Source organism: Magnolia sinica, chromosome 9 (genome assembly GCF_029962835.1).
Source record: "Magnolia sinica isolate HGM2019 chromosome 9, MsV1, whole genome shotgun sequence".
Classification (NCBI taxonomy): domain Eukaryota; kingdom Viridiplantae; phylum Streptophyta; class Magnoliopsida; order Magnoliales; family Magnoliaceae; genus Magnolia; species Magnolia sinica.
The window spans coordinates 71,663,014-71,732,896 of NC_080581.1; the positions used below are offsets into that span (position 1 = coordinate 71,663,014).

The 69,883-nt window shown below is 38.7% G+C and overlaps 2 protein-coding genes across 3 annotated transcripts; both read left to right on the top strand.

Annotated features, from left to right (window-relative positions):
- The first annotated feature begins 10,435 nt into the window (after positions 1-10,435).
- On the top strand, positions 10,436-45,213 carry LOC131255646 (uncharacterized). The gene is made up of 7 exons (XM_058256418.1): positions 10,436-10,591; positions 11,099-11,161; positions 14,855-14,922; positions 23,204-23,268; positions 38,966-39,069; positions 43,656-43,710; positions 44,916-45,213. The coding sequence occupies exons 1-7, from the start codon at positions 10,576-10,578 to the stop codon at positions 45,043-45,045; spliced, it is 501 nt and encodes a 166-aa protein (XP_058112401.1). The 5' UTR covers positions 10,436-10,575; the 3' UTR covers positions 45,046-45,213.
- Positions 45,214-52,285: 7,072 nt separating this feature from the next.
- On the top strand, positions 52,286-66,770 carry LOC131255647 (delta-aminolevulinic acid dehydratase, chloroplastic). Of its 2 annotated transcripts, none has more exons than XM_058256419.1 (13): positions 52,286-52,437; positions 54,260-54,596; positions 55,290-55,401; positions 55,571-55,644; positions 56,398-56,466; positions 56,548-56,631; positions 56,725-56,794; positions 58,635-58,690; positions 58,780-58,901; positions 59,066-59,137; positions 59,232-59,313; positions 59,423-59,500; positions 66,488-66,770. In XM_058256419.1, exons 2-13 carry the CDS (start codon positions 54,294-54,296, stop codon positions 66,653-66,655), a joined length of 1,290 nt encoding a protein of 429 aa, XP_058112402.1. In that variant the 5' UTR covers positions 52,286-52,437; positions 54,260-54,293; the 3' UTR covers positions 66,656-66,770. The 2 variants fall into 2 exon arrangements, with proteins under 2 accessions (XP_058112402.1, XP_058112403.1); XM_058256420.1 differs by having other exon boundaries at positions 52,362-52,473.
- Positions 66,771-69,883: the final 3,113 nt, after the last annotated feature.

Genomic DNA, 69,883 nt, shown 5'->3' on the forward strand with positions numbered 1-69,883 from the left:
TGTGGACCTCACAAGTTTGGTCCTTACCCACGCGCAAAAAAGGTTCCGTACACATCACTTTATTGGCATTAAATACGACGTAACTTCTTATTCCGTAAAAAACCATACAACTACTAAAATAAGGACAAGGGCACTTTAGTCTGAGTAATTTTCAAAGGCGTGTTAGAAGGCCACCTACAGAATATTTGAAAGGTTAAATCTCTTTAGAAAATTTGACCATACATGAAGGTCAGTACAGTCAATTTCCCTTTTTCAAGCGATGTTACCCGGGTAACAGTTTAGTGGGTGTTACCCTTACCATTGAGCCCACTTTAATGATTTCCCTTATATCCAAGCCGTCCATCCGTTTTTCCAGCCCATTTTAGGAATTGTTACCAAATTTTAAGTGGATCAAAATCTCAAGTGGACCACGGCACACGAAACAGTATTGATTGAGTGCCTCACTATTAAAAAATCCAAAGGGCCCATGGAAAGGTTTTCGTAACATTTATTTGCCATCAAACCTGTCAATAATTCCTCGATGAAGGGAAAGTACAAAGATTAGATTGACCCAAAACTTTTGTGGCCCACAAAGAGTTTTTAATGATCGTCCATTTTTGTTTTTAGTGGTGTGTTTCACTTGAGATTTGGATTTCTTAATGTGTGGGATCTCCTCCTAAAATGAGATGTTAAAACAGATGGACAGCACTTAAAATTGAAAGGTTAATATCTTTCAATCTTGGAGATTTTTGGATCATGGTCCCATCAAGTATCGGTCTGTTTGGCATTTGGTCCCTCTAAAGCCCATATAAGATTTAGGGAGGACGTGGGATAGAAATGCATTTGGTCTTATGCAGAATTTTCAATGAATTTTGAAGTCCAAAATCCACTTACACGTGAGCCCTACTTTGATACATGTGTTTTATCCATGTTATCCATCCATATATGCCATTTATACTTGACATTCTAGTTATATAGGTGTATAAGTGCCTGGCATCTACTGTGAATTTGGTTCATTGATTACAATTACATGGTCCACTAAATGGGGTTTTGCCTAATGTTTTCCCAGTAGCAAGAATTTTATTCCAAGCACGAGAATTTGATGGCCAAAATACCATGGTATTTTCGAACATGCAATCATTGTGCACTAACAGTGTTAATCCCATCTAATGGGATTCATGCCATTTAATCCCATGGACCAAATAGGCCCTATGGATCCAAGGGACTAGTGTCTGGATCACTGCATAATGGCCTGCCTTGCTACCAACAAAAAAATTCAACTGACAATCTTAAGAATTGAATGTAGCACAGGCGATGATAATCCACAATGCTTATCTATATACTGTAAGACCATTTTAGAAAATGCACCCAAAAATGAGCCAGGCTCGACGATCACACCACAGAAAGCAGCAAGGACAATGATGCCTATCATTGAAATCTTCTCATGACCCACCATAATGTTTCTTTGCCATCCAACTTGTCGATAAGGTTACCCAGACCTATACGAAGTAAAGGCACAAATATTAGCTTGATCCAAGACTTAAAAGCCCCTAAAAGATTTTCAACGGTAAGCATTCAATCTCCATTGCTTTATGTGGTGTAGTCTACTTGAGCTTTGGATTATTTTTTCTTTCATGTAATTCTCATAAAATGGATGCATCGAATATAACACACAAGTCATGGTGGGGCCTACTGAACTTGTTGACATCAACACACACCAAGCAATCTGCTTCCATCCTCGAGCCTTGAGTCTAAATACAAGGAGCCCATGGTTGGATGATCAAGATCGTTGGCTGGTCGAACCATAACATACATGGGAGAAGCTTCGTAGCTCCAACAAGATGGAGATAAACTTCCCAACGTGTTTGGAGCAACAACAGAAACTTGGATGGAGTTGAGAATTTTCAACTGTCACATTTGGAATGGTGGATTGTAAGTTATTAAATTCCACATGTATTCCATGTGTACTTTCAATATTTTGTTTTAACTTAGATGGGTATAGTGGATCCCCTCTCTCTCTCGACCACGAATTGTGTCCTACCCCCACTCGTCTCTAGTTGGGAACGGGCAGGGACTCGGAGTGGCCACTGTGATGTAGGAAACAATGGAAGTGTTTTTCTCTTCTTCATTTTAGTCATACATCCATCCTTAGTTTTACTCATGATCAAGTAATTGACTATACAAAAAAAACGCAAGAAAACCATCGGCACATGACTGCCAACATGATCAGGGCCCAAATTGCACCTTAGCACAGGTATCTTGCATTGGTATGAACGGATGTTTGCAAGCAACTGGTGATTAGAACATACAAAGCAAATTGATTCCATTCAACACAAAAGGACATGAAGACAGGAGGTCATGTTCAAGTAAATCAGGGACCATGTTTATCAAACACTAGTAATATGCCAAAACAAACATTACCAGACACTGCATTGAAGCCCATTTTTTGGGCATTATTCGAGAATGAAGTTTGCAACATGTTATTGCGGTCTTAAGTGTAGGGTCTAGACAAATCAATTGTTGGGCATAAGATTCAAACATTTATTGAATTCGAGATGAAAGTTCTTGCCACGATAATATAGATATGAAATTGTTAACATGTAATACAACAGATGGAAAATAAAATAAAATGAAGGAGGAAGAAGAAGAAGAAGATTAAGAATGTATAGCTTCGAAAGGAGTTTTTGTGAAGCACACGCTACCATCTTCTATCACAAAATATCGGTACTATATTACGTCAAACCCCACAATCTACTACTTCAAGCAACCAAAGAACAATCATTCATTGATGAGAGTATAAATCTAGAAAATAAAGCTATTTTTTTCAAGAAGAGATAAATGAGATCTTAGGGTCAAGGAAACCTGAAGCTTAGAACCATACATGTAATTAGTACGAAGCTTCTAGATAAATATCACTTCCCTTTCCTACCTAGGTCACAACTACCTACAGGAATAAGGGATAAAAATGAGAAGTTTATTCATACATTGGAAAGTAATACATGTTGTGTTTTTATAATTAAAAAATAATAATAATAATAAATAAAAGTTATTTTCAGTACGTAAATAAATATATTAATTATTTAATTTTTTCATAAATTGTGTGTATAGTCAGTCAGTAAAAGAATGGGTTTTTGCTTCTACAGCCAGGGTTCAAATCTCCTCAAGGACGGTACGAAGCGCGCGTGCGGCGTGAGCTATAGGGCTGCTTGGGCACTTTATTATGCACACTTTGCATGTGCGCATCGTCGCATGGAGCCAAAAGAGCCTTAGTTTTTTTGGCACATAGTTCAAACTTTTTGAGCCATGGTGGAACTTGACTATCCTTAAGTATTATTAACCTTAGTGTTGATTGAGAGTGACTGTGACATGTGGCACCTATGCCACGTGTCGCTCATGTGGCAACAATTTAAAACTGTTGGATGACCTTTTTTCATTTAAAAGGGTACAGAAATAACGGCCATAGGACAAATGGTCATGTCATTTCATGAAAGGATGTCATTTCCTATGAATAGGTGTGGATGTCTTAAAGAGGCACATTGGTATTTCTACAGGAAGAACTCCATGACCATTCAATTGCTATAAATCCTAGATACTATAATCCAGAAAGAGTATTCTTTTCATTTTTCAGATAAATTATCCATTGTGCAGTACTCTCGAATCCGACCTTTTACTATGATTTTCAAAAACATTTTAAAGGTATAACGGTGTCAAAAATAGAGATTTGTTCAACACTTAAATGTGCAATTTTTTGTGTTGAAATTCAGATTGAGAGTTCATTGTATCTTGAAGATAATTTCTATATTTTTTTCGTTTGTACTTGCTAGAACTACAAAAAAAAATGGCAGCAAATTTATCTTGAGAAATTGACAATTTAAGTCGAGCCTTGAACCCGAAAGATCTAATTATCTCATTATCTTTTTCCTCTATCCTCTTTGCACAGTGGTTGTTATTATTCCAACATTCAAGATAGATTTTAACTTTAGTCACAATCGAGGCAATTCATTCCATTCAGGTTATGAACCAAGATTTTGTATGACTGGATCGTTTCGACGGTCAACTCTTCTGAAGATGACAGCAGAAAATGTTTTTCTTTCTAACAACTCTTAAGTTATCATAATCCTTGACGATGAATTGCCTTCTCTGTTTGAGCCAAAAGACGATGACTTAAAACAAGTGAAGGTGGAACGGAGGAAAAGGAATGAGGATAACTTTATGTGCAAAGGTCATATCCTAAACGCCCTTTCTAATTTCATTTATAACTCATATCGTAAAATATCATTTGTTAATGAACTCTGGACAAAATTAGATCAAAAATATAAAACTGAAGAGGTCAATACTTATAAATTTCTGATCGACAATTATGTCCACTTCAATTTTAAAAATGATCAGTCAATTCTCTCTCAAGTAACTGAACTACAAAACTTGGCCGATGAATTGAAGATTGGTGGTATAGATCTTTCTGGAGAATTCATAGTCGGTGTAGTAATAGCAAAAATACCCCATCATGATTTGATTATAAAAAAAAAAACTGAAACATGATGAAAAGAAGTATACTCTTAAATGTCTTTAACGACATCTTCATATAGAATAAGAGTCCAAAAACCTAAACAAGAGAGAAAATGCTTCGAAAAATCATTTTAAAGCACATATAGTAGAAGAGAACAATCCAAAATTTCAAAACTCTAAATCCATTCCCCCAAAAAAGGATACAAAGTTTAAGAAAAGGAGAAAGAAAATGGGCAAATGTCAGTTCCGCAATAAGCTAGGACAATATATAAATGAATGTCAACACAGGAATAAGCAATTGAAAGCTCAGACTAATACTGCAGAAGACTAACTTGTAGCAATGGTTATTAAAGCAGGTACAGTAATATCCAATGGTGGATAGATACTGGTGCAACCATTCACATATCGAAAGACCAAAATATCTTCGAGATATATGAATGTATTACAAATGGACAAGAAGTAAAAATGAGTAATAACATTCGTACGAATGTTGTTAGGAAATAAACAGGCAAAAGACTGACTCTAACAAATGTATTATATGTATCTGATATATTTAAAAATTTAGTGTCAGCGATCTTCTCAATAAGAGATTATTTAAAATAGTGTTTGAGCCTGATAATTGGTTATCATTAAGAATGGTATGTTTGTAGGCAGATGATATTCATGTAATTATATGATTAAATTGAATATCAATAATAATAATGATGTTTCCGTTTATATAGTGGATTATGTTTCTTTATGGCATGCTAGACCAGGTCATGTTAATTATCATTCAATGAAAAGAATGATGATCCTATGACTTATACCAAAACATGAAGTAGAACAATAAGGAAAATGTGACGTGTGTGCCCATTTTAAAATAACCAGAAAACCCTTTGCAAGTGGTATTAGAAAGTCACAACCCTTTGAGTTAATTCATTTTGATATTTGTGATTTAAATAATATCTTAATTCGTGGTGAAAAAATATATTTTATTACATTTATCGATGATTTCATTAAATTTTCCTATGTATACTTAATAAAATCTAAAGATAAGGGCTTTGAAATGTTAAAGCTTTATAAGACCGAAATAAAAAATCAGTTAAATATAAAGATTAAAGCCCTTAAAAGTGATAGAGGGAGTGAGTACTATTCTAATGAATTCAACAAATTCTGTGAATCAAATGGTATAATCCATGAATTTACTGGTCATTACACATATCAATAAAACGGCCTAACATAATGTAAAAATAAAATATTAGTTAAGATGATCGACTGTATGATATTAAATTCTGAATTACCACTGAATTTGTGGGGGAAGCATCGTTAACAGCAAACCGTATACTAAATACTATCCCACACAAAAAACTGGATGTCTTCTCATATGAATTTTGGAAAAGGAAGAAACACAATCTTCATTACTATAAAGTATGGGAAACGATAGCAGAAGTAAGGATACTTGATTCTAAAATAGTAAAATTATGTCATAGAGAAATCAGGTGTGACTTTGTGGGTTATGGGATTAATAGTCCCGTATATAGATTTTTTGTTTTAGAATAATCTACTTTTACTGATAAAAACATGATTATAGAGTTTAGTGATGCTATATTTTTTTGAAAATATGATATACAAAGACTATATGAATAATTATACAAAAAGGCAAGTTGATGAGAATATAATAAAACCAATGAATAAAAAACCTAGCAGGATTTATGATAAATTTAGTACTCATCCATAAGGAAATGAACTAAGAAAATCGAAAAAGGGCAAAAAAAAGAAATATATTTTGACACGTATTTTTATATATTCCTTATATAAGGAGATAAAAATGAAATAAAAAATGAAATCAGTATACCACTAAGTATTGAAGGTGATTCTTCAACGCTTAGTGAAGCTCTCTCATCTCCTAATGTACAATTTTGGAGGGAAGTAATATATGATAAAATAAATTAAATAGTCTCCAATAATATTTGGTATTTGGTCAATCTTCCGCCAAATTCAAAGCCTATATGATGTAAGTGAATTTTTAAAAGAAAGTTCAATTTTAATAGAACCATAAATAAGTTTAAAGCTCGGTTGATAGCCTAAGGCTTCAAACAAAAAGAATGTATCAATTTTTTCGAAACATATGCTCCTGTTGCTCGTATATCTACCATTAGGACTTAAATTACTCTTGCAACAATTCACCCCCTAGTAATTCATCAAATGGATATCAAAATGATATTCTTGAATGGTGATCTAGATGATGGAATAGTCTTAACACAATCTCATCATCTAGATAAAGTGTTAAAGAGGTTTAACCACTATGATGGTAAATCGATTTCAACCCCATTTTATCTAAGTATCAAATTAATTAAAAATATTGATAGATGTAAAACATAACAATAATATACTAGTGTTATTGGAACTTTAATATATGCAATAAATTGCACTAGACCCGATATAGCATTCATTGTAGGAATGTTAGGCGGGTATACTGGTAATTTAGGAAAAGTACATTAGAATGCAATATTAAGAGTTTTGAAGTATCTAAAAGGAACCATGGATTATAGACTGCATTATAAGTCGTATCCTGTTGTACTTGAAGGGTACAACAATGCAAGCTCGAATGCATATAGCATATAATCTAAATCTATAAGTAGCTGGATATTCACTCTTAGAGGAGGAGCAATATCATGGGCATCGAAGAAACAAATGTGCATATCTCACTCTACAAATGGAAAGTGAGTTTATAACACTTGGTGCTGCTTGTAAAGAAGGAGAATGACTATGATACCTATTAATGGAACTGCCGTATTTGTCATAACCTACGCCTGTCATATCTATCTTTTCTGATAGTCAGGCTACTTTTTGTCGCTATATGAGTAAGACTTATAATGGTAAGTCTAAAAATGTACGTTTAGGGTAAAACTTTGTTAAAGGATTGCTCAGAGATGGAGTAATCATAGTGGAATATGTTAAATTCATCATGAACTTAACATATTCATTGACAAAATGTTTATCAAGATATCATATAAGAAAAACCACTAAAGGAATATAACTAAGATTTATAAAGATAAAACTTTTACTATTGATGACAACCTTACTTAAGTTTTGAAATATAAACTAAGTTTAAAGGGACAAACAAGTCAAGTATGTGACTGAAACATGTACTAAAAATAATTTGAGTCTTATTCCTAAAACTCTAGTGCTAGGTTTTGCATTTTATAGGAGGCTGGGTACTAACTCTTAACATGTCTATAAGCAGACTTTATTGAGATAACACATAATCATCTTTGATAGATCTATCAATATGAGTATAGAAGTGAGGCCGCTTTTGAAGAGATTGGGATCGTCTCTAGGATTCTCGTGACATTATGATACGCATAAGGCTAAACAGGTACGAACTTCTAGATTTTCAGTTATATATGAATAGATGTGTGTTATGTGTCCGATGAGTCAGATAAGGTCCTTATTTCAAAACTAATGGGTCACTAAGTACTTGACAAAACCTTGATACATATATACTAAAGTAAATGTTCAAATCCATAGGATACATTTACTTATGCACCTATTTATACTGATATGTCATTCGTTATACCATTTGATTTTATTTTTGAAATTGTGGGGAATTGGTGTGTTTTTATAATAAAAAAATTAAAAAAATAAAAGTTATTTTTAGTAAGTAAATAAATATATTACTGATTTAAAATTTTCATAAATTGTGTATATAGCTAATTGGTAAGAGAATGGGTTTTTGCTTTTGTAACTAGGATTTAAATATCCTAAAAGATGGTGCGAAGCGCGCACGTGCAACGTGGGCTGCTTGGGCGCTCATTAGGCGCACTTAGCACTTTTGCATGTGCGCATCGTCGCATGGAGCCAAAAGAGCCTTAGTCTTTTTGGCACATGGTTCAAATTTTTTTGGTCATGGTGCAACCCTTAAGTATTATTAACCTTGGTGTTGATTGAGAGTAACTGTGACATATGACACCTATGCCATGTGTCGCTTATGTAGTAACAATTTTAAACTGTTGGATAACCTTTTTATGTTTAAAAGGGTACCATAAATAACTACTATACGACAAATGGGCATGTCTTTTCATGAAAGGATATTGTTTGTTATGAATGAGTGTGTATGTCTTGAAGAGGCACATGATATCTCTACAGGAAGAACTCCATGACCATTCAATTTCTATAAATCCTGGATACTATAATCCAGAAAGATTATTCTCTTCATTTTGTAGATAAATCATCCATTGTGTAATACTCTCGAATTTAACCTCTTGCTGTGATTTTCCAGAACATTTTAAAAGCATATCGATGTTAAAACTAAAGATCTATTCAACATTTAAATGTGCAAATTTTCGTGTTGAAATTTAGATTAAGAGTTCATTGTATCCTGAAGACAATTTGCACATTTCCTTCGTTTGCACTTGCTAAAACTACCAGAAAAATGACATCAAATCTGTCGTGAGAAATTAATGATTCAAGTTGAGCCTTGAACCTGAAAGATCTGATTGTCTCATTATCTTTTTCCTCTATCATTTTTGTACAAAGATTGTTATTATTTCAACAATATACAAATCCCGGAATATGAAGCATATAACTTATCGACTTTACTTGTCTAGCAACGCTAAAACCCATCTTTGATTACAAATGTCTGGTGGCTTATTACACCAATCCTCGATGAAAACTCAGGGCGAGGCTATGAAGATGGTAAATGAGTCACCTGTCTCTCAATTTCGTTGTCTAAGAGCAGTTGTAACCGTACAGGGCTAGAAAGGGAGGTGGTGGAGAGACATATTACCCATCAATAGAGCATCGACAACGAATCCCGTAGCGCTTTTCCAAATCCACCACACGTGGGTTAAAATCAGTTGAGGAGAGAGACAATAGACTTCTAAATCCCAGGCAATTACAGCGAATCCCACAGGATTTTCTCAATCCATGCTTCGTCGAGTTCAATATTTGCCTATCCCCTTAGCATTGTTTCTAAGACAGCAAAACACCCAAAACCAACGCATTTCCAAACACACACTCAATAGCTCGACGGAACACTATTCCATCTACTCTCATCTAATGCCATGAGCCAAACATGCCCTTCATGATCACCCAATACCAAGACAACTTTATGCATGGGTTCTTTTTTCAGGTTCAACATGGATATATTTATAGGCATGGGTAAAACACTTGTTGGCGATATGGTATCCCTATACATGACTTGAGCCCATTGCATTGCTCTCTAGTTAAATGGAGTTGAGGGGAGTCTAAGCCAGTTCAATAACTGGTATAGAATTAGCCCCAAGCACTGTCCTTCAGTATATGGGTTGGGTGTAAGTCTAAATTAATCTGATTTGACTACGACTAACATAAGTAGATCCAAAGGTAGCCTATGTATTTCTAAGTCGAATTTAATTGATATAAGTTAAATTGACTTAATTTGTAATTCATATTTAATATTAACTAATTGTCAAACATTCGTTCATATGTTTTTCAATAAAAGTTTTTAAATTTTTATCAATTACCATAGTTACTTAAGCACAACAACTTTTATAGTCTTGGTTTGATATCTATTAGTAAAAATTAATTGAATACATGCATTATAAATTCTTGGAATTGGTAGACCATTTCCATAAAAGATACAATCAATAACTCATACCACGAGCTTCTTAGTTCAATGGCAATTGGCACATACACTAATGCTTATTTGCTTATTGTGGATTTTTAAGCATCGACCGTGAGGTGGTCTATACATATGTTATGAGTTACTAAAAGTGGATCAAACTACATAATTTGATCGAGGTTACGCATACTGTGGGACCCCCTTTCGTTGGTATGTGATTATTAGTACATGAATGACACCATTACAACATATTTACACTTGTCATGTGGTGTAATTTTAAAAGTGTCGTGTCATGAAGAAACTTATTTATGAGGATATGCATGGAGGGTAAAACCATGTGACGGGTTAGGGTTTTCGGAAAACGCTCCCTCTCTCTCTACAATATATATAAATCGTCTTGGTTCCAATTTTATCTTCACAGTTGCAAAACTCATCCCATTTGCAAGTCTAGCATAAAGAAGTAGAACACAAAGGAAGGCTACAATTTAGTTGGGTATTCCAGAACAATGAAAGGTTTTGCAGGTATGGTTTTCATCTGTATCTCCATTAATGATGCATCGACTTATAAATCAAACAAAAAATACTAGGATTTTCATAATCTTAATTCACAAAAATGGAATGCATTTGAAATAGAAGTTTAAATTGTTGCATGAATAATGATCGATACAAAAATTAACCTATTCACAAGTTTTTTCAAAAAGAAAAAGTAATTCTATTTCGTATGGTCCAATCACTATTTGAAGCAAGGCGAATCGAAAGAACTTATTTCGTGTTGTTTTGACATAATTGAAACTCTGAGAGGTAATCGATGTCGTAATACCAGTAATCGTTAATTGCCAATTATGTTTTGTCAAAGGGCCTTTGCAATCTTAATTTTAGATGAATTTTTAAGGGTTTTTAAAGTTTGTTTTGTGGGACCAAAAATCAAAATAAATCTTTGTTGTACCTTAATACCAATTAGCGAAATATAAATTACCTTCCTCGAAAGATTAAAACTGATAATAGTTATAAATCTTCCAATTGTAACAGGTTTGCATGGCCATACCAACATTCCAAAGAGACGAAGGCGAAGCGTTAAAGTTCCATTAGATGGTAAGAAGCCATGATTGATGGTTGGATAATACAAAAGGAAACTTATGTAAAAATACCAATTACTAGGGTTTTATCAAAGTCATGTTATAACTTTGGTTGAGTTATTTCGAGTTGTCCAAGTTCTAAACCATTTAAAAGTCAGCTTCAAGGCAAGTTGGGAAGGGCAGGACAAGATGGCCATCTTTGAGAGTAATTGAGCCCATGCTTTGAATACATACCCTGCTAGCTAGACATGCTTTACCATGCGGTTCATCAAACCCATTTGCCCAGATGCAAATTGCATAGCGGGTCCACTCCGATGTACTTTTTTATAAACATCGTCCACCTATTTTAACAAATCATTTTAAAGCATGAGCTAAAAAAGAAAGCATATCCAAGGCTTAGTAGGGCGCACCATAAATAATGGCGATAATCACACCATTGTTGAAATCTTTGTAAGGCTCACCCTGATGTTTGTTTGTCATCTAACCTTTTCATAAAGTCAGGTAAACTGCAATGAAGGGAAAGTACAAATATCAGCTTGATAAAAAAACTTTTGTATCCCTATATGAAGTTTTCAACCGTGTATTCAATTCCCACTATTTCCCACGGTGTGGTCTACTTGAGATTTGGATTTATCTTTTTTTTTTTTTTTTCCGGCTCTTGCATTGAAATAATCTATTAAAATGGAAAGAAAGTGGGTAAAATACATGCATCACCACATTGGCCCCACAGACCCCCCGCCAAGGTAAACGGATGGGCTACTCCCTGCCACTAGCCAATGGCTAGTGGTTGGTTCTCCGTGGGTCTCACTATGATGTATGTGTTCCATCCATGCCGTCTATTTATTTTTCTAGATCATTTTATGGCATGAACCCAAAAATTGGGTATATCCTACACTCAAATGGACCACATTATAGGAAATATTGTTAATTGAACGCCGACCATTAAAAACATTTTGGGGCCATAAAAGTTTTGGATGAAGTTGATCTTTGTTTTTTTCCCTTCATCTAGGTCTGTATGACCTAATCAACAGATTGGATTTCAAATAAACAGTACAGGGGGCCTTATGAGGATTTTAATGGTGGATATCCAATCACTATTGTTTTCCTGTGGTGTGGTACACTTAAGATTTATATCCCTCTCATTTTTTTATTCAAACCCTAAAATGATCTTAAAAAATGGATTAACAGAATAAATGAAACATAAACATCATGGTGGGGCCCGCATAGCACCAACCACCAGCCACCGGGCTAGTATTAGGGGGAGTAGCCAATCCGCTTCCCCTGCCAAAGCCGAGTTTCATGTCCCATCGTTTTCTACCCTCTCATCATCTCCTTTCAACAGGTGTACTCAGCTCTCCATGGTATAGTCAGGTTTTAATTCATGGCAAGTGGGGCCCATGGCTCAGCAATCCATACCATTGATATTTTGTGTACCACCGTGGATTGACTATGTGGCAAATGTCTCTAGCCTGGAAGATCTCAGCCACATATCTTGGACATTTCATAAGGTTAATATGGGTCATTGGTCTATTTCTCTTCTAAACATCTATTTGAAGGCCACAAATCAAAGGGCCCTTATTGTCCCAACGGCTCCACTTTGAGGGCAGTCCATGTTTTGGTCCTCAACGGATCAATGGTCTGGATTACGTGTGCAGATTAGGTGAATCTGGGTAAGAGATTAGTGGGTGAGTCCTTGACCGGTTAAGGTTGATGTATGTATTATATATCCACTCTGTCAGTCACTTTTACAGCTCATTTTTAAGGTATGATTCCAAAAATAAAAAAAATTCAAATCTCAAGTAGTAAATGCGGGGATTGACCATTAAAAACATTTTGAGCCATAGAAATTTTAGATGAAGCTCATATGTAGGGATTGACCATTAAAAACATTTTGGGCCATAGAAATTTTAGATGAAGCTCATATTTGTATTTTCCCATCATCCAGGTATATGTGACCTTATCAACGGGTTGGATGGGTTTTTGAAATTTTTTAACGGTGGGTGTTTAATGACCACTTTTTTTTCTCGTGTGGTCTAATTTAAAATTGAATCTGCTTCATTTTTTATATCATGCCCTAAAATATGCTGAAAACATTGATAGACAGATTGGATCATACAAAAAATACACCAAAGTGGGGCCCACGGTTATATACTCACCTACTAAGCTGTGAGCTGTTAGCCCGGGCGGACCTAACCCGCGCCCCCGGATTCTGCGCCGCTGGTTTACAGTGACACGGACCCCACTTGTCAGAACGGTCCGGCGTTACACTGACATGTACCACTTCACTCTGACGTGGACCCGACTTGTCAGAACTGTCTGCGATTAAACCGACATGGACCCCACATTACACTGACATGGACCCCACTTGTCAGAAATGTCTAGGATTATACTGACATGGACCCCACTCGTCGGAATGGAAATCATGGTACACATGCATACGCTGTGCCAGGCCCACAGCAAGTTCCTATAATCAATAGCTTTGTGGGGCCCGCAGAGATGCTATTTAACAAATCCACTCCTTCCATCGGTTTTGAAAGTTAAATATAGTACATGTATGTAAAAATTAGAGAGATTTAAATCTCAGTGGACCACACCGCATGAAACAGTGAGAACGAAAATTTCCACCGTTAGAACCTTTTTGGAGTCTACCATGATGTTTATATGGCATCCAGACCGTTCACAGGGTTTTTCGCACTCAGATAAACTGCAATAGTATCATCCTCGTACAAAACTTCTGTGGCCCCCACAAAGTTTACAAACGTGGGGCATTCAATCCCTGCTTTTCATTTGGTGTAGCCCACCTGAGTTTTGGATATAACTGATTTTTGATTCATTTTCTTATTTTGATGATGGACGGAGTCGATTAGTCGAGAGCATCTCTTTAGCTCCGCATCTTGACTTATATTGAATATCCAGGGTAAGTGGGGCCATGTTATGATAATCCAAACCGTTGATCTGGTGACAATACCGGAGATGGAGTTATGTCCTAAAAATCTCCCACATTCTGTCTGTAATACTTATATCAAAAGTTTAATATTTTGATATTAAGGATTCCTTTAATAAATAGTAGATTGACGGTGGGATATAGCAGCCAACGGTCCAGATTGCCAAACAATGGAACCCTTGTCAGAACTGAAAACACGTGTATGGTGTGCATGTTTCGTCTTATAAAATGGTACAGCATCCCATGTTAGTTTTGAAACATTTTAAGAAATGATGGTGATTCCTAATGGCTACACATGACATGGCATCATTGTAACGCAATCAAGACCGTCCAAATCTCTGACCCAAATCTGAATGGATCACAACCAAACCAAGAAGATGATAATAACAATAAAAAATCAATAAGCATCTCGTTCCTCCGAATTTTGACCATTCACTATTTTACTTTTAACCGTCCATTTAATTTCCATCAATTAGATGGTCAAGATTGCTTGATCAGTGTGAGATTTACTCCATCCAAAGTGGGCCCCACAATTTGGATGGTGTGGATATCTGAAAATCAGTGTTACAGTCAGGGTGATGAATCACCACCATTTTTTTAAACGGTGCAAAACTAACAGGTTCGTCTTTCAGTATACATAAATCAGCGAAATTCCCACATTGGTTTCTAGCTATTTTCTTGCAGTTGCAGTTTTTTGAATTGAAATGGCTCTTCTCCCTTCTTCAAATCCATCTTCTACTGACCAAACCCACCTCTCTGCCTCAGAAAACACTACACCACAATCAAACCTTCAATCCCAACAGCAGCAGCAGCAGGAACCACAACAAGAACAGGTAAAATCTCTTTTCCCAATCTTTTTTCTTCACCCTCTTATTTCCCGCCAAAATTTAATTTAAAAAAGAAAATTCTACCCTCCAAAAATTTAAAAGTAGTTTCATTTACAGATTAAGTCCTCAATTCAGATGAATTACGGAATTCTGATAGTTCTCAATTCAGATGAATTACAGATTTCTACTCATTGGCAAACCCACTACTCGCTGACGTGTAGGATTTCGTATATCTGTGGGCATATTTCAATGATCCAAGCCGTTCATGTGATGGTCCACCGTGGATGGAGGACACCCAAAAGTCCCCCCTCCCTCCCAGATTGGTACATTACAAACCTCTGATCATTGGGCTATTTTCTTTGAATATGGGCCATTGATTTAAGGGTTAGGATATTCTAGTTTTGGATTTTTTTTTCTAGGCAGCCAATCAACTGTGCATGTCATCTGATCAACGGTCCGGATCGCTGAATTGGGTCAGTAAACTGTCAGCTTGCTGATGAGTGGGATGCTACAATTCCTCTTCAATTCAGGGGGAACTAGGATTGAGAGCGGATCTGCTGCCTCTTGAGGCATTTCCTGCCTCTGGATTGTGTACCAGACATGTCGTGCATGGGTGCAATGATCTGAAAGAGGCTTCCCCCGGGCTCTGGCATTGGTTAGCCCCTGACTGGAAGTTGCTTTGTTCGAAATTCGTAATCATCTAATAAATGGACCTTTTTCTCATTGAATGGGAGCTGTTGCTGATTTTTATTTGCATGCCACCAATTAAAGGGCTAGGATTGTCCAAACATTGTAATTTTTGGATCATGGCTCAGTCAATATGGATGTACCAAATGAACAGTTCTGTTCTCATCCTTGCATTCCATTTGTGTGGAAATGACATGGAGGCACTGAATCTGCTCTCACTTGTTTCATTCTCTTTTGCTTCTGTTACTTTTTTATCTTTTAAATTTTTTTCCTTTGAGGTATTATCAAGGTTCAAAATAATGTCATAATGTTGTGTTTTTAAGAATAAAAAAAAATAAATTTCAAAAATAAAAGTTATTTTTAGAAAGTAAATAAATATATTAATTATTTAAACTTTCCATAAATAGTGTGTATAGCCAGTCGGTAAGAGAAGGGGTTTTTGCTTATGCAACCAGGGTTCAAATCTCCTCGAGGACGGTGCGAAGCACCGTCCGCGCGCGTGTGGCATGGGATATAGGGCTGCTTGGGCGCTTTTTGACGCTTTATTAGGCGCACTTAGCACTTCGCATTGTCACAAGGAACAAAAAGATAGTCTTTTTGGCACATGGTTCAAACTTTTTTGGCCATAGTACAATTGGAATTGAACGAGGGTTTATCCTGATGATTTTATGACCTTTGTTGATTAAGAGTAATTGTGACATGATTGTACATGTGACACTTATGCCATGTGTCGCTTATGTGGATTCAGTTTTTCTTGTTGGATAACTGCTCCTGTCTGAATGGGTACAGAAATAATTGCCATATGACATAGAGTCGTGTCCTTTCATGGAAAGACAATTATTTGCTGTGAATGGGTATGGATTTCTTGAAGAGGCTCTTTAGCACCTCTTCAGGAAGAAATCCATAACCTTTCAGTTGATATAAATCCTGGATACTATAATCCAGAAGTATAGACTCTTAATTCTTAACATTATATCATCTTCTGTGCAATTACTCTCGATCTAATCTCTTATTGAGTTTTTTCTGAACGTCTTAAAGCATATCGGTGTCAAAACTAGAGATCTGTTTAACACTTAAATGCGCAAATTTTCGTGTTGAAAATTGGATTGAGAGTTCATTGTCTCCTGAAAACAATTTGGAGATTTCCTTCGTTTGCACTTGCTTGAATTTCCAGAAAAAGGGCAACAAATCTGTCTTGAGAAATCGACTATTCAAGTCGAGCCTTGAACCCGATAAATCCTCCGTTGTGTATTGAATTTCTAACATTCAAGACAGATTTAACTCTAGTCACAATGGAGGCAATTCATTCCATTCAAGTTATGAACCAAGACTTTGTACGACTGGATCGTTTCAACGGTCAATTCTTCTCAAGATGGCAGCAGAAGATGCTTTTCTTTCTGACAACTCTGAAGTTATCTTACATCCTAGATGATGATCTGCCTTCTTTGATCGAGCCAAAAGACGGATGACTCAGAACAAGTGAAGACAGAACGGAAGAAAAGGAAGGAAGACGATTTTTTTATGCAAAGGTCATATCTTAAACGCTCTCTCTAATTCCATCAATAACTCATACCGTAAAATATCCTCTGCAAAAGATCTGTTGACAAAATTAGATGAAAAATATAAAACTGAAGAGATCAGTACTCAGAAATTTCTGATCGACAATTATGTCCACTTCAAGTTTAAAAATGATTAGCCAATTCTCTCCCAAGTAACCGAACTACAGAACTTGGTTGATGAATTGAAGATTGATGGTATAGATCTTCCTGAAGAATTCCTAGTTGGTGTAGTAATTGCAAAATTACCCTCATCATGGTTTGATTATAAAAAGAAACTGAAACATGATGAGAGGAAGTACAATCTTGAAGGGCTTCAACGACATCTTCGTATAGAAGAAGAGTCCAGAAACCGAGACAAGAAAGAAAGTGCTTCGAAAAATCATTCCAAAGCAAATATAGTAGAAGATGACAAGCCAAAAATTCAGAACTCCAAATCTATTCCCCCAAAGAAAGATACAGAGTTTAAGAAAAAGGGAAAGAAAAATGGTAAGTGTCACTTCTGCAATTAGCCAGGACACTACATAAAGGAATGTCGACACAGGAAGAAGCAACTGAAAGCTCAGGCTAACATGACAGAAGACCAACTTGTAGCAATAGTTACTGAAGCTAACACAGTAATATCCGATGGTGGATGGTGGCTAGATACTGGTGCAACCATCCACATATCGAAGGACCGAAACATCTTCAAGACTTATGAAGGTATTACAACTGGATAAGAAGTGAAGATGGGTAATAACGTTCGTGCGAACGTTGTTGGAAAAGGAACAGTCGAGCTTCAGTTTACATCAGGCAAAAGACTGACACTAACAAATGTATTGCATGTACCTGACATGTCTAAAAATCTAGTGTCATGCGATCTTCTCAATAAGAGAGGATTCAAAATAGTGATTGAGTCTGATAAGTTAGTTATCACCAAGAATGGTATATTTGTTGGCAAAGGATATTCATGTAATGGTATGATTAAACTAAATATTAATAATAATCATGATATTTCCGTTTATAAAGTGGATTCAGTATCTTTATGGCATGCTAGACTAGGTCATGTTAATTATCATTCAATGAAAAGAATGATGATCCTGGGACTTATACCAAAATATGAAATACAACAAGAAGGAAAATGTGATGTGTGTGCCCATTCTAAAATAATCAGAAAACCATTTGGGATTGGCATGAGAAAATCACAACCCTTGGAGTTAATTCATTCCGATATTTGTGATTTAAATAATACCTTAACTCGTGGAGGAAAAAGGTATTTTATCACATTTATCGATGATTCCACTAGATTTTTCTATGTATACTTGATAAAATCTAAAGATGAAACTTTTGAAAAGTTTAAGCTTTATAAGGCCGAAGTAGAAAATTAGTTGAATATAAAGATTAAAGCCCTCAGAAGTGATAGAGGGGGTGAGTACCCTTCTAATGAATTCAACGAATTCTGTGAATCAAATGGTATAATCCATGAATTTACGACACCTTACACACCTCAACAAAATGGCCTAGCGGAACACAAAAATAGGACATTAGTTGAGATGATCAACTGTATGATATTAAATTTTGGATTACCACTGAATTTGTGGGGGGAAGCATTGTTAACAGCAAACCGTATTCTAAATGCTATCCCACACTAGAAATTAGATATCTCCCCATATGAATTATGGAAAAAGAAGAAACCATATCTTCATTACTTCAAAGTGTGAGGAAGTATAGCAGAAGTCAGGATTATTGATTCTAAGAGAGTAAAGTTAGGTCCTAGAGGAATCAGGTGTGCTTTTGTGGGTTATGGGATTCATAGTCCCGTATATAGATTCCTGGTTCTAAAACAAACTTCTTTTGCTGAAAAAACATGATTATAGAGTCTAGGGATGCTATATTTTTTGAAAATAAAGTATACAAAGACTATATGAATAATCATAAAAAAAGGCATGTTGATGAAAATATAATAGAACCAATGAACGAAGAGCCTAACAACTTTCATGATAAATTTAATATTCATCCAGAAGGAAATGAACCAAGGAGATCGAAAAGGGCAAGAAAAGAAACATCTTTTGGCCCAGATTTCTATATGTTCCTTATAGAAGGCGATAGAAATGAAATAAGAAAGGAGATTACTCTACTACTAAGTATTGAAAGTGATCCATCAACGCTTAGTGAAGCTCTCTCATCTCTTGATGCACAGTTTTGGAGGGAAGCCATAGACGATGAAATGGATTCCATAGTCTCAAATAACACTTGGTGTTTGGCCGATCTTCTACCAGGTTCAAAGCCTATAGGATGTAAGTGGATTTTTAAAAGAAAGTTCAATCCTGATGGAACCATAAATAAGTTTAAAGCTCGATTGGTAGCCAAAGGATTTAGACAAAAGGAAGGTATCGATTTTTTCGATATATATGCTCCTGTTGCTCGAATATCTACTATTAGGACTTTAATTGCTCTTGCAGCAATTCACCACCCAGTAATCCATCAAATGGATGTCAAAACGGCATTTTTAAATGGTGATCTAGATGAGGAAGTCTATATGGAACAACCTGAAGGGTTTGTTCAACCCGGGCAAGAGAAGAAAGTGTGTAAACTGGTCAAATCTCTCCATGGGCTCAAGCAAGCTCCTAAACAATGTCATGAGAAGTTTGATTAAGTAGTAGAATCTAATGGTTTTCAAGTAAACTAAACAGATAAGTGCATATATATTAAATGTCAAATTATTATCTGCCTATACGTAGATGATATGCTAATATTTGGACCAAATGAGGACTGTGTGAAAGAAACTAAAAAGTTTCTAAGTACCAACTTCGACATGAAGGATATGGGCAAAGCCGATGTAATATTAGGTATTAAGATTTATGATCTTCTTGATGGAATAGCCTTAACACAATCTCATTACCTAGAGAAAGTGTTAAAGAAGTTTAATCATTATGATAGTAAATTGGTTTCAACCCCATTTGATCCAAGTATTAAATTGGTTAAAAATACTGGTAGATGTAAAGCACAACAAGAATATGCGAGTGCTATTGGGAGTTTAATGTATGCAATGAATTGCAGTAGACCCGATATAGCATTCACAGTAGGACCAGTAATCCAGGACAAGTACACTGGAATGCGATTTCGAGAGTTTTAAAGTATCTAAGAGGAACCATAGACTATGGACTGCATTATAAATCATATCCCGTTGTACTTGAAGGCTACAACGATGCAAGCTGGAATGCAGATAGCATAGAATCTAAATCTACAAGTGGCTGGATATTCACTCTTGGAGGAGGAGCAATATCATGGGCATCTAAGAAACAAACGTGCATATCTCACTCTACAAGGAAAAGTGAGTTTATTGCACTTGGTGCTGCTTGTAAAGAAGGTGAATGGCTAAGATACCTACTGTTGGAAACCTCGTATTGGCCAAAACCTACTCCTGCCATTTCTATCTTTTGTAATAGTCAGGCTACTCTTTGTCGTGCAATGAGTAAGACTTATAATGGTAAGTCTAGAAATGTAGGTCTAAGGCATAACTTTGTTAAAGGATTGCTCAGAGATGGAGTAATCACAGTGGAATATGTTAAATCCATCCTGAACTTAGCAGATCTCTTAACAAAAGGTTTATCAAGAGATCAAATAAGAAGAACCACTAAAGGAATGGGACTAAGATCCATAAAGATGTAACTTTCACTCTTGATGGCAACCCTACCTATGTTTTGAAATATAGGCTAGGTTCAAAGGGACAAACAAGTCAAGTATGTGACTGAAATATACACTAGAAAAAGAAAATTTGAGCCTCATTCCTAAAAGTCTAGTGTTTGGTTTCTGCATTTCATTAGAGGCTGAGTACTCAAATCTACCTATATGAGTAGAGAAGTGAGGCCGCTTTCGAAGAGATTGGGATCGTCTCTAGAATACTCATGAAATAAGGATACGCATAAGGCCAGAAATGTGCGAACTTTTACGATCTCCAGTTATATATGAATAGATGTGTGTTATGTGTCCGGTGAGTCATATAAAGTCCTTAGTTTAAGAATAATGGGTCACTAAGTACCTGACATAACTTTGATCGTATACACTAACGTAAAGGTTCAAATCCAAAAGATACCTTTACTTATGCACTTATTTATACTGATATGCCATTCGTTCAAGAATGATTTTTTTTTTTTGAAATTGTGGGGGATTGTTGTGTTTTTAAGAATAAAAAAATTATATTTCAAAAATAAAAGTTATTTTTAAAAAGTAAATAAATATATTAATTATTTAAACTTTTTATAAATAGTGTGTATAGCCTGTCGGCAAGAGAAGGGGTTTTTGCTTATGCAACCAGGGTTCAAAACTCCTCGAGGACGGTGTGAAGCACTGTTCGCGCACGCGCGCGCGTGGCATGGGCTGTAAGGCTGCTTGGGCGCTTTTTGGCGCTTTATTAGGCGCACTTAGCACTTCGCATTGTCGCAAGGAGCAAAAAGATAGTCTTTTTGGCACATGGTTCAAACTTTTTTGGCCATAGTACAATTGGAATTGAACGAGGGTTTATCCTGATGATTTTATGACCTTTGTTGATTAAGAGTAATTGTGCATGATTGTACATGTGACACTTATGCCATGTGTCACTTATGTGGATTCAGTTTTTCCTGTTGGATAACTGCTCCTGTCTGAATGGGTATAGAAATAACTGCCATATGACATAGAGTCATGTCCTTTCATGGAAAGGCAATTATTTGCTGTGAATGGGTATGGATTTCTTGAAGAGGCTCTTTAGCACCTCTTCAGGAAGAAATCCATAACCTTTCAGTTGATATAAATCCTGGATACTATAATCCAGAAGTATAGACTCTTAATTCTTAACATTATATCATCTTCTCTGCAATTACTCTTGATCTCTTACTGAGTTTTTTCTGAACGTCTTAAGGCATATCGGTGTCAAAACTAGAGATCTGTTCAACACTTAAATGTGCAAATTTTCGTGTTGAAAATTGGATTGAGAGTTCATTGTATCCTGAAGACAATTTGTAGATTTCCTTCGTTTGCACTTGCTGGAATTTCCAGAAAAAGGGTAGCAAATCTGTCTTGAGAAATCGACTATTCAAGTCGAGCCTTGAACCCAATAGATCTGATCGTTTTCTTCTATCCTCCGTTGTGTATTGAATTTCTAACACATAATACCCTTTATGTAACAGGAATGCTCACTGTGCGTACCTTCCGAGTGAATCAGCTGGTTTTCCTAACTTTTTTGAGTTGTTTCTTTGATCTCCTGATCTTTCCTTCAATGAAATTTACAGTTATTTTCTTACAAAAAAGTTAAGTAATGGCAGTTATGTTCAAAAGTTTTTTTTTTTTTTTTTTATTTAAAATTTTATTTTATAACACACGCACACACACCACCACACACTCACGCCGTAATGATCACTGTTCAAAAGTTATTGTTTCCTTAATAACATCCTTTTATACAACAGAGTAACGATGTTATGTACGGAAGCTGTTGTTTTAACTATAACCGTGTTGTGTTTCGACTATAGCATCGTTTTTTCGGTATAAAAGGGCTGTTATTCCTATGGGATGAATATTTTCCATTTTCGTCCATTTCATGATGGCCTGTTACCGGCTCGCTGTTATGGGGTCATGACACAGTCCTTTAAATCTTGGGCATTAAAAATTGCTCAGAATGAAAGTTGGTATATGTGGGGGCCATAGTTGGTGATCCGGAATGTTGATATGATGGGCCTCATTATTGTGGATGGACCATGCATCGAAAATTCCCCCAGATTGGATGGTCTTACCTATAGAATCTCGGGCTCTTTTTTGTTGAATGTGAACTGTTGCTGTGTCTTTTCTCTTAATTGTCTATTTTTCATACACCTATTGAAGGGATATGATTTTTCTATCTGGGAGATTTTTCTTTCCTGCATGAGCCATCCACAATGTGGCCTATTATTTGATGATTTGGGTCTCAGAAGCATGGGTCTGACTGGTCCAAACTGGAAACATGATGACTACTTTACAGTCTTTCTTGAGCATTGCAACCTTTTTTCTTCTTTCCCCTTTTTCTTACATGGGTTCTTTTAATTATCTATAAGGGTGATGTGACAAAAGAAGAGATCGACAGCTACGAATCTGAGCCTTGCTTAGTGAATACCTTTTTGTGAGTTCTCAATTTTCTTTCTTTTGATTACTGCCAATTATTTATTTCTAGCACTTTTGTCTGTTTTGGCTGAATCTAATCAAAAGGTTTCTTTATACCAGGTAATTAGAGATATGTTTATAATTAGATTGTTGCTTGTTAGTTATGCTTATGGTCTGTTTGGGAGCTTGGATTTGGAATGCATTGGAATCCAAATCCCAATTACATTGGAATCAAGGTGATTCCGAATCCTCATTTGTGTTTGGTTGAAATGCACTGGAATCCAAATCTTCCATTTGGAAGCTTGTATTTGGAGGGCATTGGAATTCTTTGGTAAATTCATAGGGCTTAGATTTGATTAACTAAATCAGATTCCATATCCCAAATTAGTATGTGTGTGCATATATATGTGATATTTGAAAGAATGATTGTAATAGGCTATTAAAATATATACTTTGGTCGAAAAAAGAGGAAATTCCGAGCCTTGGGTGGGCCACAAATGCAAGGATCACAAACAAGCGACTCACGAATGTTTTTTAACCGTCTATTTAGATGTCCAATGTTTGGATGGTTTAAATCATTCTATTGATGTGATTTTAATATTACAACCGATAAATGGATTGTTTTGGGGTACCATCAACGTGCCATGTGTCTAGTGGATTAGTAGCCTAAAGACACCTTTGTTACATCACATGTGTGACACTCTTGCCCTAGAAAAAGAGGCAAAAAAGGCCTTTCCTTTGGATTACAACGGAATCTTAACATTTTGCTGAGATTTCAAAACACATCAAAAAAGTAGATTTGAAATACCTCCGATTCCATTTACATCCAAATCCAAGGCTGCCAAATGCAAAAAGTAGCTATTCGGATTTAAAATACATCAATTTACCACCAAATCCAAGGTGCCAAATGGGGTGTTAGGGAATTCTAAAATCTGAGGCAAATATTTTTCTCTATTCTAAGAGATTTTGTTTTCCGAAATTTTGGAAAAATTGCTCATTATCATTTTACACTGAATCCAGTCAAAAGGTTTCCAAGTAACAGGTTACAAGGGAAGGGCTTTTAAAATCACATTTTTTTTTTTTTGGCTAGAATTCAGCCAAGTGGTGCACATGTGTAGTTTGAGGGCGTGTCGGAACTAATTGCGGTCCAACTCAAACCGAACGCCACTAACCCCTGGCGTCGAGATAGAGTTGCTGAATTAAATGGCGGAAGACCAACCATTTATTCTTCCAACTCTCAAGTGTGTTATCAAGCGATTTGAGAAGATTGAGGCTTTTCTCCTAATAGATTCTTTTCGCCTTAGGAATTAAAGACTTTTGAAAGTGTAGCAAAGGTTTCTTCGAACGGAAATGAATAATGGAGTTTAAAAGTGAAACTTACCACTAATAAGGATCATTGTCTTGGCTGAGAGCAGTGGGATGCTTAATCGAGCAACGTGCTGATGAGCAAAGGATAGACAATGTTGATATTTTAGACTAATGATGACTTATCGTATGAGCGTAGGTGGATGATTCCTAAGACTAAGGTCTTGCTTCAGATCTCACACACAAGTATAGATGGAGGTGAATTACAACTAATGGCTACGACTAAGTTGTTCTTGCTTAAAGCAAAGACGGACACAACTACTCCTAGATGTTAATAGGTCCACGCTGATGAGCAGTGGAGAGGATAAGTGCCCAGGGGGATTCGATAAGCAACGTTGTGCTGGAGTTGATTGGTTTGGTTTGGTTTATTGATTTCTTGATTTTATCCTCTGATGATCTACCCTTCTTTGCTATTTATAGATTTTCCAGTAGCAATCGTGAGGATAACCGCTATTATGTGGCGACATTGCATATCGCCAGTTGTAAAGTAATGGTTGCCTTTATTTGTTCACTCTTTGCCTTCGTCGTATGCGTTCTTATCAAGATAGTCAGTTACCGGTCATGCCTCGACGCTGACTTAGCCCTAACAGTTACTTGATCTTATCCACGGGTTACCCAATCGACACGACTCTTTGAAGACCTAGTCATTAATGAGTTGTCTTTCATATATTTATGGCACATCATGCAGATTTCGTGCCTGCCACGTGGCTACATGATGGGGACATCATTCGCACGCGCACGCCCCCCACCCTACGCACATACTCAAGGAGGAGGAATGCTCCACTATCGATCTGGATCGATGACGACATTTATAGAGGACCTCTTAGTTAGGGGGCTGTGCTATGGAGCATTGGAGTGGACCCAATCATCATAGGGATTCCACCATTGGATCTCATGATCGTGGCCCACTACCCTAGATGATATGAGATTTTGAGTTTTATTTATTATCGTTATTAGAAACATCATAAATGGTTTTGATTGTGTTGATTAATTGTTATTTTTTTTACTTCGTCTCTAAGTGATAGTGTGCACACATGGCATGGCTTTTGGGGTTTAGAGTTTTCTTATAAATATGCAACCTCATGTAGGTTTTTTTTCATTGAAGTTTATGAATAAAATTCTGCATTTTTTTCTTTTCTATTCTTCGGAGTTGAAGAAGCTAATTGGGTGCGAAACCCTCCTTTCCTCGAAGGGCTAACTGCTATGGTGCGAAGCCACAACCACCCAAACCATCCCCATCTCCTACACCCCACATCCGTCATCTCTCACAGCCTTCCCATCTTCAGATTTATCTTTTCTTTGCACCCAAATCCTCCTTTATAACAAATTTTCAGATTCTTGCCCACTAGGGGGCCAAAACTTCAGTGGAGCACCACACACACACCGGACTGCGGAATGAGATGAAACTTGGCGTGAGGGTGGACCTCCCCCAGCCGACCAACCCCTAGCTGGCCGTTTCCAGTTTCGTGGGCCCCATACACATGCGGATAGGAACCCACGCACGTGCGTTTGGGCTGGGCTGTTGTCCACACGTGTGGACTGTCTCAGGTTATCCTCTCTCCCCTATTTCACTCCTCTCTCGCCTTAAATCCCCAACCCTAACCCTAGATAATCCTAAATTCCAAGTATTTTCAACTTTTGCAAACCCTAGATTTTCCCCTGAATTGAAACATGGTGTATCTCTTGAATTGGGGAACAATCCTTTGCAAGATTGGATAAATCTTACACTCTTTTGGGCATTGTTTGGTTTATAATTTTATTTGATCCAGCCCTAAACTTGTGTAGGCTTGGACCCCCGTAGATTTCCCTTGTTGAATGTTTGATCGCATGTGGGACGTGGAAGTTTGTGATTGTTTAAAATTGGTATGATCTAAAGCTTGAAACATTGCATGTCATATTTAATTTCATGTCCTGCATCAAATTTGGTATCAGAGCTTAGGGTTTTCATAGGGGAATTGCATTGCATGTTTAGGGTTTAGTTTATTCATGTCTATTTTGCATCAAGTCTCATCATATATGGCTGTTTAGGACCCATCATTCACAACATGGACTGTTGAATTTTCTATTATCAGAAAATCCCCAATTTTCATGGTTGAATTTTCTGTTAACGAACTATTTCGGCAGTTATGTTGTTGGAATTTTAGTAGCGTTGTGTAATTTCCCTCATATAGAGTCCTATAGGATCATTTAGTCCCATTTAGACGCATATAGTGTATTAGAGGGTCTTTGAGTTGAGTGAGTAGTTGTATGCCCACATGTACTGGTCGTGATTTTGGATTGCACCCTACACTAAACATGGAGCAATTGCAAGAGTCAATGAACAATATAACCCGGCAGTTTGAGTCTTTGGGTAGGCGCTTGGAACAACGTATTGACCAATGGTTTGAACAACTTAATATGTACGTTACCCAACTAGAGACCTCCGCTCGGGCAAACTCTACCATTGGGGAAGATGCCCAATCTCAGGCAGGTGGTTAGGAGGATAGACAAAGGAATGGAGGTGACCAAGGAATTGGTCACGGGCGTGCACTCGTGCACCCACCCCGCGAGGGGCATCATGATCACTATGACCCAGATGCACGACTCCTCCAAGGAGTTAGAGGCCCCTACGTTTAATAGCCAGTTGGACCCTAAAGCTTTTCTAGATTGGTTGGTGGATATGAACCACTATTTTGAGTGGTACGACATGTCGGATGCTCGTCGAGTCCGATTTGTCAAGATGAAGCTTGTGGGTTAAGCAAAGAGGTTTTGTGCTACTGTGGAGCGAAAGAAAGAAAGGTTAAGGGAGCCCCCACTAGTCCATTGGGGAGAAATGAAAGAAACTCTTAAGGAAAAGTACCTTCTTTTCTCCTATCACTTGAGGTTGGTTGAAGAATGACAGTCTCTTCGACAAGGTTCTATGAGTGTGGCTGAATACATTGAGAAGTTCAAAGAGTACTTGACCCGGTGTGAAGTTGATGAGGATCCCGTACTCACTCTTGCTCGATTTAAGACGGGCCTCCGTTCTGACATTAGGAGAGAGTTGCTCGCCAAGGACATAAACACTCTTGAACAGATGTATCAAGTAGTGTTGGAGGTCGAGCAATACCTCAAAACACCTGTGGAAAGGCAGTTTGAACCTCGTGATTCTGGCGCTAAGGCCAACCCTTTTGGGGCTAAGCCTAGCACTAGATATCAATACAAGCCTTCCAGTAGTATTCAATCTGGGCCCAAGGATGATAAGGGTAAAGGAGTTGTCAGGTCTAGCTCGCGCAAAAGTGATGCGATTAGGTGTTTTAGATGTCAGGGGTTTGGTCACTTTGCCCACCAGTGTGGCACGAGAGAGGGCACCAAGGTGTTCCTTATTGATAGGCAAATAGAAGTAGTGCACCCAGAAAGTGACGGTGAGGAGGAAGAATATGAGCCAGCAGAAACCCCTAGTGATGAGGAAGAGGGAGTTGCAGTTGTGCGTCACACCTTTGCACAAGTAAAAAATACCAACGATTGGTGCCGCAACACGACCCTCTATGCTCACGCAAAATGTGGTGATAAGAGCTGTAAGATGATCGTGGATAATGGTAGTTGTACCAACGTGACATCAACTGACACTGTGAGCAGTTTGGGCTTGAAGCTTGAAGCCCATCCTCCACCCTATACAGTGTCTTGGGTTGATGAAACTTACAGTTCAATTTTGCATCGTTGTCTTGTTCCCATTCAGTTTGGATCATATAAAGCCACACTTTGGTGTGATGTTGTTCCTAGGAAGCCTATTGATCTGTCCCTATGTCCCTGTCCCATAGGTCATCAGAGTCTGCAGAGTCCTTTGCACATCACATTCATTCATTGCATCAAGAAATCAGGCGAAAGATCAATACTAGTAATGAACATTACAAAATTTCTGAAGACCAACATGAATGATTCAAGGAATTCAATGTAGGGGACCCTGTGATGGTCCACATCAAGCCAAAGTGGTACCCTCAGGGAATTGTTCGTAAATTACACGCGGGTAGCGCTGGACCATTCAAAATTATAAAACGAAACGGTCTCAATGCGTATGTGGTAGATCTTCCAACTTCCATGGGAATTAGTTTCACATTCAATGTGGATGATGTAGTTGCATTTTAGGGGACCACTGATACATTGTCCAACCTTACATTGAACTATCCTGATTCCTCAGACCTTTCCCTTGATTCATAGCTTCTTCTTGATCAATCTTCCCAGCCTCATGGATTCCCCAGACCACTGATACTTTTCCTACTAAGGCAATTGATAGATAAATATAGGGAAAGGAGGATGGATCTCCACATGGTCGTTATTAACATTGAGAAAGCATGATAGGGTCCCTAGAGAGTTAATCTTGTGGTTGTTGGGAAAGAAAGGAGTTTCAAGAGGATATAATTGACATGATTAAGGATATGTATGAGGGAGCGGTAGAAAATGTGAGGACCATTACTGGAGAGATAAGCGAGTTCCCAATCCTCGTAGTGTTGCACTAGGGGTTGGCATTGAGCCCATACCCTTTTGCATTGGTTGTGGATGAGATAACCATGCATCTGCAGGAAGAGAACCCATTGTGTATGTTGTTTGCATATGACATAATTTTGATTAACAAGATGAAGGAGGGCATAAGCACAAAGTAGATTTATGGAGGGATGCTTTAGAACCCAAAGGATTTAAAATTAGTTGGATTAAAACAAATGTATGGGGAGAAATTTTAGTAGCAACAGGAGTGGACATGACAAATTTGTTAAGATTGTTGACCAAGAAGTATCCCAAAAAGACCACTTTCGATATCGTGGGTCAATAACTCATGAGTGTGGAGAGATTGAAAAGGATGTTGCCCACAAAATTCGAGCTGAGTGGAAGAAATGAAGATGGGCCTCTGGAGTTATGTGACTATCTTGTACCAATCAAATTGAAGGGGAAATTTTATACGATAGCTATATGATCAGCCTGCTTTATGGGACAGAATGTTGGGCAGTTAAGAAGCAACATGTTCATAGGATAAGTGTAGCTGAAATAAGGACGTTGAGATGGATGAGTGGCAAGACAAGGATGGACATAATTAGAAATGATTGCATTTGAGTAACATAGGAGTAGTACCGATAGGTAATAAGATGAGGGAAAGTACACTTAGATGGTTTAGTTATGTGAAACGGAGACCAAGAACTGCATTGCATAGGATAGGAGTGACTTGGTGGAAGTTGAAGAATCTAATAGGGATGGGAAGGCCCAAAAGGATGTGGTTGGAGGTAGTAAGAAAATACTTGATGACCTATATTCTTACTGAAGTTATGGCCCTTTATAGAGCAGAATGGTGGAGCAGGATTCTTGTAACTGACTCCGATTGGTTGTGAAAATGCTTAGATGATGACGATGATGAATTTACATTCCATGCCCTCAGATTTTACCCATTAACTTTTGCATCTGGTTCCAACTCTCTCAGAGTCTCAGCTACTGGGTGCTATCTTCCAAAAATTGGTTCGTACTATTGTAGACCTTTGTCGCTAGTGGATGCTATCTGTTTGCAAAAAAGTTATGGCCCTTCATCTTATTGTAGATCTTTTTCACCAGTGGATGCTATCTGTTCCAAAAATTATTTCATACTGTTAATGTTCGTTACTGTTGATTTTTAATTAGCAAAATCTTGTAACTGCACTCCTGCCTTGTTTTCATGCACATTTCTTTTTCTTTCCTAGTTCGGGTGGAAAGAAAAATGAAGTGTTTCATCCTGGAAAGGCATCCGCCATCTTCTTTGTTAAGGATTCAGGAATTCTAATGTGCTGGTTGCTGCATAAAATTCTCTGTAGTTCCCTCCTTACAGTACATCTGGCGAACATGCCTTGTGATAAGGGCTGTTGATCTGGTGGGCCACTGCTTATCTGATTACTGTTGAAGTCCAATCCCCTTGCTTTTCAGTCAATCAGATCAACTATCATGATTCCAAGACATGTTTGCCACATGTATTATGAAGAGTATATTGCATAAATTTTTATGCAGTCTTTGTATTAGCATTCCTGTTGAATTATTCTAACCTGTGTGGGTCTGGAAACTGGCTGAGTTTGAACTGTATGGATGGAACTATTCTAAAGTTTACTTTTATAAAATTTTATTGTGAACATTCTCATGTTTTAATGATAGTGGGGAAAAAGGTACTAGTTGTGGTGAGATTTGACTTCTCATTTGATGAATGCAAGGGATCATTGGATGAAAGAATAAGAATGAAAGAGAAAATTTTGAGAATGGCTTCCCTCCATGAGAACACATATACACGTACTTTATTAAGATGAATTACAATATATTTACACTATTAAGACGATTTACAATATATTTACACCATGAGTTACATAAGTTATAAGATATTATAGTATATGGTAGATGGAAGTGGTACATATGTTTAGTCTATTTTTCTTAATATGGTGTTCCGTAGGTGTACACAAGCATACTACTTCATTAACACTCCCCCTCAAGCCGGAGCATGAAAGTCTATCATACACAACTTGTATGTTATATTCATCAATTATGCTTTTGGAAGAGGATTAGTGAATATGTCGGCAAACTAATTGTATTTGATATATGGAATGATAATTTCTTTGTCATCAAATTTCTCTTTGATGAAGTGATAGTCGACTTCAATGTACTTGGGGCATTCATGGAGCACTAGTTTTAGGGATATCTATAGGGCTGCTTGCTTGTCAATTCCATAGGTTCTTGAACGGGAAGCGCTAATTCATCCAACAACTTTTTAAGCCATGTTAGTTTGCAAGTGGTGTTTGCTATTACCATGTATTTAGCTTTTACACTAGATCAACAACAATAGCCTGCTTTTTTACTTTTCCAATTGACCAGGTTCCCGCCAATAAAAGTACAATATCCTGAAGTTGATCATCTATCATTTGGATTTCTAGCTCAATCTACATTAGAATATGTAGCCACTCGTAAGTGCCCCATGAGAAGCATAAAGTATCACATAATTTGTTTTGTTGCGTCGAGATGTATTAATCGGCGTGCATACATGAATCGATCGATAATTTGAACATTAGGGGCAACATTTAGACTGGTTATAGTTTGATAAATCGGCTTTCCAACATTTTTTTTTTTATAGGATTTGAGGATCTAGAGCAGGTCTCCATCTTCTAATAGAAATTTACAGTTTGGCTCTGTAATCTATCACATGGTGGAGAAGAAGGAAAAGGGGCTGTATAGAGAATTATCTCCCCTCTAATGCCCTAATGATATTTTATCAACCTAATAAACATGAAGGAATGGTGTCTTGAGGGAGCATGAAAGTGCAACCCCTCCCCTCCAAAAATAAAAATATCCCAAACACTCGGACACACATGCATACACGATTACACGCACAATCTACTATCCTACACTGCCCTTCAAGCTAGAGCAAAAATGTTGCACATGCCCAACTTGCTCATAATAGCTTGAAGATGAGAAGGATGAATGGTGTTTTTTAAGATATGAGAGTTGATAATTGGTTTGAAAATGAGGAGTATGAAGAAGCCTAGAGGAAATCATCTTGCGAACAAAATGACAATCGACCTCCATGTGCTTTGTTCTTTCACAATATAATGGAATTGGAGTAGAAACAAATATGCATATCATAAAGAAGATATTGGAGCCAAATAACCTCACAGGTAGCACGAGCCATGGATAAATACTTTGATTTGGCTGACGAACGAGCAACCACCAATTGTTTCTTACTTTTCCATGAAACAAGGTTGCCTTGCCTCTGACAAACATAGTAACCAAAAATGGAATGATGATTATCAATGACCTGACCCAATCTGCATCACAATATTCCTAGATGTCAAGGCAACCATGGTTGGCATACAAGAGCCTTTAGCCTGGAGCTCATTGCAAGTAATGAAGGATTTTGTATATGGCATCCAGTTGGTGACACTAAGGAGGCTGCATGAAATGATTAACCATGCTCATAGTATACACAATGTCAAGTCAAGTAAATAAGCTTCCAACCAGGCATTGACACGTGCTAGGGTTATTAAGATGTAGACTTGGTATGATGATGGTAGTTGACCTAAAACCGCATAGAAGCCAGTCAAGCATTCAACGTCCCTATCTCATGAAGTATCCAAAGCATATTTTCTCCGAGAGATGAATATACCTCACTTCGATAAGCTAATCTCAATCCCCTAGAAAGTATTTGAGCAAGTCTAAATCATTAATTTTGAAGGAACTAGATAGAAACTACTTACATTGGCAATCTTTACTTTTACAATCACTAGTAAGAACAATATCATCCATGTAGATGACTAAGACTATGAAAGATTGACCAATGCCTCTAATAAAGACAGAATTATCGGTGTAGAGAGTAGAGTGCGTGCATATGTGTATGCGAGTGTTTAGAATTTTACATGCAAGTCTCATTTATAAGGGTGTGTGCATGTGTATGTTTTGGTGCTCCCTCAGGACACACTTTATGCTAATTAGGTTAATAAAACATCATTACTGTTTGGACGAGAGATAATGCTCTACACAACCCTCTCTCCAAAGTTTCTCTTTTCTTTTCCTTTTCGTCTTCCTCTACCATGTGGTTGATTACATGGTATCTGTTTAGATGAGAGATAATGCTCTACACAACCCTCTCTGCAAAGTTTCTCTTTTCTTTTCCTTTTCATCTTCTTCTTCTCTACCATGTGGTTGATTACGTGGTATCTGTTTAGATGAGAGATAATGCTCTACACAACCCTCTCTCCAAAGTTTCTCTTTTCTTTTCCTTTTCGTCTTCTTCTTTACCATGTGGTTGCCTTCCTTTCTTTTTCTTTTCTTTGTCTACTTTTCCTCATTTAGCCTTTCCACCTTCTCTTTCTTTCTTCTCCTTTTCCTTTTATTTCCATTGTCCACCAAGCAATCAAATCTTGTAGAGAAATATTCCTCACTTGTGCTATAGTACCGAGGTGATTGATAATTTCGACTGTTTTTGGGATCTATAGAATACGGAAGTCAGGACAGAGCAATTAGATAGTTGCTTTCTCAATCATTGTGCAATGGGTCATATGGAATTGGCTCCTTTTTGTTACCCACAATATACCCCAACTTTCTTTACCAATGAACATCTAGGCAGATTGAGACCATTCAAGGTAGTTGTGGCCATTGAGCCTAACAGTGGTGATATGGTCTGCTACCCTACTTGTTTGATCTTTTTGAACTTATGCCTCCCCAAAAGAAGCACCGTGTTGCAGTAACAATGTTATGAATGAAAAAAAAATGGCATTGAGTCAAGTGATATACCCCCTTATCTGATTGTAGCATGCTAATGTAACAAGGTTGATGAATCTTTCTCTATGAGATCTTATTTCTAGGTGGACAATGGAAACAAAAGGAAAAGGAGAGAAATCAAGCATAGAAAGGAAAAAGGAAGGAAGGAAAGAAAGGCAAAAGAAAAGAGAAGGAAGGGAAAGGAGGGAAGAATTGGGGATCTTAGTGTTCTAATACCATGTGATCTATCACATGGTGGAGAGAAGAAGAAAGAAGAAGAAAGAAGAAGAAAAGGAGAAGAAAAGAGAAGCTTTTGAGAAAGGGTTGTTTAGAAAATTATATTCCCTCTCACACCCTAATGATATTTTGTTAACCTAATGAACATAAATAAATGGTGTCCTATATATATGTTTATGTATATGTATATATATACATAAGCACACGCGCTACTCCTCTATGGGTTCAAGAAGTGTATCAATTAGTTTACAACCTAGAAGGCTAGTCTCTTCAAATAAATCTGGGACATTTCCTTTAGGAAGGAGAAATCCTTTCTTTCATCACGTAATTTCAATGCCAAGAAAATATTTAAGAGGTCTTAAAGCTTTGATTTCAAAACAATTCTGCAAATGATTTTTTAGCACCCTAACAGTGGCTTCATCATCTCCAGTGAGGATTAAGTCATCAACATAAATAATCAAGATATGATTTTGCCATGTCCTCATTTGAGAAATATAAAATGATTTGAGCTACATTGTTCAAACCTAATTCTTAGGATAATATTGCTAAACTTATCACTCTAAGCTCTTGGGGATTGTTTCAACCCATAGATTACCTTTTTCAAGCGACAAACCTTATGTTCCTCTTGAGGCTGGTGGGGGAGAGGGTGCTTAAGCCTCAAAGAGGAGTTCCTGAGGCTGGTTAGGTTATCTTCTAGAAGAGAATATTCCTATCGATTGGTTAGGTTATCTTCCAGAAGAGAATATTCATATTGAATGGTTAGGTTATCTTCCAGAAGAGAATACTCCAATCGATTAGTTAGGTTATCTTTCAAAAGAGGATATTCCTATCGATTGGTGTTATCCATGACCCCTGACTTAGTGGTTTGGACTTCTCCATGTCCAAGGCACCTGTCAAACGAGGAAGTGGGGAATCTCATTCGACTCTTGGATTGTCTTAGAGCTATTGTCCAACGTTAGAGAGAGGTCAATTGGTGTGGAATAAGGAGAGATCGTGATGCGGACACAAGCGCATTCAAGGTGTACCAACGAAGAAAGCGTCAACCACAAGTGCCGTTCTTGTGGATAGGTGACTATTGAGGAGCTGAAGACCTTTCACATGTGATTGGACATATAGAAGACCCCACTCAGGGAAGACACATGTGAAGGAAGGTTGGAGAAAGAAGACCGAGCGCCCAAACTTTCCCGTACTTATGTTATTTGCGCGTTTTTGACTTAGTTAGGGGTCTTTTAGTAATTTTATGTCTTTATTTGCTTATCCTAGGGGTATTTTAGTAATTTTATGTCTTTATTTGCTTATTTAAGTGGGCTAAAGCCCTAAACTCGAATTTTAACTATTGATTAATGAAAAGCAAACCTTTTGGTTGCCTCCTTCCTCTTTTCTCTCTAATGGTGCTTCTTCTCTTCCCTTGATCTTCTTCTCCTAATTTCTTCTGTGCCCCTCCAACTTCTTCAAGGTAATAATTTTCTTCCTTCTATTTTCCAGTTTTGGCTAATCCTTCTTCGATCAAAATCTTGAGATCCTTCTTCGATCAAAATCTTGAGAACCGATCTAAACCCTAAACCCCCAAATTCTCAAATCCCTAATCCGAGAAATTTCTTGGTTCTTCGGACTAGTGATCTTCGTTGATCGATTGGGTGTGACCATGCAAGATCGGGAGGTCTCATCCCTCGCCGGATCCAACCCAAGTAGTAATTGAATTCCATAATCCATGGATGTGGTGACGGCCCGCTCCATTGCATGTTTCCTTTATGATTTTCTCAATTATGATGATTACTGTTAGAGTTTTAGATCATTTATTCCTTTTATTTCCGCTGTTTAATTGTATCCATGAGCATGCATCATAATTAGGGCTGTCCTGCGTCAGATCGGGTCGGTTTTTGGGCTGCTCGTTTTATAAATTGATGCAGGGGTCCTCCTTTGGGGAGAACAAAGGGTAAACTTCTTTCGTTTGGCATTATGGTGCACCCGCTAAGGTAGTGGCCTTTGCTTGGTTGGTAGGGAAGAACAAAGTGCTCACAATTAATATCTTTAATAGAGGAACATGGTGATTCCCAACATTTGCGTGTTGATGCGGAGTCTGTTGATGTTCTTTTCATTCATTGCCCCTTTGCTAGAGAGGCATGGGAGAGGTTATTAGCTACTTTCAATGTGGCATGTGTGATGTTGGGAACAATGGAAGACTTTCTTCTAGCATGGAATGAAGGGGAATAGGGAAGAAAGGGAGGCTGATTTGGAGGTTGTCTCTTTTGGGGGGTATTTGGGTTTTGTGCGGTAAAAGAATAATCGGTGCTTTCAAAATCAAAGTGGATTATTGCAGAGGTTTTCAGAAGAGCTAAGTTGGATATTATGGGGTGGGCTTCATGCTTAGAGTCATGTGTATACTTCTTTCCCTTGTGTATTGGGTTGCATTGTTGTTATTTGGCTTTGGGTTTCTCTTGGTTTTAATAAATATTTCTTAAAAGGTAACACTATCAGGGATTGAACTAAGAATCACTCACACGCACTATATTGTCTCTACTAGCTCATCTAATGACTGGGAAACGTGTATTGTCACCTTAAAAAAACCTCATGTTCCTCCCTTTCCGAATAAATCCAAGTGGTACTGAAATTTATACCTCTTCTTGTAGATTCCTTTATAGAAAGATATCCTTTATTTTGAGCTGATGTAAGGGCCAATTTATGTTGGTTATCATTGAAATGAGTACTCTTATGGAGTTGAGTTTGGTGACTTAAGCAAAAGTTTCTAGATAATTAATATCGTAAGTCTATGTCAACCCGTTTGCAACTAATTTGGCTTTATAGCGAGCTATGTTTCCATAAGGTTATGCTTGAGGGTGAAATCTCGTTTACAATCAACCATGTGTTTCCCTTTGGGTAAGTCAACCATTTCCCACGAATGATTTTTTCTTTTTAACGCTATCATTTCTTTAGGTAAATCTCAACTAGGAATTGTACTTTCTCAAAGAAGTACACTAGACTTACTCGAGGCTACTGGTTTTCTTGAATGTAAATAGATTGATACTCCTCTTGAGTGATTGAGTCAAACCGTAAAATGTTGAGATCTACTCCCGAATCGTCAACTTCATTGGAGAATAGTTGGGAAGCTAATTTCTCTCACTCGACCAGACATTATTCATATTGTTGGATTTATTAGTCAGTTTATGCTGCTTCCCCACAACACAAGGTGGTAATAAATGAATTCTGAGATACTTAAAAGGATCCCTGGGAAGAGGCAATAATGCCCTCATGGACATGTGTTGTTATGCATTCCTATGCAAATTGGGTAGGAAACCCGAACGATAGATGATCTACTTCAATATTTTGTAACATTTGTGGTGGGAATCTGGTTACTTAGAAAAGCAATAAATTGACCGTTATTGCTGGATTGAGTGTAGAAGCTGATTGGACAATGGCATGCACCCCTTGGGGGAATTAGGGTTTCTAGTTCAAGAATCAATGGAAATAGGATGTAACAATCAAGTAGCCATGCACATATGTCGTAATTCTGTATTCCATGAATGAACTAGACACATTGAAGCCGATTGTCACTTCATTAGGGAGAAAATTACTACCAAGGATATTATCAATCCACGCATCAAGTCCAAGGAGTAGTTAGCTGATGCATTTATCTAGCCTCTTCCAAAAGCACAATTGATGACTATCAATGATAAGCTGCACATGATTGACATCTATGCTCTAACTTGACGAGACTGGTAAAGGAGTATATACTTGTGTACACCTACAGAGCATGAATGAAAGAGGTGTTGTATGGGCATTCCTTATTCTATGATATCTTTTGTAGTATTGAAAGGATAAGGTTGACATATTGTATAGATACACATTTGGTTGTATAATTCAAGCAAGGTGGAAGAAATGGAGATGTGCCTATGGAGTATTATGTAATCGTCATATACCACAACTGAAAGGGAAATTTTATAAGATAGCTAAAAGACCAACCATCCTTTATGGGACAAAAAATGTTGTGCAATTAAGGAACAATATGTCCATAGGATGAGTGTAGCTGAAATGAGGAATGAGGATGTTGAGATGGATGAGTGGTAAGAGAAGGATATAATTAGAAATGAATGCATTCGAGGGAATTGGGGAGTACCACCAATAGGTAATAGGATGAGTGAAAGTAAACATAGATGGTTTGGACATGTGCAACAAAGACCAATAATGGAGCCAGACAGGAGTGAGTGCAAGTTGCTCTAAGAGGGCAAGGGAAAGGCCATCTTATGGTCCTTGACAGAGTGCAATGGAGGAACATGATTCATGTAGCTGACCCCAATTGATTGGGATAAGGCTTAGATGGTGATGACACATGTGGTTGTAAATCATTTCCAAATGATCTCTATAAATGAGGGCTCCCTCCCTCAAGGAGAGTAAGCTAGTCACTCATGTTCGTCTTCTCTATTTTTGTGAAATTCCTTCTCATCATTCTTTTTAATTTGCAATCCAATGAGACTTTGATTCTCTTAGTGAGTGTGGGCCCAACCTATGCCAAAATAGTGGATTATATTTTATGTCACGAACCTTGAATGTAAGGGTGTTGTTTCTTTATCTCCTCTTAAACCATTTATGAGATGCTTCTTATTTCCACTTACAATTTATATGATTGTAATAAATTAATCATGCATCATCAAGTAAACTAATGAAGTATTTATTCTCGGTGGTTTACTTTTAACCTTTGCAATGGAGAATTCTTGCTTCATCTCATACAGAAATATTTTGGGCCATAATGATGCCCTTACCTTGTTATGTTTTTATATCTTGACCGACAAAGCACATGCACAGCTTCTAGATATAAAAATATCACTTTTGGTTTAACTCATAGCAGCTTATTCTAAGTGCTATGTCTAGATAAGAGATGAAATGAGAACATATGTTTTCGTCTTGTCCAGGGATGAAGATACTGCATACAACGTGGCGAAGTACAAAAAATATGAAGCCGACTATCTTCTCCGACTTAATGCAAAATACTTTTCAAAGAAGGCCATGGATGGAGGTAAATCACCATTTCCAAGTTTCCACATGAAGGCTATACAATATGTTTTAACCATTTATAGGCAAATCGTAACAATAAAGTTATTTTGCATAAACTATTTTTCTTTTTCTTTGTTTCTTTCTCTTTTGCCTCTTAAGTAATTTTCATCTTATTATTGGTAAAAATTGTATTATCATCCTATATCATTGTTGGTAATCATTTCATTATTTAAATAAAGAGGTGACTCTTTTTTCCCGCTTTTTAATGTATAGAAAATGTCAGGTATGGCATTCATGTTTTGAATGTCCAACGAACATGCAACTTTCAAAATCTCTAACCAAGTCGTTCTTTTCTTCTTTTCCATTTGACACCCTCAAGATATCTCCTGAATGTTGCATATGATGGCTTATTTATTTATTTATTTATATCATATGAGTATCTGTATAAGATTTTTCTTGTTACAAAAATGTAGCCATAAGCATGATATACGATCCCTTGCACACATGAAGCACTTCATCTTAGGTTGTCACAGCTATTTGGGGTTTGCTTTCCTAACCTTGTTTCTCCAAACATTTCGAAGGCCCCATCTTTCATTAAGTGAGAAAGGACTCATAGCCCCTTCTTATGATCTCTATCCAATTCCTTTTAAGTCTTCCTCTAGTCCTCCTTTAGACCCTTCAAGCCTAATCAAAGTTCACTTACTGGTTGAGTTCATCTTTGATTTCTTAGCACATGGCCAGGCCATCTCAATCAATATACCCGAAGGACCTCCTTCACCGCATAACCTCCCCAGATACTATATCATATGCCATTTCTAGGTTAACAAAACCATCCGATATGTTTGTTTCGTGTCTTGGTTTTTGCTTTTCCGCCCTCTATCTAATCTTCATAGTGTGGCTCAGAAGATTGAGCTTTGTTAAGTGCATATGCATGTGCAATAAAGCTCATGTACACACCACGTATGTTCTCAAGTCTGAGATCCAATCCATCCATCAGAAAGGCGCCACTATATTAATTCCCTAGCCCAAGAATCAGGTTGATCCGCTGCTTAGGTGGGCCACATTTTTCGAAATCAATGTACTGCTATGAAATACTTGGGCAAAATTTTCTAACCCATCAACCTGTTTCCAATATTGGGGCCCACATACTGAGTAGACCAGATCTATTTTTGGGAAAACATGTAGAAGGTCAGATCAACCTTATGGATGGATTAGATCTTGCACCTATGTGCCATGTCGGCACGTGTGGTGTGTACAATGAGCTTTGTTGCACACGCATGTGCGATTAGCAAAGCTCCATAAGATTAACTCCCTGATAGATGATGAGACAGTCTTATTGCGAAGCGCATCCAATAACTGCTTGCATTCTTTTTGTTGGAGCATAAACATGACCACATGAGTTTCGGAATAGAATGGATTTCTCTTGCCTGGAGAAGAGTTGCAGACCATCCATCTTGGTTTCTTACTCAAGTGAGGATTTGTTGGTAAATGTCAGCGAGGTCTGTAAGTCTAGAAGGAGATCTGGATTATGGTGAAGCATGAAATAGTCTTCTATGTGAGATGTCGAGGAACCTTCTTCAATCAGGCATGCCTCGACTATGTTCAAACAAGCACACAGACAGACGAATAGGAAATTTCAAACCTGCAATTGTATTTGCTTGTACAGTCTTTTTAGTCAACGTAACTTTCCATGCAGAGGTCATGTTATAAATTTGGCAAAAATAACTACTGATTTTTATTGCAAAACCAGTGAAAGTACTAAGAAATGTTTAAAGGTTTTCTCTCTCTCCTCTCTCTCTCTCTCTTCTTTTCTTTTTTATTGATTCAGTAGCTGAAATAAGTAAAAGAAATCCAAATCTATGCATCCTCAATTTGTTAGAGCAGTTGGTTTAGGTTAAGAAGACTCAAGAGCTTTCCTTATTTGGATTTTCTTTGGAATAGTGCCTTTTTTCAATAGCTAAGTAGGGATAAAGTCTACAGCCTCACAATCAAGTGCTTAGTTACATCTGATTGAGCTACGCGCTCTACCCTTCTAGAGTGGTTCCTCACGAACATATCCTATCAAATTGATATCTTGAGACGTCTAGGGTGGTTTTTTTTTTTTTTTCCCACTGTATTATTTTCCTAATTGATTCTAAAAATCCAAAAACCTAATACAATTTACAAGGTTTTGAGACTTTTAAGGTTTAGGGGCTGTTTGGGCAAACGCCTTTGTGGGAACAAGAAAATAGAATCCATTTTTTCCCCTATTTTCTTCCGTTTATGATTCTTGTGATTATACCCTCAGGGGCTGTTTGGGGCAGGGATTTGAATCATACCCTCAGGGGCTGTTTGGGGCAGGGATTTGTGAAATCCACAGATTTCAAACCTCTCCCATTTGTACTTTTGTTCCCAAGAAAACTAGAGACTTGGCAAATCCTCAGAATGAGGGACTCTTGTAAAAGAAGAAAAAAAGTTATGGGAAGGCTCACACACTACTTGTAGATGGAACTAGTTGGGCCCTCTGTTGTGTTTATATGGTGTCCAACCTGTGATGAAAATGGGATGCCCGCCAAATCATGCCGATTCAACCATCAAGTGGGCCACCATGTGAATTTCAAGGTTTTTGGGTGGTTGTCCATTGTTTTCTATCATTAGCCTACATGATGATTGGATCAATGTGATTTTTGGGCCATCCAATTTTCATGATGGGGCAACCTTGTTGGATTGATTGGATGTCATACATGCACTATGATGGGCTCCACATATAGTTAGTTGCATGTTTTTTCATTACAACTTGCATGTTAGACTTCCTATTATGGTATTTCCTTGCAATTAGTGCTCTGCTATTGCAAGAAATGCACTTAAAGCCATGGATTTGTAGTTTGATTCCCATACGGTGTACTATGCAATTTGCCTAATCCAAATCCATGGATTTACCAAATTCACATTCTCATTTCCTTAATCCCAAACACGCCCTTAGTGGTAGAAATTCCATAAATCATGAAAGGAGGATTGCCTTACAACTATGCAAGACTAACACAGGAGTCTGGGCCAATCTTTAAACATAACAAAATTAAGTTTCTGACTTGTGCCCCTAACTTCTCAAACTCACGGGTTCTTCCCTTTTTTCTATCATGAATTGAATTTTGTTGACTCTTGAAGAAGGTTAATATCATTTCATGTAGGGAATCCGTTCCGAGTCTTAATGGCTTCCTCTTCTCTAAACAGATGATCAAATGCATCATTCAATTGAATTTGGTCCATTCCAACATGAAGAATTGAGGACGCGGATTGGGTACTACCCCCACAGGACCTGGCAAGAGACGGACAGTCATGACAGGGGCTTTGTGGGGCCCACCATGATGTATGTGTTTTATTCACACCGTACATCCATTTTGATGGATCATTTTACGACATGCCTCCAAAAAGGAGGCAGATTGAAGGCTCAAGTGGACCACACTATAGGAAGCAATGGGGATTGAACGCCTATTTTTGTTAACTTCTAGGGCCACAAAAGTTTTGGTTCAAGCTAATATTTATGTTTCCCCTTCATCCAGGTCTATGTGACCTTATGAACAGGTTGGATAGAAAATAGGTGGGCTGTAGGAAGGTTTCAACGGTGGGCGTTATTATCACCATTGCTTCCTGTGGTGTGGTCCACTTGAGCCTTCAATCTGTCTCCTTTTTGGTCGATCGGTCAAAATGGATGGACGGCGTGGATAAATCACATATATTACGGTGGGCCCCACAAAGCCCTTATCAAGACCGTCCATCTCTAGCTAGGTCCTCATGGGGGTAGTACCCAATCCCCGCCCAAGAATTGAATCCAATACTGTTTCTGTACTAAACCAGCATCTACAGATATCTGTTATTTTCATTTCTTGGAACTTTGCTAATCCCACGTGCATATGCAATAAAGCTCATGTACATGCAACATGTGCCAGCATGGCACAATAGGTCTAAGATCCAATCCATTCATCAAAATGGCACCACTATGCTGATGCCATAGCCAAAAAATCAGGTTGATCCACTGGTCAGGTGGGCCACAGTTAGCAAAACAAATGTACGGCTCTTGAAAACTTGGCCGAAGTTTTCTAACCCACCCACTTGTTTCCAATATTGGGGCCTACATGCTAAGTGGACTAGATTTATTTTGGGGAAACATGTATAAGGTCAGACCGACCTGATGGATGCATTGGATCTCACACAGTCACACCTACATGCCATGCTGGCACTTGTGGCATGTACATGAGCTTTATCACACGTGTATATTCAAGATCTGTGCCACCTTAAAACTTTACAAGATCTGAACTTTTCATCTATTCTGCCATACCATGAATGGGTTGTAACCTGAAAAGTTGCACTAGGTGGGTGATCCTAGCCACTGAATGGATGACTCTCGAGGATTACAAATGGGAGGAGATCCTATCATCAGCAACCGATGGCTTGGATCATCTAACGGCTGTTTTTTTGGTGTATGGGAGATCCATGTTAGGGCACAGCAGATGAAACGTCTGGATCTTGCACACGTGTGCCATGTGAAGATAGGCACAAGATGCTAAGCAGTCTTCACTTTCTGTTTTCCTGTATGGTGATGAAATTCTGATTTAATTGACATGGTTTCAGTCAGTATATTCGATGTGGAAACAACCATAGAGGATGAGGTTATAAAGTCTAGCAGGTATGGTATACATGCATAATTACATGATCTTGGCCCCAAGATTGCACAAGCAGGACCCACATTTCTATGCTTCAGACCACTGATCTGATGGGACCCGCTGTGGATGGAACATGCTCCAAAGGTCTCTCCATTGGGAGATTCTAACCCAATCAGTCGTCTGGAAAAGTAGACGGTTAGCGAGGAGAATAAAGCAACGGTTGAAATTTGATGGAAAAGTGACCGAAAGTTATGATCTTTTTAATCTGGGTGATTTTCGGGGTGTGATCCATCCATGTTAGGCCCATCAGACCAATATTCTGGATAAACAAACTAGAGGTTGCTTGAATACATCCGATGTATTGCAATGCAATACATTGGGACTTTAACCTTTGAATCTGAGCCATCTTCCAATGATCTAAACCATTTATATGATGAGTCTCACTTTCTATGGTGGAAAGTCAACAAATTAAAGCTTTCAGTTGGATTAATTCAACCCTTTCATAATTTGGCTCTTTTCCATTGAACATGAATGGTCACCATAACCTTTGTATAATCAAAGGGTTGAAATATTCAATCAGAGAGCTTTTTCAGGAATCTCCCATCCAAGAGGAAATGGTGTGGGTTATTGAAGAAAATCCAAATCCAATGGCTAGAGTCCCGATGTATCTTATTGCAATACGTCAGGATGTAGTCAAGCAAACCTCACCAAACTATGGGCCCCACTTGTGCAAAGTACAAAATCAGGACCCCCGATCATCATCTTCATCATCATCTAAGCCTTATCCCAACTAATTGGGGTCGGCTGCATGAATCTTGCTCTAGCATTCCACTTTATCAAGGAAAAATAAGGATTTGATGACACCCAAGGCATTCTGTAACAGTAATGGTGGCCGTAACGGCCACCACTGTTACCTTTATGATATGGTCTATAACGATTGTAATGGCTCCCGTAATGGCCATTAAGCTCTCTCTCTCTCTCTCTCTCTCTCTCTCTCTCTCTCTCTCAATTGAAAAAAAGCTTGAAAAACATGTATAAGCCCGTAATGGACCGTTACTGGGCCATTAGGGCCTTTACGGGGGCTGTAACTGGTCATTTTTTCCACAACGGCTGTTTCGGCCATTACGACCCCATACCGTGCAACGGTTGCCACCATTACCTTTACGTAATGGCTCTTACGGCATACCATGAATGGTAAATATTCATGCTTTGCTATATCTTGTTGCAGGGATCCACCTACAAAATCGTTTATAGACCCAATCCGAAGCGCCGAAGATCAAAGCATATCATCGTCTTCTGCGGCCGAAGCCTCCTCCAATGCACCAAACAGGCGATACCAATCCAAGAAGAGTGGCTGATAAAGTTCCTTGTGATCATCTCACATGAAAACAGGTATTTGCTAGATTTTCTCATCTTTACTTCAGGGAGACAAGACAAGAGTATGGATTATGGACTATTTTACTTTGGTAATAACATTAAGACACTTGGAATTATCTATATATGCTTAAAACTTAGATATTCATGCATGATTGCGGCCACCTCTTGCATAAGCAAATGCTGTGTGTGGGGCCCTTTGCACCAATGGTTGATATAGTTTGGAGAGGTTGCTAAGTTCACGCGTGCATAAGGCGGCCCATCAACATGCCACCTCATGTGCAGTGCGGCACATGGGTGTCGAATCCAAGCCTTCCATCATGTGGATTGTGCCGTTTAGATGCCCTGGATTCAGAATCAGGGTGGTCTGATTGTTGCATGCGCTGCAATGTTAGAAATAGGCAAATGGGTTAGAAAAAACTGGCCAAGTTTTTTCATTTCATCAATTTGTTTTGTGAATTGTTGCCCACCTGTTGAGAGGACTAGGCTGATTTTTGGAATGGGGTATTTAAACTGAGCAAACCAACTGATGGACAGCTAGGATCTCATGCTTTCATGTGGTGCTAGCATATGTGATGGCATGGAAATGAGTGATTTCTACAAGCTTTGGCCTTAGCAAAGCTCTAGTTTTTGAAGCAAGCTCTATGTTCAGGTTTTCATTTTGTACTGGCCCATGGTTCCACTAATCAAATCAGTTAATATGATGGGCCCATGAATGCCTCAGGCCCAAAGAATTACAAAATTGGAAGATCTTAACCACTTGATCTTTTGGCCTTTTTTTGGGTTGAATGTGGATGATTATTTAATTTACTTAGCTGGCTATTAGCCAGCCATCAATGGTCTCTTGAATAGGTTATAACCTACCTTGTATCGGAACATAGGTTACATGAATCCGTATATAACGTGTAACAATGATTTGTGCGCTTATTAGATGTATGGCCAATCGATATGTACACTGATATGTATGCAGGAGGTTATTCATTAGGCCACGCCATTATTACGTGTGTATGCATCCCTTTTTGTTGCACTGGATGTTAATTGCCTGGTGATCAATAGGTGGGTCACACATTGGTGGGACCTACTTATTAATGGTTGAGATGATTATGATGTTGAGTTGTTGGTTGAGATGATGGATATTATCTAATTAATGATGATTATGGTAGGGTTAACATCGATGATGATTATATTGAGTGGCCATCCTTGGAAGGACACGTCTCTTGGATGTATGTGTTGATATCACATGGCCACTTAACCAGATTAATTGAAAAAAAAAAAAAAAAAAAACTCTTTCACCAACCTGTCTGCCAAGTCTGGAAAGTGGCGATGAAGCTGCCGCGACCTGAGTTCGGGACTTGGGAAGTAGCAATACCCGGGTTTGGGGCCTGACATGAGAGTGGATTAGGTGTTACTAGGGTAACGCCCTTACTATTAGGCCCACATGATCCATCCGTTTTTCAAGTCTATTTTAGGATGTGGTCCCAAAAATTAAGCAGATCCAAATCTCAGGTAGACCACACCACAGGAAACAGTGGTGATTGAATGCCCACCATTAAAAAACTTCTGTGGGTCCACTGTAAGAAGATCCGTAATGTCTATCGAAATCCAAACCCTTGATAAGGCCAAACAAAACCGGATGGAAATAAAATGCAAATAACAGCTTGATCCAAAACTTTCGTGGCCTGCAAAAAGATTTTAATGATCATTCTCCACCTTTTCCAGTGGTATGGGCTACCATAGATTCGGATTTGCTTAAGTTTTGAGATGAAGTCCTAAAATGATCTGAGAAAAGGGATAGGTGATGTGGATATACAACACGTTCATCAAGGTGGGCCCCACATGATAAGAATAACACCCAATAAAGTGTTACCCCGGTAACACCTAATCCACTCCCATCTTGATGCATGTGTTTTATCCCTACTGTCCAGTCGGTGATAGTGGTGCCCACCATTGAAACCTTCCAAAGGCCTCTTCTCTCTAATAAGAGTCTTCCTGGCTTCTTAAAATAAAAATAAATAAATAAATAAATAAATAAAAAATCCTAAGATCCAACCTATTGATAAGGTCATACAAACTTGGATGGAGGGGAAATACAAATATCAACTTGAGCCGAAACTTTTGTGGCCCTCGATAAGTTTTTAAGCGGAAGGCATTCAATCTCCACTATTTCCTATAGTGTGGTCCACTTGAGCTTTTTATCAATGTCATTTTTGGGCTCATGCACTAAAATGTACTGGAAAAATGGATGGACCGTGTGGATAAAACACATACATAACAGTGGGCCCCACAGAGTTGTTCACCAGGCAATGATTAAGATTTCTATTTCATTGATTGGTCTAAAAGACCAAACTTCCCCATAATACGCTTTCCACACCTCTCCCCACTGTCCGAAGCTTGACATAAACGGCAAGAGAATTTAATATTTTCTAATTTGCTATTCTATCTGGAGCCTTTCCTTTAACGGTCACCCGCTTCGAACTGCGTTGCATGCGTACTAATAACAGTGCGGGATGTGGGTGATGTGTTGGGCATTGTGGGGGCCACCGAGGTGTATTTGTTTTTATATCCATACCGTCCGTCCGTTTCAACTGCTGGGCCTGATCCTGAAAGTGAAGTAGATTCAGATCTCAAGTAGACCACGCCACATGAAATAGTGATTATTGAACATGCAACATTAAAACTTCCTAGGGCCCACTGTAATGTTTATTTTCCATCCAACCTTTTGATGAAGCCACACAGGCCTGGATGAAAGAAAAACATAAAAATCAGCTTGATCCAAAACTTTTGTGGCCCTCGAGAAGTTTTAAATGATCACGCCACCGATATGGGTGGTGTTTGCAACACCATCCGATCTGCGTTGCAGTGGTCATGAGATGGACATGGATTGAGTGGTGTTGCCTACACCACCCCTAGCTGTGTCGTGGGGTCCACTGTGATGTATTTGTTTTACATCCATGCCATCCATTGTTTTGCCAACTCATTTTAAGACATGAACCCAAAAAATGAAGGAGATTGGAAGCATAAGTGGACCATACCACAGCAATAACTAGGGATAATGACTCCCACTGTTGAAACCTTCCTAGGGCTACCCTAATGTTTATTTGCCATCCAACCTGTTGATAAGGTCACACATAGGGTGTCAATGGGCCGGGCTTGGGCTTATTAAAATCATTATTTTGAATAGGCCGGGCCCAACAGTCTGGCCTGAAACAGTTCAAACTTTGAGTGGAGACCAGTCCAGGCCTGGTCCGTTGTCAGCCCTAATCATATGGACCTGGATGAAGGGAAAACATAAATACCAGCTTGATCCAAAACATTTGTGGCCCAAGAAGTTTTCAATGGTGGGTGTTCAATAGCCATTGCTTCCTTTGGTGTGGTCCACTTGAGCTTCAAATTGCTTCATTATTTAAAGGGATGAGCCAAAAAAATAAGGCAGATTCATAACTCAGGTGAACCTTATTACAGGAAAACAATGGTGATTGAATCCCCACCATTAAAAACTTTCTAGGGCCTACAATGATGTTTTTTTTTTGCCATTTAACCTGTTGATAAAGGTCGCGCAAACATGGATGAAGCCAAAACACAAATATCATCTTAATCGCCGCACCAATGGAAACAATGTAAAATATCTCCTTAAACCTCCAAGTTCAAGTGGTGCGACCCACTTGAGTTTAGATCTGGCTGATTTTTGTATTCACCTGTTCATCCTTGTGAGTTACACCAGAGTAATAGGTTTGATGAAATATAGACTACCAGACTAATAGGTTTGATGAAATATAGACTATGTGGCTCCACAAACAAACATGTGGTTAGCATCCGTTCCTCCTGGTGTGACCCACTTGAGTTATAGGGATAGCTTGTTCCCCATAGCTGGAATCAAGGATAAAACTTAATGGACAAAATCGATTTTACTTAACAATGGGCCCAAGAGCATGGGGTGTTTTGAGTGCTCGATAAAACATCTGGCTCGTGACTTACGCTTCCACTGGAATACATGTGCAAGGTTCATTTTTTTGTCCCAATGGTCACAATCATGTTTATGTGAAATCCATTCTTTCCATCAATTGCTCTAGATCATATTCAGAGCTCAAGCTTAAAATTGGCTACATCTAAATGGGGTGGGTTTGAAGGGATTTCAAATAGGGTTTGAGGGGATTTCAAATCTAGTTTAGCACCATGAAGTAATTGGGGGTTTTAAATGAGGGGGTTTGAAGTCTAAGGTTGAAAGGTTGAATTACATTTAGAATGTTGAAAATAAATTTGATCTCCACATTGTTCTAAAGATTGGACTTGAACAAATATTCAAATTTTTGTCTAAACTTTCTGTACCACCCATATTTGTGAATCTTCTAAGATTATAACATTACATTAGCTATAGAAGATTCACCTAACCTTTCATTACTTTAGTCAACTCAAAGAAGCACTTCGTGTAAAGTTTTTGATCTTGGAGCTGAATCCTTTACAAAACATCAACATCATGATCATGAGAACAAAATGAGAGCTAATTGAATCACGGAAGAGTATCGATCAAACAACTTAAAATGATGCATCAACGAGGCTCAATTTGACAAGTAAGTGTTATGGAGTGAGTTCATGTATACTCATTTCTTGTGTATGATTGCATGTAAGTGTTTGATTACCAAACTCAATTAGGTTTTTGTATAAGACCTAAATCAAGTCCTTGTGTAAGCCACCGACATGAGTGAATAAGTGTAGGTTCTTGTGTAGGACTGAGATTCGTTGCTAGTATATTGAAAATCACATAAGTCTTGAGGAGCTGGTCTTTATGTAAGATTGTAAATGTTAGAGGTGAACTTAATTTAAAATTTTTGATAGTGAAATTTGGTACACTCATGGGTTGAGTGCGTTTGATAGAAGTGAAACGAGAAAATCGAACCATTATACATGCTTGTATTTAAAATTGTTTTTGAATACTTGTTTAATTATGCTTATGTGATTAATTGATGAATTATATGTATGCATGATTATATGAATGTTAGGATTTGATAGTTAACACATCGCATACACAAATGTACACTATCATGTTTATAGATCAGTTGCTTCATAAAAATATGATTTTGTAGTTTATGTGGTTGGATTCACTAATGGCTTGAAAGCTTTAGTGTTAAATTATTTTACTTATCTTTAATTAAAAATTAATTTAAATAAGCTATTAAATTTAAATGACATAAATTTTATTTGATTCTAATTAGCCTTGAGATATAACATTCATTTCTTAATTCCTCCAAGTTTCCATATATATAAACTGCAAGCCTATCGCTTCGCGCAGTTTCAAACTTGAGTTACATTCAACTCCCTTTTCAAATATGTTTTTGAGGTGAAAATGCTAGACAAATTTCATCTCTTGCAAACACCAAAAAGAAGTCATTATTACTTTACCTGTATTTATGAGAGAAAAATAAAAAATAAAAAATGCCCATGAAAAAATAAAGACCTACAATAAAATCAAGATGTAAGATTTAATAAATGTTTGGTCCATCCAGGGTGGGGGCATTAAAGAGGATTTGCCAAACAAATTGGTTATTGGAATGAAAGTTCAAATGGGCAATTGGTCTGAAAGTAGAAGGGAAGGGGTATTTGGTCCTTATCCCTAATTCATTTCTTAACTTCTAAACAAAGTTTTGCAGTATGTCGTACGCCTTATGTTGAATAGAAATATTACAAAGCCACCTCTCCGTACTACACGTGCCATGGTGATATGACAATCTGAAACGTCCTTTTGGTTTCTACTGCTGTGGTTGGAAGATGGTTTAAAACATACCTAGTATTAGAGAGATCCAAGCCGTCCAGTCAGTGGCCTTCAAAGCGACGGTAGAAAACAGATTGGTTAACAATCTACATCAGTGAGAGATAATGAGGAAAAGTTCTTGATTAGGAATGTCCAGCACGTGTGACTTCTGAAATAAGAGCCATCCATGCTTGGACCCGGTAAATGGACGATCCCGATTGAGACATAATACTGCCACGTGTAATTTGGAGACACGACTGGACGATATTACTCAATTGGACGGGGCTTGTCTGTAACCCTAGCTTTTTGGGGCCCACCGTGATGTTTGTATTTATATCCTTTCCATCCATCTGTTTCTTCGTCTCATTTTAGAACATGATCCGAAACATGAGAGAGGTCCAAAAATCAGGTGGGCCACGCCACAGGAATCAGTAGGGATGAAAACACCAACGGGTAAAACCTTCCTGGGCCCACCATGATATTTATATTCCATCCAACGTACATACGGTGATTCCCAGCTAGATAAAGAGAAATTGCAAATATCAGCCTCATTCAAAACTTATTCAACCGTAGGCACTCAATTCCCATCTTTTCCTGTGGTGTGGTCCACCTGAGTTTTTGATCTCCCTATTTTTTGGGATCCTATCCTTGAATAAGATGTTGAAACGGATGGACGAAATGGATCCAGCACAAACATCACGGTGGTGGGTTGCAGCGGATTTATATAACTCAAGTAGTCGTGGGATGTGTATTGCGGCGTACCGAGTAACAGCGTGTCGAGTAAATTATGTGGGCCCGTAGTGATGTATATCTTATCCACGCCGTCCATCCGTTTTCTAGATCATTTTAGGGTTTGAGAGAAGAATTAAAGCATCTACAAAGTTCAAGTGGGCCACACCACAGGATACGTGGCCCATCACAGCCAGGCCTATTCCGAGCTCAGGACCGGCGGGGGAATGGTGCTCTGTGAGCCCCACCATGGTGTATGTGTGTTATCCAATCCGTCCAACCATTTTTCCAGATCATTTTAAGTTATTATATTAAAAATGAGGAAGATCAAAATCTTTTATGGACCACACCACAGGAAAAATTATTGAATAAACGACCACCATTAAAAGAATTTTAGGGGCCAACGAAGTTTTGGATGAGAATGATATTTGTTTTTTCTCTTCATCCATGTCTGTATGACATAATCAACAGGTTGGATGGAAAATAAACATTACAGTGGGCCTAGGAGGATTTTAATGGTAGGCGTTCAATCACTACTGTTTTCTTGTGGTGTGGTGTACTTGAAATTTGGATATATCTTATTTTTAGTTTTAATAGATAAAATTATCTGAAAAAATAGATGGACGGTATGGATATAATACATACATCATGGTGGGGCCCACAGAGCACTGTCCAGTAGCCACCTCGCTACAGGCAGCGTCAGTAGGCAATCCGCGTCCACCCAATCCGCGTCTTCCAGTTCTGCAATACCCACGTGCCACTCTACCAGCAACGTCCACGTCAGCTGCTATAAGATGAAGCCCGTCTGTTTCCGTCGTAGAATTCAGCTGCAGATAAGCCTCCTCTCTCTGTCTCTCTCCAATAAATTCAGCTACAAAATCCCTCTTTTTCACTATCGAAGGTAAGATATTCATCTCAGATTCTCCTTCATCTCGTGGTAATTTTCCAATGCATGCTTCTATTTCAGTTCATTTCGTCGAATTCCGTCTTGCTTTGATACAGATAATGTTTTTTTTTTTCCTTCACGATTCTAGGGTTTTAGGAAGTTCAAATCGTACAAATTCATCTCAATTGAATTATATCAATGCTTAGATATGGGTATTTGCTAGATCTGTAAAGGATTATTAGCGACAACTGTACACATGGCGTGCGCATGAATTTGTCTATCCAGACCCGTCCTGATCGTGGGCCCCATTGTGGTTGGAGCATAGCTAAAAGAATCACCGTTGATCGGGCAATCTCAACCATCCAATTTTGCTCTTTGAAGTACATTTGATGGACAATCTTAACCGATTATTAGCGAAAACTGTACACGCGGCATGTGATGAATTTGTCAATCCAGTCCTGTCCTGATCGTGGGCCCCATTATGGATGGAGCATAGCTAAAAGAATCACCGTTGATCGGGCAACCTTAACCATCTAATTTCGCTCCTTGAAGTACATTTGATGGACAACCTTAACCGATTATTAGCGACAACTGTACATGTGGCACGTGATGAATTTGTCAATCCAGAACCGTCCTGATTGTGGGCCCCATTATGGATGGAGCATAGCTAAAAGAATTATCGTTGATCGGGCAACCTTAACTATCCAATTTCATTCTTTGAAGTACATTTGATGGACAACCTCAACCGATTATTAGCGAAAACTGTACACGTGGCACATGATGAATTTGTCAATCCAAAGCCGTCCTGATTGTGGGCCCCATTATGGATGGAGCATAGCTAAAAGAATTACCGTCAATCAGGCAACCTTAACCGCTCTTTGGATCTGGGTGTTTGGTCGATTTTGTTTAAATTGTACATTTTATTGACAATTGTACATCAAATGTACATTTGATGGACAACCTTAACTGGTTATTAGCGATGACTATACACGTGGCGCTTTCATGAATTTGTCAATCCAGACCTGTCCTGATCGTGGACCCCTTTATGGATGGAGCATAGCTAAAAGAATCACTATCGATCGGGCAACCTTAACCATCCAATTTCACTCTTTGGACCTGGGTGGTTGGTCGATTTTGTTTAAATTGTACATTTGATGGACAATTGTATTTGTACATCAACTGTACATTTGATGGACAACCTTAACCGGTTATCAGCGATAACTGTACACATGGCACGTGCACGAATTTGTCAATCCAGACCAGTCCTGATTGTGGGCCCCATTATGGATAGAGCATAGCTAAAAGAATCACTCTCAATTGGGCAACCTTAACCATACAATTTCGCTCTTTGGACCTGGGTGGTTGGTCGATTTTGTTTAAATTGTACATTGATGGCGACAAGTTGGATGGTGAGATTTGCATGGGTAGAGTGATTCCTGAGATATGCTCCATATAAAATGAGGCCATGCGAGTTGAATGGTCTGGATTGACTTACGTTTGAGCTACGTGTCTCACGTATGTTATGCTAAGGGGTCATTTGGGTGCATGTAAGTTCTGCAAGTGGGAAGTGACTTTCGGGTGGTGTTTGGGGGATGAAATTCACCTGTAAGTCACTTACATGCAAAATTGCCAGGAAATTTCATGGAGCTAGGGATGAGAATCACTTTCAGGTGAAAGTCACTACTTAAAAACTTACAGGCAACCAAACCACCCCTAAAACTCCCTTGTGTGTTGCAAACTTGCAACTTAGTCTAACTACCTTAAATTAGGAAGAAATATAGATAGAAATGGTAAATATCTTCTTTTGGTGTTAATCGTATTGAAATTCATTTTGCAGGCATTGAGGGAATAGTTTATAGGATTTCAAAGTCATGGCTTCCATGATTTCAATCGGTCCAAGCAATGTTATATCAATTAGAAGGTTACATGGTCAAAGCTATGTTGGATTGAAACCAGTGACACATCAGAGATTTGTTAATGTTGGGCACTCGGTTAAGCTACCACGGACTGTCACGGTGATACGAGCCAGTGATGAACGTGAGACATCGTTGAAAAGCTCAGGGATGAGTATTGAGGAATGTGAAGCGGCTGTTGTAGCTGGGAATGCTCCTGAAGCGCCCCCTGCTCCTCCTAAACCAGCATCGCCAGCTGGAACTCCCGTGGTCCCTTTACTCGTATGTATGGATTTTTATTTTCTCAAATATCCGAAAATTACCAATGGAGGACATTTCATGTAATTCACTCTTGAGGTCCATCGCCTTGTATAGGGGTCATATGGCTCCATGATCGGACAATCCTAACTATCCATCTGGTAGGCTATACCCTTTGTGGTCTTGGGTAAAATGTTCACCACAAGCAGGCATTTTAGCCATTCAATGGATGGCCTTTCCTGCGTTGAATTTGGATGGTTGATATTTTTGACATTCTATTTGAAGGTCATAGATCAGAATGTTAGGATCTTTCAGTCATGCAATCATGATAGGGCCTATCAGATGGACTGTCCAAATTATCAAACCATGTGGCAACGTGGGTGCCATCCACGGTGCATGCAGCGATGGAGCTCAATTGTGATTTCACTGGAACATGTGAAATCCACTTTAAGAAACCAGTGAAATTCAGATGCAACAACCAGGATTTTTTTCGAGTTAACTGTAACACGCCTGTAAATGGCCTTAATACACTTGGTTACTGTTGATTTAATGCAAAGAAGACAGGCTGGATGTAGTTTGATAATTTCAAATGTGACTCTTGGTTAGTTTGGAAAATTCCTCGCATTCCCAAAGCTCCTTTGAAGAAATGGTTTTCACACTGCTGGTATTTAATCCCTTCAATGATTTTTTTCTTTTTTCCTTTCTGTTTCATGCCAGCCACTTGCTAGGCGACCTCGTCGCAACCGGAAGTCTCCTGCAATGAGAGCTTCCTTTCAGGAAACATCTTTGTCTCCTGCAAATTTCGTTCTTCCTCTCTTTATTCACGAAGGTGGGTGATAATGGACAGATCTTTGATAATTGTATGTTCTGTTGGGTGATGATGGACAGAGCTTCAATAATTGCATGTTCTGTCTTGTTCCAACTTTATGATGCATTATTAATATATGGCTCTCTATGGATGTGCATATTTTCTGTATCTTATCTTATAAGATTTGCAGGTGAAGAAGACACTCCCATTGGAGCCATGCCTGGATGCTATAGGCTGGGATGGAGACATGGTCTTGTTGAAGAGGTGATTTAGCTTTGCCAGTTCAATATACAAATCGAAACATGTGTTTGTTGTTGATATCTGGAAAATGGTTTTGAGATTGATGTTCTGTGGACACTTGCAAAGGGTGTTGAACTGTGTTATTCAACGCGTAAGTAATATGCATGAAAAGAAACGAAAATGGACACCTTGCCTCTGTTAACATTTTAAGTAAAATTCCTGAAAACATATTTAGAAGAATTTTGATCAGGAGAGAAGTAACAAGTAACATTTTGCTGAGACCTAATCATTTTTTTTTACTGCTTTTGAAACAGTTAGTAAATGAACCGTTGCAAAATATGAATTACAAACTGTTACTTTTGTCGCTTTGACATGTTATTGAATTCATTTAAGACAGGTGTAATGCCAAATGTCTAGCTAATGTCACTAGTTGAAACAAGCAACTTAACATGTTTTCTATGGGGATCGCTAGGGTCCTCTAGATATTGTCTTGTAATATAAAACTGATTTGGTTCCTTTTATGCAAGTTGTAATATATGCCTGATATCACTACATTTATGTATATAAAATGATATGATGTATGATGCATATTTTTTGATATCTGACTAATCCCATTTTGGTCCTTTTGCCTATAAATCCCAATGGCTTATATACCAGACTTATCTTCACACTTCATCTTCTATTTTTTGTGTATACAGTCTGAAGGGAATCTAACCAGCAAATATTGTTAATCCTTTCTCCCAATGATTATGATTACTAGTGCATTTTTGAATGCAGGTTTACAAGGCACGGGACGTTGGCATCAACAGTGTTGTGCTCTTCCCAAAAATTCCCGATGCTCTAAAGGTTTTCTGCTTCCTTTCTGTCATCTGCCTCCTCAATGACTTACAATGATGTATGTAACATATTTACATCTTGTTCTTCCAGTCGCCTACAGGAGATGAAGCATATAATGAGAATGGTCTAGTGCCTCGGGCAATTCGATTGCTTAAAGACAAATACCCTGATATTGTGAGTTGGGAATTTTCATGCTTGGTTTCTTGCTTTTCTGTTCTCTGTGATGAAATATGTCAGTTTCCCATAACCCTTGATGTCTTTCCTTAGATTATCTACACTGATGTTGCTTTGGATCCTTATTCCTCTGATGGTCATGATGGTATCGTCAGGGATGATGGTAAGCCATTTTGTTATTTCTAAACATCGTGTTCTTTTATTCCATCAACTTAATCCTTTTCAGGTGACATTTAGTTTTCAATTTTACATGTTAGAAACTTAAGAGGGCTCCTTTCCCTTATCCTAAATATGTTAAGAGAACTGATTGCCTACAGGAAACTTGTACCATCTTTTCCACCAACATGCCACTTGTCTAGGATATACCCATTCCATAAAAAGAAAAAGTAGGCCCCACCATGAAGATCAACTGACACTAAAATCAGGCTGGTCTGCTCATCAAATGAGCCACACTGTTGGAATGAATGGAAAACTAACGATCTAACTCAGCATACTGCTGCGACCCACCTGGTGAGTGTATGAGCTTGATTTTCAAGAAGGATAATCTTCATGGTAGGGCCTACCTTTTTCATGTGACCGATATCCTACAAAAGGGACTTGTTAGCAAGAAAGATGATATGATGCCACAAGTTGTGGCAGGGGTTGCAATTGGTCCGTTTTGGGTCAGATCGAGCACCTAAATGGGCCAAGAATGCTGATCCAAACCAGACCTGCAAAATACATCAAACCCAAGTCCAACTATCCCATTTAATTGTATTCTGACTGCACTACCAACCTCCCACAGCCCAACTCTGGTTTAAGATGGAATATGGGGCTTATGGTTTGCCTGAGCTGACCTAGTTCATGGTTACATATATGCAAACATACATCACATTTATCCATCCGTACTTGCTATTTGTTATTTTGTTTTGGGTTTTGGGTCTGTTAGGTCATTTGGCTACCCAGCCTATTGATAACCTATATGGTGTGAGTCAAGCTGCTAGATGAACCCAAGCCCAACCCATTTACTTGAGTGCTCTACATATTCTAGCCCGAGCCTGACAGCTAGCCATTTAGCTTGGTCGAACCTGCCTCAAAAGCGGGTTGACCCAATTAACCTGTGGGCTGACCCGACCCATAGCCACCCCTAGTTGTGGTGCCATTTACTGTTGGTAATCGTTTGCCTTATCTCAATAAACTAGTTTCAGGCCTGCTTGTTTAGTGACAATTAATCCATTTGGCAAGTTGCATCTAAGTGTACATTTGGGAGTACTGGAAAATGGGTGGTGGAATGCTTTCAAGTGTGTACTTAAAACGAACAAAATATCATTTTGGGGGTGCAAAAGTGCAAAAGTATAACTCATCCATTTATATCCCCGAACACTCAGTTCAAAACAGTCTCATATTTGACCAAAAATCAATTAGGTGGTACTTCCAAACACGACCCAAGCTGTGTAGATCAAAGAAACTGAGATCTTATGAACAGTTATGGAGAAATTTACTAGTATAGGAAACCATCAGTTGAAATTATTTATTTTTCTTAAATCAATCATGCTAGCAAAGATCTGTTAGCTACTTTTACTTACAGGAAGTAACTTCTCTAGTATAAAAGGCAAATGAAAAAAAGTTTTCAGTTGGAATTTGAAACTAGGAACTCCAAACTGTCATTCTTTTGAATGATAGACGCCAAGCCATCAGTGATGCAGATAAAATCCAATTCCCAAGGCTAAAACCTAATCACAGCGATTTTTTCCATTTATCATAATTGGTTTTTGTTTCTTTGGTGTAGCATTTTTGCTGTTGCATCTATAATGCAGGCCGAGGATAAACATCTTATGCTAGAAGTAAGATTCATTTTTGTCTACTTGTTACTTTATCAAAAGCAAGCCACCAATTTCCAGTTCATCTCCTAGACGATATAATTCAGTAGCCTCAAGTATTGTTCCAATTTGATTTTGAATATTGAGAGAGAATCAAAGATTCTATTAACACTGTTACTCACTGGATACTTTGTATTTTAACAGGAGTAATAATGAATGACGAAACAGTTCACCAGTTGTGTAAACAGGCTGTTGCACAGGTAATAACAGAAGTTGTGTAGACAGTTATTGTGGCATGATCTTACAATGATTTTCTCCCCATCTGTTATTATGTCTTGGCTTCAAATAGGCTCGAGCAGGTGCGGATATTGTCAGTCCCAGTGACATGATGGATGGCCGTGTTGCAGCAATTCGAGCAGCTTTGGATGCAGCAGGTTTCCCTGATGTGTCTATCATGTCGTATACTGCAAAGTAATGGACTTTTGTTGGACATTCTCTTTTCTATTTCTTCTAAAGAACCTCTGGGGACACACATATTTTGTTGAAGGATTTATAATATTATTTAGACGTGAAAGTCCATATATGAAGCTCTATTATTGTATTCTCATTTAATGTATATATATATATTTTTATAGGTATGCTAGTTCATTTTATGGTCCATTCAGAGAAGCGCTTGATTCAAATCCGCGATTTGGAGACAAGAAAACGTATGCAGTATGAGTTCATCTCAGTTTGTTGTTTTGATTTGTTTTGTAAATGGTACTCAGAAATCTTTATTTGATTTGGCTGGTGAAATTTCAGTTATCAGATGAACCCAGCGAATTACAGGGAAGCTCTAGTTGAGTCCCACGAAGATCAAGCTGAGGGAGCTGATATCCTCCTTGTAAGCATTCTTCTTTTGAACTTGAGTCATCCTTTCTTCGAGCTGTTAATGCATTTGAAGTCTTCTTTTATATACTAAAATGTAATTTGGTATGGTTAACACTTAACAGGTGAAACCAGCCATGCCATATTTGGATATCATACGACTTCTGCGAGAAAACTCTGCTTTACCGATTGCAGCATATCAGGTAACTGCAGTTGTTATTACCCCTTTCAAGTAATTTTCTTAGCTTTCCTCCCAGCCATTTGGGCTTGGTCGTTAAATGGTACATAGGCAAATGTTTTATGGTTGGTTATACACAAGATGTTAACCTTCCTTTTTTCACCCTGGCTCTTGTGTTGGTCATGCCACAAAACATTGACACCACTGAAAAATGACAAATCGTCCAACCCAGTGTTGACCCCCGACCAAAGTGCCACACGTGCATGGCTTAATAATTTAATACTCCAAGGGCTCAGTCTAACTAAATTTAGCATGGGATTTATATTTAATGTCAAATTAGAAGAATATTTCTTTCCTTAAAATTGCCTCTGCCTTCTCATAAGCAAACCATGTTGTGGCTCAAGAAGACTTAGCCCTTGAGGTGATAAGTTGGAATCCTCTATGGGATACTGGATCAAAATGTATCTAATCTCTAGGTTTGACCAGAGGTTTCCCAAGTCAATGTACCTGTGGATCTTAGTCCCTTTAGATGCCACCACATATGCCAAGTTGGTATAAGTCTGGAACATTGGAGCTGTCCATTAGGGGGACTAGCATGTAATGCCCTTGTCCAAAAATCAGGCTGGTCAACTCCCAATGTGGGCCAGTTTGTGAAACAAATTGACAGCTAAAAAGGCTTGGCTAAGATTTATATAGCCCTTGATTTATTTTGTACAATGTGTGCACCTGATGGGTGGACGCATCTGATTTTCAGGCTAGGGCACATGCACCCTGGAACCTAATGCTGCTAGGTTAGGAAATAAAGTAATTGCATAAAAGGAAATTAACATACCAAATTTGAAGCCATAAACAATCATTAAAAGAGATGATAACTATGTGGAGAGACTCCACATAAGACCTGATGGAGTTGAACCAACAGGTTTCTAGGGCATTGCATCACTATTTTTTATTTTTTTATTTTTTTTTGAAGTATGGCATCGCATCATTAGATGAATTCCCATTTTATGAAATCAAGAAAAGGACATTATTTTTACTCAATTATCATGAAATTTGTCTGTACTTGATGATCTGCATGTCTTTTCATGGGTCTTAGTACATAGGCAGCCATATCAGATTCAAACTAAACCCTCTTGCTTCGCCAACAGGAGACTCAAATCACACTCATCTACTGTTATCAATCTATAATTTCCTAGAAAATAGGAAAAAAATTGGAAACTCCTATAAAATAGAAAACAATCTGAATTTTCCTATATATATGAAAATGACTCACAACTAGACCTCAGAGTTCAAAATAAACCATGTGTTTGAATTGTTTAGACAACCTGTCATGGTTTGAAAAGTTGTCCAACACAACTCAGTATCGTTTGAGTCGTATTGGTTTTGGCTGAGACAGTACAAGTTAAACCCCTGGTATGCATTATGCATGTGACTTGGTCCCAGCTTGTTCTGAATCAGAATGAGTTGGGACGAGTAGGGAGAGCCATCGAAAAGAGAGAGAAAGAGGAGCAATGGTTAGAAATCGTTGCGTATTTTCTGTTGTGTGAGAGTCTAGCCCAATGAGACCTATGCTATGTGGCTATGCCTAGCATGTGTACAAGGCAGCTTCCTTACATTCGATGCGACCATATGTGTCAGCATGTCTTATAGCTTGTGGATGCTATCCATCCTTCACAGGGTACACGCCATGTAGATGCCCTAACCTAAAATCAGATTGGTCCACTAATCAGGTGGACAACCATTTATGAAAAATGTACACTTATAGACTACTTGGACAAGTATTCTAAGCTGTCCACTATTTATAGTATGACGGCCTACTTGTTGAGGGATAAACCTGAATTTTTGGGTCGAAACATCTTCAAGGTTAAACCCACCTGGTAGAGGGCTTGAATATTAAAAAAAGTCTAACCATGCTGGCACATCTGCATTTGTGGTAGCTTGTATATGATATCCTTATTAAGGCATGTGGTCTCAAAAACCTAAAAGAGGGAGGGGAGGGATCATCCAATTGCATGTTTATTTTAGGTCATATTGGATTCCTGAATGATATCTATCCATCCAATTTTTCCAGTGTCCCAACAGTTCAAGGGCCATTGGATTTGCTTTAATGTCTGTCACACGCATGCTCCATACAACCTCAGTTCCCCTAGTTTCGAAATAACTTGCCCTTGACTGGAAACTGTTCCTATGCATCGACCAACATCAATTCCCCTAGCTTCGAAATAACTCATCCTTGACTGGAAACTGTTTAATGGTGCAATCCTATGCATTGGCGAGGCACAACATTTATTGAAGTCCACTGCACACAACGTTGCTTTCTTTTGCTTTTGATGAATCCCAAATCTCCAATGTAACTCTTTTTAGGAGAGGTTCTACTGTAAACTAAGTCTTTTCTGTTAATTCTTGGAAAACTTGCCTTTATTTTTGAACCATAATCAATGTTTCTAGAGGTGCTTTAGTGTGGACATCGTTGAGACCCATCTGCCTCTCTATCGATGTAAACACCACTCTCACTCTAACTATTCATCCATCAGTTGATCACTGATCCCCCTGTGGGTTCAAGTGCCAATCCAGTTGTCAACTTTGTTTCCAACTCTGTGGATCCCTTTGTTGATTCAGCTTTTGATCCATCTGATCCTTCAGCAGACATATCCGCTGATACGTTGAGTCATCGGATGGTGGATTTCTCTTGGATGTAAACATTCTCAAGTCTCGAGCATGTCTTGTTTGGATCTTCAGATTCAACATAGCGAGATTCAGCTTGATCATCTGTTTTACATGGGTCTATGGTCTACCCATGTAGACTTGAATACGTTGAGCTATCAGATGGTGGATTCCTCTTGGATGGCAACACTCTCAAGGCTCATGCATGTCTTCTTTTGGATCTTTTGATTCAACACGGCGAGATTCAGCTTGATCTTCTGTTTTACTTATGCTATCCCTTCAGGCTTGGGAAACATTTTTTGGCATGATTCTTCAAATATATGGATATCTTTTGATAACCCTTCCCACTCCCTGAATCCTTTTCACCTCTTGAATCCTCTCATTTCCTCTTTCCGTGCCTTCCCAACCTTCTTTGATTTCTCATATGGTTTATTGCAACAATTTTTTTCTGGATAACCATGGTATTGTTTCATAATTTCAGGTGATTAGGAGAGTGACATGGCTTGCCATAGTAATCATGTGCGGATGGGTAGGGATTGGAATGAATGATGATAGTTCGGTGACCCAGATATGAATCGGACGTTGGGTAAGGGAGTGAGTTTGGATAGATTTATTGTATGAGGTGTACAAATGTCCTTCTTTCGACAACATCTCAGCAACGACTTGACAATTCATGGCATGCTATCGCTGAAATCATGTGTGGTACGGGCTGATTTAAGTAAGACTGGTTGATTGTTTTTTTTTTTTTAAGATACCTTTATTAAGAAACGGCAGAGCCAAAAGAATACATAAAAAGAAAACAGCAAACAAAGAAAAAACAAAAAAGAAGAAGAGGAAATTACATGGGCAGCGCCGCAACCCACTCAACTACATTAGCAAGAGCTGCCCTGGGAAGGACCACATTTATCTCGGAAGCATTAGTAAGACTGGGTGATTGTTTGTTGGACAAGTTTTAGGTTTGAGTTGTAGACTGTAGGGAAGGGTAGATATGGGTTGGTTGTTGCTGAAATTGGGTGGATAGGTCATGGGGACAATTTGGCCTAAATTTTGGGAAAGGTTTAAGGCCAGGTTTTATGAATGCTTTTGGAATGAAATAGGGTCAGAAAGGTTCTGTTATAGGGGTGTTTGGTGCAGAAATTGGGTTTGAGGCCTATTGAAGTATGATTTTGGGGAATTATATGTGGGATGTATTATGGCTGTAGTTGACATTTGGGGCTGGTTATAAAGTCAGGATAGGGATGGGGATTATAAGAATTAGGGTAGGTTTGGACCAAGGTATTCCGTAATGGTAACGGTGGCCGTAATGGTCTCTTTTTTACAAAATAAAAATAAAAATAGGAAAAACCTGAAAGCCCTGTATCTGTCCTATAATGTTGAATTTTTTTTCTTCGAAAAACCTTTATCTTCCTCGTAACAGACCAGTTCGGGGCTGTTATGGCCTTTATAGGGGGCGTAATGGACCTTTAATGGTGGTTATAGGTCATTTTTTTGAATAATGGTTGTTACGGCCTTTATGACCCAGCAACATGTAACGGTTGCCACAGTTACCTTTATGTAACAACCTTTACAGCCGCGTAATGGCCTTTACGGCACACCATGAGTTCAGACTGTTTTAAGAAATTAGGGTTTTGGGTTATTTGTTTCGGCTTGGGGTGGCAATGAGCCAAGCGGCCTGGCCTGCTAAACTACCCCCGAGGGCCAAGCCTCGGCTTGAATTTTGGGCCTGGTGTTTGAGCCGGACTGGCCCAGGCCAATGATGAATGGCCTGGCCCAGCTGATTGGCCTGGTCCAATCATCAAGTGGGCCACTGTTATATAAAAAGAATCGACATTTTAAAGACGCTTGTTTAATTTGTTTAACATGGTACTGGAGCAAGTTAGATTCTTGTTAATTTTATCTTTCTCGTCTCATCAAACTGATAGATTTGAGGGGCCACTAGAAATATCTTCATGAACAACCACTTCTTTGGCATCCACATTTTCGCTTTTGCTGCAGCCACCATTCTAATCTTGATCAATCCTCAAGTCATTGCCATGTGTAGAAGCCCATCTTCATTGTAAACATGGTTGCCATCATCACTGGAGATGTTGATCTTTGGGTGAATCGTTGCCTAAGTTTATGTGGTCTAGGTGTTGTGTGTTAAAGTTGGAGGAGCAGCGAATTAGATTGTGGATTGTTGTGCTATGCACAATCTAGCATCCTCTAAACGAAAGTGTCAACTGTGTTTCTACTCAATGCACGCAAATTGTTTGTTGTAATGCTTGACCCAACATGACAGAAGATTTCAAACAGGATTGGGGCTTTCCTTTTCCATTGATTGTTTCTTACTACTTAGGACTTTGTTATTGTTGTGGGTTTAGTTCACTCACATATAGTGTAGTGTTGCACTTGTGACTTCACATGTCATTGTAGGTGGGCCCCCTTTCAATTGTCTTGAGTGTAGTTCACTTGCCTGTTGTGCAGTATTGCACTTGTGTCTTTGAAAGTATTTGCATGTGAATGAAGGTTTGGTGGCTCAATGGTTATTGAGTTCGGATATGGCTTATGAGCTCAACGTATATCATGTTGTGTTTTATGTTTATTGTCTTGTGAATTTAGTCCCACGTTGGATACATATAACAGAGTGGGTTGTAAGTCCTATTTATTTAAAGGGGATTAAGTCATCAAGTCTTGTGAGTGAAGAGTGTAAGTAGTACAACACCCTGTGCACCTGGGAGCTCCAATATAGTAAGAATACCCGGGCCTTTCTTTTTGTTAATGTTTTACGGACTACATTTTGAAGAATGTATTTTTGTGTGTTTCATTGAGAATGATAGGAATTTATGGAAGAGCTTGTAGATTTGTAGAGATATGTGGACATCTTAATAGATATATGTATATCCATGCATATAGCTATCTATGGTATGTACAACTATAGGTGCACAGCTATACATACGTATCCTATCCTCTAACACCCCACTCAAACCCAAGATGGTTGAAAGAACAACTATCATTTGAAAGGAATGGAGAACTCTTATTCATTAACGAAAGAAAAACTTCAAAGATCGCGTGTCAATGAAATCTGAGCAACAACTGGTGGCATAAGGTGAATAAGTGACTTTTGATGACTTCTGGAATGCAAACCATTAGCACTTCCAATAACTGATAAACAATCTAGTGGCACTTCTGACAGCTGAGATTTCAACTATTGCTCTTCTGGTGGATGCACATTTCTGGTGATTGGGATTTCAAGCATTTTTCTTCCGATGGCTATAGAATTTTCCAATAGCAAACTGGGATGGCACTAGTTCCAATTAAAAGTGCATCTAAGAACAAGTCTGAGAAAGAAGAGCTTGTATACACCAATTAAGTACGTGTATGGAGCACTGAAAGTGATGCTCCTAAAGAGCACCTAAAGAAATAAAGCAAAGGAGTGATCAAGGCCCATTCTTCTTCATTTCTTTAATAGGGATGTGTGGAGAAACAGCTATGAGAATCCCAATTGACAATGGGCCGGAATCCGGGTTTTGTTTTCTATTTTGAGCACAAGTAGAAACTAAGCTGAACTCAAATGGTTGCACCCATGGGGCACCACAAAAATGAGAACTGAAAGAAATTGTGGTCGGATCTAGGTTGATTCCTAGCGGTGTGTAAACAAGGCAGTGGATTGTAGATCTGGGCCAATGTCAGGTCCTGACATGCAGCAAGTGCGGATTTGGAGTTCACAGACAGAGATGGCGATGCCAGAGAAGCTTGATGCAGAGGCACCAACTGTGGTTGTGGTGCTAACATTGATGAGACAGTGATCTACCTCCACTTCGAACTAGACCCATCTCTCCACCTTCCAACATCCATTTGCTACACTCATCTCTGGTTGATCACTGGAACCATCATCACTGCTACCTGTCGTGCAGCCCCAAACCTGCCATCTCCATTTACACCCATATCAGATCCATATCTCTTTCCCTAAACCGCCATCACCCACCTTATGTAACTCTCGAACCCATCTTCATCAACCCCGATTCTAATCTCTATGCCAAACCTGTCTCCAAGATCTGGTTGACTGCAACCGACAGAACCATTAGAGCTGTAACCTGCTGTGTGTTGCAACCCTGTCTGAAACCCATTCAGTCTGTTAATATGTCCACCATTCGAGTTTGCAGCCCCACTACTCTTGCAGCACTCTCCAGCAAACCCATCCCCATCAGCTGCTAGTGCAGCACCACAACCCACAAGGGTAACCCACTCTAATTTTCACCTCTCTATTGTATTACACTTGATGGGATTATCACATTTATTATGGAAACATAATGTCATTTCACTCTTTAAATATTTTCTTCATCGGTTTTGATTATTTTTTGACTTGATCTAGGTTTCTGGTGAGTACTCCATGATCAAGGCCGGTGGGGTGCTCAAAATGATCGATGAGGAGAAGGTGATGATGGAGTCTCTCATGTGCATCAAACGGGCAGGTGCCAATGTCATCCTCACCTATTTTGCTCTACAAGCTGCAAGAAGTTTGTGTGGAGAGAAGAGGTGAACATGTAAAAGAGATTGCCTTTCTATTATATGTAGAACTTCAGACACGCCTGAAACCTTGTATTTATTTCCAATATCAAATAGGATGCATGTCCACTACAAATGGAATTCCATAATCCAAAGCCTTATATTTAGGTGTGACACGCATGCGCACACACACACACGTCACGGTGGGGCCCATGTAACGGTGCATCTGATTGATGGTGTGGATGTCCGAAACACATCACGGTGGGGCCCAAAAAGCTTAACCTCGTGGGAAGCTCCCATGAGGTCGACATCACAGTACCATTTCCCATATATGTATGTGTGTGTGTGTGTGGCGCCTGCGTGGGTGGGTGGGGGTTGTGTGTGTGTGAAAAGCAGTGCCAGCTTAATCAGAAATGATGTTACTTATTGCGGGCCAGTACATGGCCTCCAATGCAAGTAAAAAAATTAAAGGAAAGCAGGAAGGGGAGCCATCTCAATGAAGCAAATCCATGGGAGTGATGAAGGGTTGGTCTATTGATTCGGCTCCAAATGCGTAGTGTTGAATTGGATTTCGTCTATATCTTTCAGAACAGCACAAGGATTTCCGGGTTGCAGGTTTTGGAGTGTTTGATGGAGATTGGAAGTTTCTTCCTGGAGTCTTGACATTCTCTTGTAGGATCCGGTTGTTACAGTCATGTCGATAAGCTGGTGGTTCACATTCTGAAGCTGTGTGGCCCGCAACCATATCTCATCAAGATGCTTCTCCTCGCATATCCGAGACCGTCAGGTAGATTCTCTGTTATTGTTGAGAGAAGAAGATGAATGTGAGATGAATTGGTGGTTGGATGGTGGAATGTGAAAGGAGGATGAAGGTTATGAGCTGAAGATGCTGCTGAAGTGAAAGGTGGATGTATTATTTTGCATTGTGCTAAAGTGAGCCGTGTGGGCAGTTGGGTTTATCATGGCTTGAGTATTTGATGGCAGCAAATTGCACCTGGCTCTGCATTTTTTAGATGAATTTAGGAGGGTGTTATTAAAAGATAAAGGTGATGCAGGACAACTAACCACTTGCTTTAAAAGCTTGAACTAATAAAGCATGGAGAATCAATTCCTTTATCTCATAGCCCAGGCTCCACATCCCATGAGTTAGGTTATCGGCCGAACCTTCCTTGTGGCCCCAAATCATATAGGTTCCGTCCCGTCATGGCCCCCGCATCACATGGGTTCTGCCTCACGCATCATACAGGCTGCCCACCCTAAGTGTGCCCCGCATCCCACTAGCCATCCCACTCAAGTCTGGTGTGAAAATGCCTCTGCATTGGGTAAGGGAGCAGAAGCAATGGGGGTGTTCTTAGAATGCAAAAAGGTAAGGAAGTGGCCCACTTAAGCAAAACTAAGGAAAGCAATAGTAGTACCATGCATCCATGGGAGAGATGCGGGGATCTATCTAGTGCCTTGGCCACAATACATATGCCCCATATGCATGTTGATCAGGAGATTTGGGACCATTTATCTAGTGGACTAAGACATGGATTGGCCATAGACCCAAGATTGTAGTTTGCCTCATCAAAACTGGCTGAGTTGTCTTGAAACCTTGTAACACCCCGATCCCAACAGTATGATATTGTCCGCTTTGGCTGACACTCACTATCCACCTCACGGTTCTGTTCTCGCAGACGGAAGCGGTTAGCGAACCACCCGCAAAACGCGTCATACTATTGAAGGCCGAAGCCCCACATATAGACCAAGATCTTGGGCTCCCCCTTTTCGATGTGGGACAGACACTAACACCCACCCCCCTTCGGGAGACAGCGCCCTCGCTCTGATACCTTTGTAACACCCCGGTCTTAACAATATAATATTGTCAGCTTTGGCTGACACTCATTGTCTACCTCACTGTTTTGTTCTAGCAGACGGAAGCAGTTAGCGAATCACGCGCAAAACGCGTCATACTATTGAAGGCCGAAGCCCCACACATAGACCAAGATCTTGGGCTCTCCCTTTTCGATGTGGGACAAGCACTAACACTCACGTGTTGTGTTAGTGCCTGTCCCACATCGGAAAAGAAGAGCTCAAAATCTTGGTTTATATGTGGGGTTTCGGCCTTCAATAGTATGACGCATTTTGCGAGTGGTTCGCTAACCGTCTCCGTCTGCGAGAACAAAACCGTGAGGTGGATAGTGAGTGCCAACCAAAGCGGATAATATCATACTGTTGGGACCGGAGTGTTACAAACCCAGATGAGTCGACATGGTGAAATTCACTCTGAAACTCGCTCTTTCTACTGACGTGGTCACCACTCGGTAAGACTCGTCAAGTTGGATCGAGTAATCTCGATTCATGGTGACTCTGGCTGAGTCGCTCGCCTGGTCAAACTCAAACCAGGTGGAGGAAGCTCTACCCACGTACCACACACCTAGTTTTACATGTTTTTGTTATTACTTTTCCATGCATCAATGTGTAATGTGTATGTAATTGCGGCGATTCATAAGGTGAGGCAGCTCATTGGTGACCATTTCCCAGCCCAAAAATCAGATCAGTACATTCATTAGGTGGGGCACCTATGTTATAGAAAGTGGACCACCAAAGAAGACCATGGTCCATATTTAGTGTAAACTTGGACCAGTTGCCAGATAGACTAAACTCATTTTGGGCTAAGACCTATTCACGCCCTGATGGTGGCCCTAACTAATGAATGGCCTGCATCTCATTCATGTGCCTTTTGCACAACAATGTGAGCCCGGTAAACAACCCGTCATTGCAACCCTCGTTTCCTTGCACCAATATTAGGGGTGGCAATTCAAACCTGTAGGGTCAGGGCTTGGGCCCCTAAACTTGGCTTGAGGGCTGGGTCTTGGGCTTAGATTTCAAGACCAGTGCTCTGATTTCACCAATTAGCATCAATGATGAATGGCCCATTGGCCAGCTCCAATCATCAGATGGGTCGCAATTACAAAGGAATGATTTTTTATTTTTTATTTTTCAAAGACCCTGTGGCCATTTGGCTTTCATGATACGTGTGTTCTACAAAGGCATTTTTGGATTCAGAGTCATGTTTCAATGATCAAAACATTATATATGGTGGGAGTCGTAGTGGATGAAGGAGATACTAAGAAAAAAATCTTGCATTTTGACTATTCTAAGCCTTTGATCATTCACTCATCTTCTAACAAGGCTGGCCTTGGTATACTGGCCAAGGCTTTTGACCCTTGATTAGGGCCAAGGCCAAGCCAGGGCTAGGGCTTAAGGGACTAGGCCAGGC

Coding starts and splice junctions, on each gene's coding strand:
- LOC131255646 (XM_058256418.1), top strand. Junction 14,923..23,203: donor AGGAACCACAACAAGAACAG/GTAAAATCTCTT, acceptor ATTATCTATAAG/GGTGATGTGACAAAAGAAGA. Junction 23,269..38,965: donor TGCTTAGTGAATACCTTTTT/GTGAGTTCTCAA, acceptor CGTCTTGTCCAG/GGATGAAGATACTGCATACA.
- LOC131255647 (XM_058256419.1), top strand. CDS start 54,294: ATGGCTTCCATGATTTCAATCGGTCCAAGCAATGTTATATCAATTAGA. Junction 56,795..58,634: donor TGGTATCGTCAGGGATGATG/GTAAGCCATTTT, acceptor GTATTTTAACAG/GAGTAATAATGAATGACGAA. Junction 58,902..59,065: donor ATCATGTCGTATACTGCAAA/GTAATGGACTTT, acceptor ATATTTTTATAG/GTATGCTAGTTCATTTTATG.